Source organism: Acipenser ruthenus, chromosome 1, assembly GCF_902713425.1.
Source record: "Acipenser ruthenus chromosome 1, fAciRut3.2 maternal haplotype, whole genome shotgun sequence".
Taxonomy (NCBI): domain Eukaryota; kingdom Metazoa; phylum Chordata; class Actinopteri; order Acipenseriformes; family Acipenseridae; genus Acipenser; species Acipenser ruthenus.
The window spans coordinates 14,004,886-14,076,974 of NC_081189.1; the positions used below are offsets into that span (position 1 = coordinate 14,004,886).

General features: G+C 37.1%; 1 protein-coding gene across 4 annotated transcripts; it reads right to left on the bottom strand.

Annotated features, from left to right (window-relative positions):
- Positions 1 to 16,576: 16,576 nt before the first annotated feature.
- Positions 16,577 to 56,921, bottom strand: LOC117404142 (probable global transcription activator SNF2L2). 4 transcript variants are annotated; one of them, XM_059006272.1, is made up of 35 exons: positions 56,779 to 56,921; positions 54,696 to 54,950; positions 54,120 to 54,249; positions 53,604 to 53,936; positions 52,680 to 52,781; positions 52,058 to 52,304; positions 51,750 to 51,876; positions 51,184 to 51,357; positions 50,882 to 51,055; positions 50,002 to 50,169; positions 49,754 to 49,807; positions 48,897 to 49,027; positions 47,976 to 48,033; positions 47,492 to 47,592; positions 47,200 to 47,347; positions 46,835 to 46,998; positions 46,516 to 46,582; positions 45,629 to 45,739; positions 45,200 to 45,442; positions 44,149 to 44,262; positions 43,788 to 43,895; positions 43,594 to 43,680; positions 42,342 to 42,388; positions 41,801 to 41,967; positions 40,802 to 40,965; positions 40,136 to 40,363; positions 36,494 to 36,520; positions 32,835 to 32,912; positions 31,722 to 31,940; positions 22,992 to 23,209; positions 21,364 to 21,469; positions 20,655 to 20,756; positions 19,811 to 19,940; positions 18,650 to 18,786; positions 16,577 to 18,029 (listed from the first exon to the last, which is right to left on the bottom strand). In XM_059006272.1, the coding sequence occupies exons 2-35, from the start codon at positions 54,921 to 54,923 to the stop codon at positions 17,994 to 17,996; spliced, it is 4,728 nt and encodes a 1,575-aa protein (XP_058862255.1). In that variant the 5' UTR covers positions 54,924 to 54,950; positions 56,779 to 56,921; the 3' UTR covers positions 16,577 to 17,993. The 4 variants fall into 4 exon arrangements, with proteins under 4 accessions (XP_058862255.1, XP_058862194.1, XP_058862322.1 ...); XM_059006211.1 differs by having other exon boundaries at positions 36,494 to 36,526; XM_059006339.1 differs by lacking the exon at positions 36,494 to 36,520.
- Positions 56,922 to 72,089: the final 15,168 nt, after the last annotated feature.

A 72,089-nucleotide genomic window follows, 5' to 3' on the forward strand; every position in this document is an offset into this window, starting at 1 on the left:
GGCTCAGGGCACACAGGGAAAGAGGCACTAGAGTTCAGCCAATTACTGTTCATGGAAAACTGCTGTTAAACTAATCATATCAAATCAAATTAAAACTGAAAATGCTATTTACAACTGCAGGCATTAAAAAAAAAACAAGTAGCATGCGGAACTGTGTGAATATTGAATAACACATTGAATATGTATTTTTTATTTTCTTTTATTTAACTCGTATGTTATCGTTTAACACTGAGCGGCACATTTAAAATGCTGTGTGTGTCTTGTGCAATATCGAATCCAAACAGAATAAGCATATTGTTTTGAAGTGAACATTTCCAAAAACTAAATTTGATGAAAAGAGAAAGGTGACATTTATATCATGCAGTCAAAAATGACTTTTAGCAAAATTCTTACATGTTAGTGTTTAGTGCAGTCGTCTATTCATGTGAATCCGCTGCCAGACAGCTTGTTGATGGGCACTCGCTGTATGATATGAACACGCTCAATAGGTCTGGAGCAGGGAATCCAATTCCAGACACTTCCCAATCCCAAGAGTTAGGGATTGATTGATTGATTGATTGATTGATTTTACTCCTGCAATTCCATTTTTGTAATAATAATAATAATAATAATACCGTGCTTTTGCTTTTATTAGCCTAATAGTTAACGGCGTACACGCGTAGGCTAATGCAATCACTCGACAAAGGAGTTCTTCAACAAATTAGCCACAGTGAAAAAACACACAAAGCATTGCAAGTAAAGATAACACAGTCGTGTCGCTCCAGCGCAGTGATTTCACTGCAAGTAGAGCGGCACAGCTGCCTGCTCAACTCAATAATACTGTTATTTAAAAACATAAACTTACATAAAACACACTGAACTGATTAAACTACACACATTTAAACTCCACAAAGTAAGCGTAACTAGTAAATACTACACGTTTTTAAAAGAAGCAACATCATACAATTATTTTGTTTGTTTTTTTCTTTTAAGCCTACAAACTGCAGAACCCCCGCCCCGCTGTTTAAATATCTAATTTAGACATGTGCTGTCAATGCTCGCTCACTGTCAGCAGCCGGTTGGGTGTTTATAGTTAACCTCGCCCAACACAAAGGAAACGTACACCAGCACGGCTGTGCTTTTATTTGAAAGGAGATTCAACATTGTTAATTCGATTGCTAAGTCGCAAAGTTCTACAGTGTGGTAAAAAAGCAAAAACAAACAAACAAACACACAAACAAACAAACAAATAAATAAATAAATAAATAAATAAATAAATAAAGTTGTCCTCCATTACAGGATTTTTCTCACGTACCCCCTGAGGAGCGCTCGAGTACCCCCAGGGGTACGCGTACCCCAGTTTGAAAACTGCTGCCATATTTCATATATATACAGTTGTAGTCAAACGTTTACATACCCCAACAGAAATTTTATAATTTGTAGAAACAAAGAAGTTTAGGAAGACTCTTTTGCAGCTTTTGCTTTTGTGGATGAGGAAAAAGTTAAAAGAAATAAATGTCTACAATTCTTTATTTCAGCAATTTTTTTGCAAAACTCCAAAAATCCTGGAGTAGAAGAATTGTGAGGAAGGTTAATAACAATCCGACACTGACTGCCGAAGACATTCAAAGTGAATTGGCTGTAAGTGGGACTGGGGTTTCCATTTCAACCATAGGTCGAGTATTGCATGGTGAAGGTCGCAGGCCAAGGAAAAAGCTACTCTTAGGAAAACATCACAAGGACAATCGCTTAAAGTTTGCAAAACAGCATTTTAATGATGGATATGAGTTCTGGTCAAAGGTTTGGTGCAGTGATGAAACAAAAATTGAGCTATTTGGTCATGCTGATAGTCGTTACATTTGGAGAAAGTCTGGTGAGGTGTACAAAGAAAAGAAGACACTACCTACTGTCAAGCATGGAGGTGGTAATATCCTTCTATGGGGCTGTTTTTCCTATAATGGCACAGGAAATTTAGTAATAAAACTTGGTTTAAAGTGCAACTGGATGTTCCAACACAACAACGATCCAAAGCACACATTAAAATCTACTTCAGAATGGTTAAAGAGGAATAAAATCAAGGTTCTGGAACGGCCAAGTCAAAGTCCTGATCTAAATCCGATGAGAATCTTTGGTATGAGCTGAAGAAGGCTGTGCACAAGAGAAGTCCTCGGAATTTGAATGAACTGGAACAACATTGCGTTGAAGAACGGTCAATCACTAAAGAATCATGCGAAAAGCTCACTGACAAATATCCTAATTGTTTAAAAGAGGTTAGAATTGCTAAAGGTTCCTTAACTAGATATTAATTTAATTTTCAGGGTATGAATACTTTTGAATTAGCATTGCTGAAATAAATAATTGTAGACATCTGTTTCTTGTAACTTTTTTTCCCACATCCACAAAAGCAAAACTTTTGCTACAAAAGATTTTTCCTATAATTCTTTGTTTTCGAAAAATGTCTTGAAATTATAAATTTACTTTGGGGTATGTAAACTTTTGAATACAACTCGACAAAGGAGTCACTCGACAAAGGAGTTCTTCAACAAATTAGCCACAGTGAAAAAACACACAAAGCATTGCAAGTAAAGATAACACAGTCGTGTCGCTCCAGCGCAGTGATTTCACTGCAAGTAGAGCGGCACAGCTGCCTGCTCAACTCAATAATACTGTTATTTAAAAACATAAACTTACATAAAACACACTGAACTGATTAAACTACACACATTAAACTCCACAAAGTAAGCGTGGATATATATATATATATATATATATATATATATATATATATATATATATATACATATATATATATACTGTATATACACACACACACACACATTTTTTAATGTATTTATTTATTTATTTATTGTTATTATATATTATATTAACTATATGAATTGGTATAAATAGTTCAGCTGAAAGCTTTTGCAAAATAAATGCAAAAGAAACATCTCTTCTGATAAACAACATCTGCAAAAGGGTTACATATGCATTCATTTACAAAGTGGGAGACCCCTGATGGTCTGCTTGGATTGGGAGATTTGGCGCCATTGTTATCCCACTCAGACTGCTTGCTTGCTATACATGTTAGTCTAAGTATCTGCTGTCTAAATATATATGCTAATTATGTTAATAAGGAAGCCTTCAGACAAAAGCAGTGGGACCCCGTAGTTAAAGCAGCCTGAGCCAACGTCCTCTGTATTAACCACGGGATCATCCACAGTTTGCTTTCTATTTTACATTAAATCACAACACATATAGAAAAACACATACTATCATGCATGTTTGCAAAGCATGCCATTCCGAGTGAAATGTATTTTGGTTAAAAAAGAAAAGTTGACTTTCCATTTGAAAAGCCAACTGGTTTAATGTATATTTTCCTGGAACCATCTATTTGAATTATTATAATATTCTGATGAATGTAAAATGCATCCAAGAGTCATTTCTATTCAATAAAGTTTATCTCAATAAAAGTCATTTTAACATGACTGATGGCTGCAGTTAGTAATAAAGTAGATCCTACATTCGGTATTTGGTTTAAGATTTACTTAACCTCTAAAATGAAATTGGAGTGTATGGGCCAACGATGCAGTTGGGGCTGGTGGCCAAAAAAAATGGGGAAGCAGAAAAAAGGCAGAGGGTTTTGGAGTCCCCTTAAGCCCCCAGAAAAATTTGAATCTTATTATTGTATTCTGATGGACACTTTTCATATGTTCTTAACTTTTTACCCCAATTTGGCTATTAAACACATTTTCTGCACTAGTCAGCAGAGTTTATTCTAGTAAACATAACTATTACACACTGCCAGCGTATGTTTAAAAAATGCACTGTATACAACATTAGTATAGTATTTAGATTTCAAAACCACTGCACTTTAACATACTTTGTATAAAATATTTTCTCAACAACATTTTTAAGGCAGGAGAAAAGCAGACAAATATCAAGTACATCCTATCGACTTCATTTGCTAAATTTAAATAAATGAGCAACAAAATAATGATATACCATTTTATAGATATGAAACATATCTATTTAAGAAAAAAGGAAACAATTCAGCCAAACTTTAATTCCAGAGCAAGATACATTACAATTCAAAGAAACAAACAGGAACAATACTCTTAATTCTGTATTTAAATTTTAAATGTATTACAATTTAAATAAATCAATCTATAGGCATTTGTTATGTCCTTATTTACACTCTTGCTCAAAAATGTTTTGGGAGTTTTGTTCAGTTCACTTTTTATATGGTTTTGCTAATGACCTACATATTTGCTATATAAAAAAGAAACAAGGACCTGGGGTCATAAATGGAGATTAGATAAAGGTGCATTCAGAACAGAAAATAAGAGGACACTTTTTTACACAGAGAATTGTGAGGGTCTGGAACCAACTCCCCAGTAACGTTGTTGAAGCTGACACCCTGGGATCCTTCAAGAAGCTGCTTGATGAGATTCTGGGATCAATAAGCTACTGAAACCAAACGAGCAAGATGGGCCGAATAGCCTCCTCTCATTTGTAAACTTTCTTATGTTCTTATGTTCTTATAAATGATGCAGCAAATTATTCAAATCTATGTGAGCAAATAAGCAATAGCACTAGTGGTAACAATATTGTCACAATCTTAGCAATCGATAGTGCAGAAAACGTAAAGATCAGTTGATTATTTTCAAGAATACTTAGATATGTAGTAAGTAAGGGGTCTGAGTGGAGTAAAATGGGTACCATTTCCAGTTGTGCCTTTATTTATTTGTAGCAGTACTTATTGAAAGGTGAACTATATACACTATGTGAAGCACTCATGCCCCAAACAACAAAAACACCATCTCTGTATCTGTAAGGTCTTTTCAGTCTGCCTTCAGATTTGTTTTCAAAATGCTGAATTGGCAGCAGCCTGTCCCAGACAGCACAGAGCCCAGAGAAGAAGGACACAAATGCTGGCGTGTGTTTGTCATTTGTGGTTCGGGACTTTAAAAGCATAACTAAACATAACAATACTGGGCCTCCCCTGTGTCATTATGGTTTTGTGTGGCGACTATTCTTAACTCAGCACCTTTGCAATTAAGTTGCCATCTGTTGAATATAAAACAGGATGTAGACAATTTGACTGAACATAAACAAAAAAAGACTGAACTATTTATTTTGTGCCAGACTGTCACAAAAGAGAAAACACACATATGACAAAATGCCATCTTCTAGGGAACATGTTCCCACTTTGTTGTGTTATATAATTCCAAACAGCCACTGTGGCAATTAACTTGTCACAAGTTCCCTATTGCAGCCAGTAGGTAATGGCAATGGTCCAAGTACTGGGAAATAGTTTATGATAACATACAGTATAAAATGGAGGTCAGAGTCAATTAAAAATATATATATTAGAGTACCTGCTAGGTTTTTACAGATTTTTTTTTATCAGGATTTAAAGATTTATGATAACATACAGTATAAAATGGAGGTCAGAGTCAATTAAAAATATCTAGGCCTATCTGACCGTGATGAAGGAAAAGGAAAATTTCTTGTCAAAAAACTCCAATGGTGAGTCATGAAGTGCACAGAATTACAACTGTCTTGAATAGTTAAGAAAATACATTTAATTTAAAACGTTAATAATAAGCTTGTTATTTCAACTATATTGGATTTTGGATTTTGTCAAAATCAATTATAAATTGCATATATGGCATATATTTTCCTTCTTCCAGAAGCCAAGTGATTTGTAAGATTCAGCTGCAGTCAAAACAAAACTCAGCTAGCAGACACCTTCTGATATGTAATCCCTGTTGAATTCAAGCATGCAGCTGTAAAGTTGTAGATGACTATCCATTAGTCAAATATGAAGACAAAACTATATTTTAACCTTTAAAACCTTCAAAATACTTTAATGGACATTAACAGGCCTCAGAAACAAACCCATATACTTTTCACTTTATTTCACTAGGCTTTCAGCACAAGTCTGAAGGGTCTGTGTCAGGCTAGAACAAAAGCCAAAATATGTGGATGACTTGAATGAATGCGGACTGGTGTCTTGAGTTCAGAGGACATCTATACTAGATACTAATCACTAGGGTTGTGCAGAAGACCCATTAGTCATATTACTGGTACTTGTACTCATTCTGTAGACATCACACTCGTATGGGTCTTCAAATGTTGGCTGTGCTAAAATTACAAATGCCATGAAATGCATTTCCGGCACTGCTTTTTAATAAAATGTGACTAGGCTGTGATTTGATTGTGAAGCGTTTATGTGTATTTTGTTTTACTTATTTATTGTGCATCCTTCTTCTTCAATAGACTGGTTCTATCTCTAGATTTGGGGCTGCTTGCTGTCAGTTGCAATCCTGAGCTCATTTAATGCATTTTTTACATAGACAAATTTGATACTTAAAGAGTAAGTAGCGGGGTTCTGAAAAATACAGCGTTATAAGTCCCCGTGTGTTGCTACAACTGTTTAAATAATGCACCTGTAATTTCTATTTTCATTAACATCCTGAGAACCTTACACTTATCATTTTTGTTTGTTTCAAAGCTCTTTTCAAAATGGCTGCAACCTAGGACATGGAGGTTGGTAGTTGCCAGTGCCTCTGAACGTTCAGGAAGTTTCCAAGAACCTAGGGAAGCAGTTGTGATGACTCCTTGAACATCTATATTTATTTAAATTGATAACCAGGAATGACAACATGAATGAAACCACTTTTAAGAGCATCCAGGGATCTTCAGATGGTCTGGCATCCTTGTTGACAGCTGTAGCAGCAGGATTAAAGTCCAGGGCCATGATGCTCTTACCTTCCCCATACACGTACCTTTCTGCCCCCGCTTGAAATGCAAGAGCTGTTCCTCAAACCCACTCTTGTCTTCTTTCCATATATATGTGCAACTGCAGCTGCAAAAAAAGTCTGACTAAATACTGGGTGCTTGGAAAACAGATTCTGCACCAATGACAGTGAAGCAGAGAGGAAAGTTGGAAAAAAATATCTCAAATGTCCAGGTGCATTACTAAACAAGCAGCAGTATAAAAATACAGACCAGTATTTTTTGTCTTTAGTGTAATATATGTTGTGACAGCTGTGTACACAATGTATGATAAATAGTATAATGAAAAGAACCGCTTTTGATTTGTAAAGAATGCCTTTCAAAACTGTCACAAACCAATATCATCATAATCCTGATGAGGCCTAAGAAATTAGCGTGCCTTTTTACAATACGGCCACCTGTTTCGTGATGGTCATTAATCCAGTCTGTGTAGGCTGGATCTTCCACTCCAGTTCAGAGTTAACATTCCCCCAAAGCACATTGCATCTCAAAATAAATACCGTGCAACCTGCAGCAGTCCCCCGGTATTCCAGTGACTCATCAAACTTTCGATGACCCCTCTCACTCCACTGTCTGAGAGGCAACACAACAACAGTATATTTCCAGATTCTTGTTACACACCCGAGGGGCCGATTTTGACGAGCGTTTGTGTCCATGTTTGACCAGGATGCACAATGAATGCAAAATGATTTAAGTCTAAATGCAATTTTGAATATTGTTATCGCTGATACCAGAACAAGCAGCTTTATTTCACGTTTAACACTTGAACAAATACATCTCAAATACATTTTTGTAGAAAGAGAAGGTGTGAAAAAACAGTACAATAAGGAAAGACAGTACAATAAGGTAATATTCCATATTATGTTTTTTTTAAAATTTTAATAACAGATGCTGTTTAAAAATGTGTAACTCGTATGCTTGCTGTATTTTACATTGAATAAACAGCTGGTCACAAAAACAACAGGAAATTAAAAACAAAATCTTAATATTTCTCTGTCACAAAGACGGCCGGAGTGGGTGGCGTCAGACCAGCAGCAGGAAATAAACAGACAGAGAGTTGTGGTTTGATGGAGCTGAGCGAATGCTTTCGCTCAGCATTTAATAACAGAACAGAAAATAAAAGGTTTGAAACAAAACAGGACATGGCACTTTAAGCCAAAATAAATAGACAGACAAAACGAACTAACACTTAACAAACGGTGCACGGAGACAAACAAACACGGTGAGTACAAACACTTATATTTACGATCTTATTTTACTTTACGTTTCTCCTTCTCTCTCTCACCCGTTCTCCACTCTCGAACACCCAACCCCGACTGAATGAAAATGTGCATCTATATATACTGTTGTGCTGGGATTCAATTACTAATTAATTATTCACTTGAATCCCAGCACGTGAATTAATTCTGTGCAACCCCGTGCTCACATATTATATTTTAAATGCACGTGCGTGATGTGCAATCCTGTGCCTAAATACAAATATACAATTTAAACACACGTGAAACACAGACCCGTTTATATCCCGTGTACCAATCTATACACCAACATTAACATACGCACCATACATACAACACAGAACACACAAATGCACACAGGGGCGGGGCACTTTGCCACATATACCCCCCCTTGTGCGCAGCACACATGGCCTCAAAGGCCACCTCCCCCCTTAAATACCCAGCAGTCCAGGCCAAAGTCTCGGGCTGGGAAGGGAGGCTTCAGTGGGCCCATGGCTGGAAATGCTGTCAGTTCCCCTGCCGGTAGTGGCACGGCTGACAGCATGCTGGTCCCGTCCTGCAGCGAAAAAGCTGCGGGGGCAGGTGGTCCCCCGACCTCCCCCTTCTTCGTAGCCGGCAGCTCCCTCCTGTGGGGCTCCGGCCACAAGAACTCCTGCAGCGAAACTGCTGCTGGGGAAAGTGGTCTCCAGACCTCCTCCCCCTTCTTCGTGGCCGGCAGCTCCCCTTTCTGGGGCTCCGGCCACCGTACTCCCTGCGGAGGTACGGGCAGCAGAGGCAGCTCCTGCTCCTCTGCTCCGGGCGGTGGTGGAGATAGAGGCAGCTCCAGCTCCTCTGCTCCTGGCGGTGGTGGAGGCAGAGGCAGCTCCAGCTCCTCTGCTCCTGGCGGTGGTGGAGGCAGAGGCAGCTCCAGCTCCTCTGCTCCTGGTGGTGGTGGAACCAGCAGGTATTCACCCTCTGCTGGTGGAGGTGGGAGGGGCCAGCAGTCCTCCCACTGCGGTGGAGGTGGAACCAGCAGGCATTCACCCTCTGCTGGTGGAGGTGGGAGGGGCCAGCAGTCCTCCCACTGCGGTGGAGGTGGAACCAGCAGGTATTCACCCTCTGCTGGTGGAGGTGGCGGAGGTAGAGGCGATGGGTCTGATGCTGGCCACTCAGAGGGAGGCTGTGGCGGTGCTGGCTCCCTCTGCTGTGGCGGCTGGGCATGTGCGCGCCATGCTGCCTTCAGTAGCATAGCTAGAGGCTGCTGGGGGACACCAGCATCCTGCCCTTCTCCCCCCAAAAATTTTCAGGGGGTTGAGCCTGTAACTCCTCCCCTTCTGGCTCTTGGGACGGCACCAGCAGGTATTCACCCTCTGCTGGTGGAGGTGGGACCAGCAGGCATTCTCCCTCTGCTGGCAGCTTGGGTCCTACGGCTATGGAAGCCCCGACTTCCCTCTTTTTGGGCTGTGGACGCACCGACTCCTCCCTTTTGGGCTGTGGACGCACCGACTCCTCCCTTTTGGGCTGTGGACGCACCGACTCCTCCCTTTTGGGCTGTGGACGTTCGGGCTCCCCCCACTCAGGCTGTGGACGTTCGGGCTCCTCCCACTCAGGCTGTGGACGTTCGGGCTCCTCCCACTCAGGCGTAGGACATTCGGGCTCCTCCCACTCAGGCGTAGGACGTTCGGGCTCCTCCCACTCAGGCGTAGGACGTTCAGGCTCCTCCCGCTTGGGCTGTGGACGCTCAGGCTCCTCCCACTTGGGCGTAGGACACTCGGGCTCCTCCCGCTTGGGCTGTGGACGCTCAGGCTCCTCCCGTTTGGGCTGTGGACGCTCAGGCTCCTCCCGCTCGGGCTGTGGACGTTCAGGCTCCTCCCGCTTGGGCTGTGGAGGCAAAACCAGCAGGCATTCACCCTCTGCTGGTGGAGATGGGGACAGCAGGTACTCACCCTCTGCTGGTGGAGATGGGGACAGCAGGTACTCCTCTGCTGGTGGTCCTGCTACCTGGGCTGCGGTTCCGTTTATGGTTGCCTCCAGGTAGCTGAGGACAAACTCCACACCTTCCTCCAAGGTGTTTGGGGTGTGTTCCTGCTGATATGCCTCCCATCTCTCACTGTCCATCATCCACAGGGCCCGGACGACTATGGGCAAAGACTGGGCCTCCAGCCCAGCATTCTCCAGGAACCAGCCCCGCAGTTTGATGGCGTCTTCTGCCATTGGATTTTTTTTTTTTTTTTCCCCAAAACAATATTTGTAATCCTTTATTTATTTATTTATTTATTTTTGTTGTTTTTTTTGTTTTTTTTTAATTCAGACCCCTCCTGGTCTGACGCTTGGAGGCGCGGCTATCCCACGATGACACCACATGTCACAAAGACGGCCGGAGTGGGTGGCGTCAGACCAGCAGCAGGAAATAAACAGACAGAGAGTTGTGGTTTGATGGAGCTGAGCGAATGCTTTCGCTCAGCATTTAATAACAGAACAGAAAATAAAAGGTTTGAAACAAAACAGGACACGGCACTTTAAGCCAAAATAAATAGACAGACAAAACGAACTAACACTTAACAAACGGTGCACGGAGACAAACAAACACGGTGAGTACAAACACTTATATTTACGATCTTATTTTACTTTACGTTTCTCCTTCTCTCTCTCACCCGTTCTCCACTCACCGAACACCCAACCCCGACTGAATGAAAATGTGCATCTATATATAATTAATTACTAATTAATTATTCACTTGAATCCCAGCACGTGAATTAATTCTGTGCAACCCCGTGCTCACATATTATATTTTAAATGCACGTGCGTGATGTGCAATCCCGTGCCTAAATACAAATATACAATTTAAACACACGTGAAACACAGACCCGTTTATATCCCGTGTACCAATCTATACACCAACATTAACATACGCACCATACATACAACACAGAACACACAAATGCACACAGGGGCGGGGCACTTTGCCACATTCTCACATCACCACCCCATATTGCCATTGTAGGCCCCTTATCCGCAGATAACCCACGGCTGTCTGACCCCGTGGAGTCCCCGCTAAGGAAAGCAGGAGAGAGAGGGAGAAGATGAACAGCCAGAAGGAACAGATGGGGCGACGGGTTGTGAGAAGGGAGACGGCACTGGAGTCCGAGTACACGAGTTGAGAGGAACGGTTTCTGGAGTCCCCCCCCCCCCCCCCTTCTTACCCGTGCTTTCCCTGTATTTATTCTAAATAAATACAGGTTGTTACTCCCTTTTCCAAGTGATCAGGATCCCAACCCGAGAAAACGCTACAATATATATTGCATCGCATTTGTTTTATACTGACTAGTGATGAGCGATTAATCTAAAATAGTTATTTTCCAATTGCTGATATTGCTGATAAATCACAGATATTCAATATTCAAACTGAAAGATTACCAACATAAAAGTTAAGCCAGACAAAACTGGGGTTGGTACCCTCTTGGAAACACGTTTTAGAGGATATGCAGGCTTTATCCCAAACACTTTTCATATTACTTTTTTATGTGTCCCTTCAGAAATAACACATCTTTATTGTTTTAAGTCACAACATTTTCACAAGGTGATCATTTGTTTAGCTGCATCCAAATCCAGGGAGTCCCAAAGGATGTGCTCTGAAAATCTTTTATATGGTGTACAGTGTTTTACTTCTACTTTTCTTTAATTTTTACAAACTTTAGGTGATGCAAGATAATTAGTGTTCTGCGTTTCTGGTTTGTTCCGAATTATACAAAAGAAATTACAGGATTTTTTTTTTTTTTTTTACTGATTTATACCCGATTTTTGTCTATTATTCAATATTTTCCCTGTACTATTTTCTAGAAAATACACAATATTTTGATTAAAATGCTGTTTTATTTTGACTCTGACATTGAAATTAGCAGCCCTACACTGTATGCTAGGATACAGCAGATACGTTTAGATGTCAGGGGATCAAATTACGTTCAAAAATGGTTCTCTGTCACTTCACAAACACATTATCATCTGATTATGTTGGCCAATAAAAGTCTGATTATAGTGGCAATTGATGATGTAGTAACTAGCTTGATCAAAAACTAAATTGAAATTGAAATAGGTTTTAGTGGATGAGGAATGGGGAGAAAACGTAAATCAGGTTATGAATATCACTGTGTAACATTTTTTTTGGTTCCTGGGTAGTAAGTGTTATTTCCTAATTGCTTATGCCTCAAAAGTATAGAAAATGGCTATTATTCCCCACAAATTTTGCTTTTGTGACCAAGACAGTGATATTTTGAAATTTACCTATTTTCCAGAACATTCCAGATAGATTCAGTGCTGGGTGAAGTAAATGTATTTTTGTAGGATGGTACAGAGGGGAAAAGAGAGCCATGAAGTTCGCTATCCCAAGAATTTGGCGGGAACCCACTGACCACTCAAGCAACTGCTACTTCTGCATGGTGGACCCTTCCAAACGTCGGACTGGCAAGAATGCACCTGCTATCACTTATCCGGACCTTCCTTCATCCATCGCCTCGGTGCCACACTGCCATGAGCTCCCCGTACCCACTCCTCCGGAGAGAGAGCAGCCGTCTTTAGAAGAGAGCAGCAAGTCAGAGAGCGAGGAAGACGTTGTAGATCCAGATGACAATTTCAGAGGTGGAGCTGAGGAGAGAAACCCATACTACCCCAACCAAAAAGACCTCAACGACTTGATTAGAGATCTTGGTCTCACCAAGTCCAATGCCGAGCTTTTGACGTCTAGGCTCAAGCAGTGGAACTTGTTGGATGAAAGTGTGCAAGTCGCAGATCAGAGGAAGCGTCACCAACCTTTTTCCAGCTTCTTCACCTGTCAAGATGGGCTCTGCTTCTGCCACAATGTGACCAGTCTGTTCGAGGCAATCGGAATCGCCTGTAACCAGAATGAGTGGCGCCTCTTCATTGACAGCTCATCCAGGAGCCTCAAAGCTGTGCTGCTCCATAATCGTAACAAGTACCCGTCTCTTCCCCTGGCTCACTCGGTGCACCTCAAAGAGGATTACAACAGCATCAGGACCTTGCTGGAAGCCTTGAAGTATGATGAGTACGGCTGGGAGGTCATAGGAGACTTCAAAATGGTGGCATTCCTGATGGGTCTCCAAGGCGGTTTTACCAAGTTTCCCTGCTATCTTTGCCTTTGGGACAGCAGGGACACCAAGGCGCACTACCACAGGTGGGACTGGCAACAGCGGACCGAGTTCTCTGTGGGGAGGAACAACATCAAGAGGGAGCCACTGGTGGACCCCCGGAAGGTGCTGATGCCACCACTGCACATCAAATTGGGCCTTATGAAACAATTTGTCAGAGCTCTAGATAAGGAGTCGGCAGCCTTCAAGTACCTTCAAGACTTCTTCCCTAAGCTGTCTGAGGCAAAGGTCAAAGCCGGTGTCTTCGTCGGACCACAGATAAAGAAGATCCTGGAGTGCAATGAATTCCCCAAGAAGCTCACTAGTAAGGAGAAAGCTGCTTGGAACAGCTTTGTCGCAGTGGTTCGGGGCTTCCTGGGCAATCACAAGGCCGAAAACTATGTGGAGCTGGTTGAGACTCTGGTGAAGAACTACGGCACAATGGGCTGTAGGATGTCCCTCAAAGTCCATATCCTTGATGCTCATCTTGATAAATTCAAGAACATGGGAGCGTACTCGGAGGAGCAAGGCGAGTGCTTCCACCAGGATATACTAGACTTTGAACGTCGCTACCAAGGACAGTATAACGAGAACATGATAGGAGACTACATTTGGGGGCTGATTCGTGAAAGTGATTTACAGTATAATCGTAAATCTCGAAAAACTACTCACTTCTAAATCTTTTGTAGTCATTTTTGTATTAAGTATAAATACATGTTAATTTGGATTCATATGTTGTTTTTTTCTGACTTTATGTGAACAAAAAGACACAAATTCGATGTTTTCTCATTGGAAATAGGTAAATTTCAAAATATCACTGTCCTGGTCACAAAAGCAAAGTTTGTGGGGAATAATAGCCATTTTCTATACTTTTGAGGAATAAGCAATTAGGAAATAACACTTACTACCCAGGAACACAAATTGTGCTACATAGTGTATTCAAAACAAAAGGAATGCTTTAAAGTATACAAAGAGCAAACATAGCAGAAGTGGGTCGAGGCAGAGGATGCATAGCGTTGCAAATACTGCTGCATTGAGGTACATGTTTGCACTGACAATAAAAGAACATACTGAAAAATAAGCGACACTAAAGCAAGAAAGTGAACTGAGAGATAAGCAATCCATTTATGCAGCTTTTACACACGCTTTAATAAAGAGAGCACAGAATGACTGGGCTAATGAGTTTGTCAGAGCGCTGTGCTTTGCTGGACAGCCACTGTTTATTGCATTATGTATTGGTGACTTCGTGTGACAGTACTGTCTGTACATCAGCTAAAACACTGCCTAACGCCGACAATCGTAATTGTAAATATTTGACAGAAAATGGTGATGCTTTAGTTTGTAAACTTACGGAACGCATTGATGCAAACGCAGTGTGTTTTTTGATACATCTCCCCATGGCTCTCACTGCCCAGTTCTGTCAAATTTATTTTATTTTTATGATTTCAACGTGAATAAACCTGGTTTTGTTTTGTGCTGATGTCATGATCATATCTTCTGTAGATACTATTTCCGTCAGCACAGTGATTGCCCAAACGTTCACAAAGTACCAGCTAACTTGAGAAAAAGTGGCTTCGACAGATTCTGCTTCATCATACATGCCAGGGACATTAAACTTAATCAGAAACCAGAACTGCATCATATACACATGTAAAGTGTGTATACTGAGATCCCCCCCCCCCCCCCCCCCGATTTTTACCGATGTTTCAATTAAAAACCTTTTTTTGTTGATTTGTTACCGATTTTATCCCTATTTAAATATATGTAAAATAAACACATGAAAACACGGAAGACTAAAAATAATAAATCAAATATCTGATCATAATAAAGGCCAGCTGGTCCTTTTATAGATGCCTAATTTTGATGGATTCACAAAGACTTCTTTGAAATCCACTCATATAAAAGGTTCTCAATTAGTGTTAAAACTTGATGATGATCTCTGTTGCACACAAAGAGGCTGCAAAGGCAACAGAGGAATAGCAGAGATTACTATGACACCTGACAATTTCCAGCTGACATCTCTGGCTCTCAGAAGAGGATTAACTTCCAATTTATCCCTTTCTTTGGAGGTTTACTACTATCTAAACAGCTAGCAACTTCAAAGAATATGACCAACTAGGCAGAATATCTGTGTATTCTTCTACAGAAGCAGCTTGGTTTTGTTCTGTTAAAATGACTGGAATACAAAAAGAAAAGATGTTTTTGATCTCTGGGAAAATGACTGTGCTCCAACTCTTATGGACAGTGGTCTTATTTAGTAGCCCCTTGTGTTAATTTAATGCATAGCATCTACGTAATACAATCAAAGCATAGATTTTCTATAAATCGCAAATGGGGCTACATTTGAAATGAAGGTTAATGAATGGAAGATCTATCACAAACACATTTGAAATAATTGTAAAAAGTGTGATTACGTTGATAAGAGACATTTAAAGTTAATGAACCTAAAAAACCCTAGTAAGCAAGACCAGATTAGAAGTTTGCGTAGGGATAAAAAAGGAACCTTTACAATGATAAAAATGAGAATGAATTTCATAGTGCAAAGTTCCATTCGTGGTTTCTCTCTTACTACTGTATTCCTGTGCACCCAATCTGATTGGAATCAGCTCTTCAATGAATATCATCCCATTTGTATCGGCCAGAAGGGGCCTCCTGAAGAACCAACCAGCACGATCAATTGCAACGGTTCAATGGGCTGATTACAACTTTCTCAGCCCCGCCAGTTTAACAAAATGCACTTTAAACAATAAATGTTCCTGTTTATGAGAGATGCTGGCAGTGGACTGCACTTGTTTAGAGTTACTAAAAAGATTTCAATTGAGTTTAAAGATGGTATGTCACCAAAAATGAAATGTATACTATTGATCACCCATGCAAATCATTGATAACAACCTACTGATCACTGATATTCTTTATATTCAGATTCAGATTAGAATATAATCACTTCTATTCAAAACTTGCAGTTTAAATTCGGGCTGTCAAACTGATAGAATACCAGCAATAACGTTTGTTGTTTGATGATTTCCACTTTCATTTTTGGTGACATACCATCTTTAAACTTTACCAACAAGATGCATTTACTTCCACTAAACAGATCATTCTGCACTGCTATAGCACTGATTGTTGGATTTAGCTTGGTTTATGACCTTGCAGTGTATTTCAATTTCGAAAAGTGTACTTTAACATTTTTATTTGTATTGCTGCCTGTGGCTAGAAGGTTCATTTTGAGAAAAAAAGGCATGTTTAGCACAGAGGCGGTACTGCAGACTACAGATACCTCTGTGATACTGGAACTCAGTCTAACAGTAGATACAAGCAACCGTCTCCCGATCCACTGAATCGGACCAACATAGAAATGTACAAGCTGTCATGAACACATTGGTCCCATCATCAGGTAAAACTGTTTTTTTTCCTAGATATAAAACACAACAGTTCTCATCAAAATTATGGAGTTTTATTTGCCTTGGGCTATGAGTTACAACCAAAGACATTGTGCAAAGAAAGCAAAGAGTAAGTACACTTTAGGGTAGGGTGATAACCAACACTGATCACACAGGGGGGTCACCTTTAACAGTACATCAAACAAGATGCACCATTTTAGAGTAACATTTACACACGCACGCACGCGCACACACACATGCACGCACACACACGCACACGCAACCACACACACATGCACGCACACATGCACGCAACCACACACACACGCACACACACACAGAGGGAGAAAACAAAGAGATAGTTGTCATTAGCATTAAAAATCCAGAAACAAAAGCCATTTAAAGCATGTTACTCAGCTCAACAAGCACAAAGCAAATATATGATGAAGGCAAATATATTTTAATCCAAACATTTAACAAAGTCATATGTTTAACCAGAGTATAAAAATATCAATAGCTGTATGGCCAAACAAGAACATACAATCACTAGTGGCCACATTATACTGTTTATGCCTTACCCGGCAATGTAACTAGTCTTAATAGACACAGAACAGATTCATATGGTGCTTTTTCTGCACCGTACTCTCATTAAGATAATATTTTGCAGTAAAGTAAATAAAACTAAATTCCATCTGGGTATTTGGGGTTTTGGGTTTAAAGATGTAGAAGGATAAGAAACGACTGTTAGACGGGCTGGGTAGACTGTTTTCAAAATGCTGAAATGTTTGGGAAAAGCAGATGATAAGCTTAACTCAAAAATAAAAACAGGCTGCAGATAACAAAAGGGGTTTACAGAAACTGAAACTAGTTACAGTATAACTAAAAAATATGACCCATACAAATTTTTATTAACTTCATAAAGCCTGGGTAAAGCTGGATTTATATTTTATGTCAATGTATTCAGACCCACAGTGTAATCTCAGGATAAACTGAAAAGAAACTACTACTTGAATATACATGACAAACCGCTTTTTTCCATAACGACCACAATCCCACAAGGACACAGCTTTATTTTACCCGATTGGAGTCTCACTCTTGTCTTTGTACAGCTTTATAACATTCTTTTGTTGAACAAGCTTACATTTGGATTTGCTAATTTAAGCTTAATTTACCAATATTTTTTTTTCCTTGCATAAGTCAAGAGTATATACAAGCACAATGTAATATAGTTAGTCCCATGACTTATCATGGGTAACATGCACAAGGTGCACAATGAAACAGCTTGTCTTGGAGACCAAGTTGGTCTCTAACTAAAACACTGATTTCAACATTAAGATAACAATGGTTTGGATCAAGCCTATAACTACCTAAGATTAGAGACGGGGGCATGGGGGTCATACACATCTGTGTAACAAAAATGAACGAAATAAAGAATAAAGCACATCTGTTGAATCTCAGAACAGCTCTTCCTTTGATCACTCATCGTCACTCCCACTTCCTTCTGATTGGTCCTGGAAGCAGAAAAAAACACAAACACATTGAACTTGGTAAAGAAATAAAAAAACAGACCAACATTGTTTTACTGTTATTATTATACATTTGAGAATCAGTCTAGGTTTTTTGTGACATACTTCCAATTCCTATGTGACTATTAACACTATAAGCTGGTAGTGGATTTAAGAGTTTGAAATCATTCCGAGTGGTTCTGCGTTCCTTTGCTGCATAACGGAATAATTATAATTTATCTCTAAATGGCCTTTACCCTGTTCGTCTAGAAAATCCTAAATGCTGGGCACTGAACAGCCTTTCTCATTCCATTCAAACCATGTTACCTTTCAACTCTGCCAGTCCCACCTCTTCTACATTAAAACAGACAGAGAGTAAGGTGGGTGTGGCAGAGTTGAAAGGTCAGACTGAAGAAGGTTGTTCAGGTCATGGCTCTTAGGGTTTTCCAGACATGCTATGATACAGCAGATGCAGGTAGTTTTGGTTTTCATGAGAGATAGTTTTTTTTTTTTTGTTCTCATTTGTAGTATTAAAGATTCTTTCACCCATATACTGTATTTTGTAAAACAGAGTGAGTAAAATATGAGTGAGCAAAACCGAAGAGAACCCCCCTTCCCTGACGTACATTATCGTCTTGCTCTTCCTCGCTCTCATCGTCGCTCACAACTGGTTTTGCTTTTATTCTGCTTTGTCGCTTCTTGCCTTTGTCGTGCCTCTTCTCTTCTTTCTTACCAAGCTTGATTTTTACCTTAACTGCTTTGGCTGAAAATAATAATACAGAAAAAGTTCAGAACTAACTTTTATGTGATAAGCACACTGAATAAATATTATTTTATGTTAAGTTGCTGTATTTCACTGCCAAATAATGTGAGCAGCATCTGGAAAATACTTCAATAAAACTTATACCCTGCTACTTCATCTTTTCCTGTAAACTATACATTTATCATGATTTACCTTGGTTAACCATGGATTTGATAATGCTTTACCATACTCTGTGATTTACCAAAGCTTTTATTTATTTATTTATTTATTTATTTCTTAGCAGATGCCCTTATCCAGGGCGACTTACAATTGTTACAAGATATCACATTATACATTATTTCACATTATACAGATATCACATTATTTTTACATACAATTACCCATTTATACAGTTGGGTTTTTACTGGAGCAATCTAGGTAAAGTACCTTGCTCAAGGGTACAACAGCAGTGTCCCCCACTGGGGATTGAACCCATGACCCTCCGGTCAAGAGTCCAGAGCCCTAACCACTACTCCACACTGCTGCCCGCCCTATGGCTTATTACCCTTTGCTATGCTTTTATATCATGACATACTATGTAAACCTTTATCAGGCACTATTCTCACAAAAATGATATTGATTGAGGAACAAAAACAATGTCAGACGGGTATTTTATGAAAGAACTGCCAAAAACAAAATCAGTGCAATACATACTGGATAATTCCAACATGAAATCAGTGGCTTTATTAAATTGACGTAGAACGAAAAATAACAACATTGGAAGTTTTTAGACCATTCTTTTTTTTAGACCAATCAACTCCTAGATGTATCCCTAGATAACCTGACTTGACTGGTCCTTTGTCAGGCAAAACCGAGTATGCACGTGATAATAAATCACGTGGAGGCATGGGCCTGAAACTGCATCAGTGTAAACAGGAGCATGAAGTGTAATAGCACAGAATTGGGTTTAGAAAGGCCGCTGTGATTTTGAAAAGCAAACAGAATCCTGTTAGAGAAGCAATAGTAATGAAGCATCAGGACTTACACTCGGATTCAGATTCCTCATCTTCCTCATCCTCGTCGTCAACACTTTCTTCATCACTCTCATCTTCTTTAGCAATCTTCTGTCGGGCGCTCTTGAACACAGACTGAAGAACAATGGAATCCTCATATATCTGCAGACACAGAAGCAGAGAAGGCATGGAATTGTCAAATACGGGTAGCAGTGTATTTGTGTAATTTATCAAAATTTGATGTATATCCAGGAAATATTTTATATCCCACTATAAAAAACAAACCTCTTACATAAAAACATGTTGGCAGGTGGTGGTGGAAAAGCCTGATGACCTCCAAACATTTCAGTTTTCAGAAAATTGTATTTGATTGGCAATATGAAGCAAGGACCTCAACAAAATGAAATTGTGGATGATCACGCTTGTCCACGATACCCCCCCCCCCCCCCCTTTTTAACTCAGTTATGTGCTATACTTAAACTTGCATGATCTTTCTCTAAGTACATTTAGAATTGCGGACAAACTCTGTTAATAATACATTTTACTGTATAAATATGTAGGATGTAATGCAATCCCTCTGTCACCTCAAGACCAAAGGTTGTGTGGTTCACAGTCTTCTGAAACTCATACCTTTTTTAATTGTTCTCTTAAAAATGTATGTTTGCGAATTACTGTATGGTCCCAGTATGTATTTCTTACAATGTGACACCGGGTAAGATGTGACTATTGTATAACCCCTCGATGGGACAAACACCATTATCTTCTGGGTATCAAAAAAGGTAGCAAAATAAAAGAAATTGAGTCGTAATTGACTAATATTTAACCAAAATTCCCTAAGCACTGCAGTTACAGTATTTGCCACAAGAGGGCACAAACCTGTGATCCCTCCAAATTGAAAGTCTGAGCATTGTGACACAGAAGCATGATATCCTTCTCCAGATCCCCTACACTCCGGTATTTGTGGTTACGAACTCTTTCCTAAAAAGACCAAACATCATAAATGTATTATTTCAGACCCTATAGTAAATAATGTATAGTTCCAATATATCTTTTCACATATAAGCAGGCTAGTCAAAACAACAACAACAAAATATTTGTGTTCATATACAGATAATACACAGAAAAACAAATTCTGTAGCCGTTTTAGGTGAGAGGTTAAGTTCAATACCACTGACACATTTTCCCTGGTGTAACATTAGGTTATTATCATAACCCTGGTTCCCTGAAATAGAAATGTAACCATTACCTAATGGGTATTTATCCTAATAAATTAATTTAAACTACTATGAGATCTAAATTTCAAATGATTTCTGATACGACAGGGATTAATGAAGGCACTAGCCAAAATATTTGCCTACTTGACTTGTAGATTTTAACCTGATCTGGCGGAAGTATTCACATTATGGGCAAGCCCACAGGGTTGCATTTACATCAAAGTGAAGGGTATTGTTGCATTTTGCCTGAGGAGTTTTCATAATGCTGAATATATAAAGTCGGATTAGTTCTTTACAATAACAGAAATACAGAAGAAAGTATAACTAAAGTGTCATGTGCCACAGTATTTCAGTTATACCAGAGCTCTTACCTTTATCTTTTTGAAGTCTACAGGTTTTCTGATCAACTCGTAATATTCAGGGAGTTCTTTTCTAGATGGGAGCTGGTAAAAAACATCGCTTAGCTGGCGATTCGCTCTGAAAACACAATAAACATGTGTATTTGTAATTCATGGCTGTAATAAACACTGCATGTGTGTTACTGTTTGTTTTTTTTATTTTAATGGTTTACCATGCATGTCTGTATGTTACCTTGCTTACCTGTGCTTTACCACAATTTCATTGTGTTTTACTATGGTGGTAATACTGTAGTTTAGGAATCAGATGTAAGTTATCATGTGTGATTATGAATCATAATACATAGTCAAATTATAATAACAAGTTTAAGCAAATAGTGCAATACAGTGAGCAGTCACATATCCGACCATACCTGACTTCAGTGACGGTTAAACATGTGCGACGCTTATCTGATTATTTAATTTTGCCCCGTCCCAACCCTTGTATCTTTTTTGTGTTCCCTGCAAAACAGACATTATCAGAAATACTTATCTGAAGGGACTGTGTTTTAAAATAAGTAGGCTTCCATTTAGATGTACTGTATTGGTTTTGCTGGTACAGTACTATATTGAACAGAAGCAGTATTTTAATTCAGAATGATATGATTCTGAAAATATCACTTGCCAAAACTAAAAAGACGATACGTTAACTGTAATACAGTACATACTTTTAAATCCGGTACGTATCCGGTAAGAGTTTCTAGAATTAAAACAGTATCCAAAGTCAGTATTCAAAATTGCAGAATATAGTGCTCGAGTTCACTTGTAAATGAAAACACACAAAAGCAACTAAAATCATTAAGAACTATCTTCAGCGTAAAGAAGAACAAGGAGTCCTGGAAGTGATGGTATGGCCCCCACAGAGCCCTGATCTCAACATCATCGAGTCTGTCTGGGATTACATGAAGAGAGAGAAGCAACTGAGGCTGCCTAAATCCACAGAAGAACTGTGGTTAGTTCTCCAAGATTTTTGGGCCAACCTACCTGCCGAGTTCCTTCAAAAACTGTGTGCAAGTGTACCTAGAAGAATTGATGCTGTTTTAAAGGCAAAGGGTGGTCACACCAAATATTGATTTGATGTAGATTTTTCTTCTGTTCACTCACTTTGCATTTTGTTAATTGATAAATATAAACTATTAACATGTCTATTTTTGAAAGCATTCTTACTTTACAGCATTTTTTCACACCTGCCTAAAACTTTTGCACAGTACTGTATATAATGGGGATTGATTTTATTCTTAATGCAAGGGCAGTAAACTGTGACTGACGTGTATCTGGGAACGGAGTGCTGACTGTAAGTGTATTGTCATTCAGGGTCATTTTTCTAATCATGATCTACAGCTGTTATAGTTTTCTTAATTTGTTAATATTGTATATAACCACCTGTAGCAGATCCCCAAACTAAAGTATTACCACTACCAAAAAACAAACCACACTAAAAATTGTATGTGCTGGTTTTGAAAAAAAATTGGCATCTGTTGGTAAAGAACAATTTATGTTCATAATCATATTTATGTTCATAATCATATCCCCCTTTATTTTGTGTTAACTGCACTAAATACCAACACAATCTGAAATGTATGAAGTTTTTATTGTAAGCTTACCCATCCTTGTAATTTATTACAGTATCAACAATGGCATTCATCTGCTTCGTCAGTTTAGGTGGGTTTGGAGAGAGCTTTTCTGCTGGAGGTCTACCTCGCCTCTTCTTCAGTTTTTCGCCTTCCTCCTTTCCAGGATCTTTATCAACATGTCGTCTACGCTTGCGTTTCTTAAGCCGGATTTCCTCTTCCATTTCCTCCAAGTTCCCGTCCTCAACAGCCTATCAAAACACAGCGGAAGAACTTTTAGTCTTTTAGATTTACAGAATGTTTCTCTCTAAAATGACAACAACCAAAAAAGGTGGAAAAGAACCTGATATTTATAAAACATATCCTGGCACATTTTTTAATGGCAGTGACACTTCCTCCAACCTTTTATCATATTTGGTCTAATGTACAATTCTCTGGAGTGTGACACAGTAGGTGAAGTAACTTGTGCTTGTTGTTAGGCAGCCAATACAAGGCAACAGGGTGCTATGTCAATGTCTTGTACAGGTAACACTGTTTCCTCTCCTCACAGACCTGCATGATGTACAGTACAGTACAGTACAAACAAGTGTAATGAAGCTCTACATTTTCCAATAGCTGAGAAAAAAGATCACAAAAAACAACAGCACTGAACCAGCACATACTTACTGTGACTTATTACATTTAATATTTTTAATTAACAAAAAAAAAAAAAACACGAGAACAAGTTATATTAATTAATAGTACAGTACATTTGCTTTACGTTACTTACTTTTCTTGACCGCACTTCTCACGTATACATTTGATAATTACATTTTAAAGAACACAATGTTAGTGAATTTTACCACTGAACAGGCACTTTTGTTAGGTGAATACTTAAGGTAGCTAATTTTGTTAAAAACACTATTTAGCTAAGATAATTCTATTGGTTTATCTGCTAGTTAGCTCCTGATAGGAATGCCTTCCTCTGTGAAATGCAATGTTTGTGTACAGTAAGTTAGTGACAGTCAATTCTTTTAAATCATGTTCAGTAAACTACCAGCTGGTTTAAAAAGTCCCTGGTTGTAATGCAGCAGAACATCGTTGCTCTAATCTATAGATACAGAAGAACTTAAGGTTTTTGTTTGAATAGTTTTTAAATGTGCTGTAAACAAGCACATTAGTTCTAATGTTCAGAAACTAAGAAACATATCAGTACTTACAGTTACCGTTTTCTTAAAAAAAGAAGCCAGGAGATATCTATGATCCCAGCAACTCCAGTTTTCAGCTTACAAATCTAAATACTGTCACACAGTTCAATGTAGGCTGCATTTAAAAACCTGTGCTTCTCTGGTTACTTTTTGCAACAAAGGCCATGATGTCATACCTAGAACAGCACCAATAGGAAGGAATTGATGTTATTGGAAGCAGACATCCTTTCAATCACAATATTAAGCACAACTTTCAAATACTTTGATCAGAGAATTGCTGAAATGAAACTGGACCCTCCACATGCAATGCCCTTGGTTTCCGAGTGCAGTGCATAGCCTGGCGTCAGTTAAGGGTGAAATACATACAATATAGGGGCAGTGTTGCAGCAGAGTCAGGAAATGTGTGTGACAGGTTTCATCACTATTTTTAATGGGATAAGGCCAAGGGATTGTAACAGAATTGCAAATTACTTTCAGACTTTATTTGCTAGCTGTTCATGACATTTATAATGCTGCGCAGATTGAGATATACACAGTGCATATATTAGCATTGAATTCATTCAAACTGCTCCCAATTTACACCTTTCCCATCCCCAACCCCTCCCCATTCCTTATTGCACTTTCTGACAACATACGGTAATGCCCACAGTCTGTTTCTGAAAATGCCATCCGAAGATGCCAAGTCACAGAAGCATTTAAATATGCTGTACCAAAAAATGATGCATCCCTGACTTGTTTTATAAAAAAGTTGCATCAACCTGGTGCAAGTCAGTTTCAGCCAAAATGGGTAAGCAGGCACGACCAACTTCGGTACAGGGCAGATAGTAGGGGTGAGGTTGCCAGATTCTCCTGTGTCCACATGGAACGGTCTTAACTTCCTACCCAAGAAGAATCTCACAATGCAGATATGGGTCTTCACTTTCAATTTTTCATTGAAAATTAGCCCAATACCTGAAACAATTCAGTCCGACTTTAATTCTTGTTCACCTGTAAGGTTTTGTTTTACATGTCACAAATGAAATAGGTTTTATGTTCACATAATTTGCAAATTAATGTATTTTGGTGACACAATTTTTTTTAATTATGTTTCAATATTTTTGACATGCCTCCTGGCCAATCAGAGGGCTCGGTTTTCCCACGCAATGTTCTCCATGCAGATTGGAAAGAATCACATAAGCAGTGAGGCTGCTCTATAGTGTTCAAAGTTACCACAAGAAAAAAGAAAAAAAAAGTAGTGTGCTACTGTACATCTTTAAAACTGCAGGAAGCAAACTAGTGTCATTAACTTGTTTACATTTTTAACCATTCCAAGTATTTTTTTCCTCATTCTTGACTTACAGTAAGGTGAAGTTTTTCCATTCATATTAAAAGAATATTTATTTGTGCCTTTATATCTACAGTTTGTATCTTAGACCAAAACAGTGGTAGTGGATGTAGGGTTCAGCAAAACTACAATGACCATGTTTATGTGCAGGTTTAATTCCTTTTACATTGAGACAACAGAATATTTGGGTGGGGAAATCAAATACAAGTGTAAAACTTGCATCCAAGCTCAAGATCTGTTTACATCCATCCTATAACTATCTTTGATAACGTAACATCCCCTACTATTAAGCAAGCTTCGTCCTCTGGTCCTCAAACTAAAGCATATGATTTACAATATGTGTTTCGTTTTGTGGTCTTGTAACATTAGTTTAATCCTACTGTATGAAATAGATAAAATACCAGTTTTCAGAACATTTAAGCATCTGCAGAGAATAGCTATCTTGTTATAGACAGCTAACTAAATCAAAACAGCCCAACTATGTTCAGTAGTTGCCTTATATTTTTGATTATATTAAAAAAAAACCTTTACCTGTTCTGAACGTAATTACTTATGCATAATATTATTTTACATCATCAGATTATTTTATTAGGGAATAGTTATGTGCATTATTCTAAAACGTGGAGGTCAGCACATCACTACAGTGGAAGAAAAAGCATTTAATTATAAAAAAGGCAATTTAGGAAGAAAGAAAACATTTGACATTAAACTGTATTTTACTGTAAAGAGATGACTGGACATGGATTTGGTTAGCTTTAATTCAAATACTAAAAAGATTAAGAAACACACATGAAAAGAGTAAATAGGAATTACGTATGCCAACTGTTTATACCATTCTAAAATTCTAAAATTCCACGCAATTGAATACGAAACAAGAGACCAAATACTTGTTCCTTAACTTCAATTCCAAAGCAAAAAGTACCATCCGTTAGGTAAAAATCAGACTTGTTTAAACCTTCTATAAAAATGTAATTTTAATTAGCCCTTTGTGTAATCCTTTCCTCAGCGCTTTCCTCTTGCATCTCATTCCACTTTCACATGGAGGTATTCACATTGTTAACCTTTCCGTCTCCTGTCTGTAGACAAGATTAGCTTTTTCTTTTCAATTTTAGCGACAAATACTGCAAACCTTGATGATCACGTAAATAAAGACGATTACATCAAGGCCCGATTACACATGACGATTTGCAGGGAAAGCAGCATAAAGAAAATACATCAAGTACCGGCAAGCATCTCAGCTTCATTAAAAAAAAAAAAAAAAAAAATCACCAGTGAGGGTTTAGCTCCACAGTCTGTGCATTCTATTGATGTTAGAATCCGGTGTACAAACACAAATGCAGGTCCTCAGGGACTCTATGGAACAAGGCCTAATAATGAACAGCAAATCTCCATCACAATCCTTCAGTATGCAGATAACCATTTGTAAAAGAATACAAGATCAGTGAGTACAAGAAAAAAATAAGAAATCTTCTCTATTAATATTCATTCAACTGCAGTAGGCTTCCTGCTAAATGCTGCTATAAAAAGCCACACATCAGAGATGTGGATTTTTCTGCTTAAATCCAGAGGACAACAAACCCTGTAAAACAACAACTGCAGCATGCATACTGTCATGATTCATGATGAATACTGTTCACAAGCACGACGCTGCCTATGCTGTCTTTGATCTGTTGCACACCTACACATGCCAGTGATGTAGCCCTGCTGAATCTTCCAGATGACAATAAAGAAGGATATTTACCTTACTGCAATCAGCAGGCCGGCTATCAGAAATCACAGTTAGAGGGGATAAAATTAACAACCCGGCAAAGCAGCGTGCAGCTAGTCTCTTCATCAGCTGATCAGTAAAGAAAGAGAGCTGCGGGAATGCTGTTTTCATATACAAGTCATTTTATTTTTCTTTCTGAAAAGGTTATACTGAATGGATTGTGGTCTCCTGTTCTGCTGTTTCATTCTTCCCACTGCAAGGCCTGAAGCCTTCCTCCTTCTGCTTGTTTTAATATTGACTACTACTTATCGGGATTTTTTTTGTCCTGTTTCAGTTCCAGATTTTTTTTTTTTGCCTCATTTTGCATGTTGATTGCAGAATAAGAATGAACACTGAACATACATGTACTTAAAGTATGATGCCTGGACAGAGATTATCAGGATCAAATATTTGACTGTGAACCTGTCAATATTTAACTGTTGCAAGTTAAATATAGTTGCAAGTAGGTTTTATCTACAGTATTTGTTGTAACATTTTTTTTTTTTACTGTCTGCTGATATATTTTGTGAGCTAGGGACAAAAGAAACAAAATGACTGTAACTTGTTGGATCACAAAATGTCATGCCCTGTATTTTTTTTTTAAATGCATGGAAAAGCACAAGTTAACAATTTTTCTTTACCAAACTCTCTGGGCAGATTTAATTTGGGGCTTGATAGGAAATCTATGATAAAACAACATTTTCCAAAACATGTTATTAATAACTTATTTAGGATTTGTTTTTAAATAACTCAGTTTTGCTTTCAAGGCATATAGATCTACTAATAGCTAACGAAGCGTGGGTGGCAACAGAAGGTGCCTGTGTAGTAGTGTGTTTATGTTTTATTATAACAGACTGAAAGGCACACCGTTCCTTTATAACAAATGAAACAACGACTTATACTAATGCCATCATTTTCAGTGTAAAACTCTTTGTAATGTTAGTAATGAGTTTGTTCTATTATACGCTCCGATGGATAACGTGCACCATGAAGCCACCCCAGTATTGTTTTTTGTACACTAAATTCTATCGCATATTCACATAGCAACAAGATGTAATACAATAAGGTACACTAATTTACACTGGCACAAAAAAGCAGACGAGCCTACATCAGTTGCATATGAAATCAGAAGTTTTTCTACTGAAACAGCGAGTTCAAATACAATGCTGCAAGTCTCTTTCAAATGAACAGCAGTGATTTGATTTACATTACCCGTAATGGTGGCTCTACTACAATGCAGCAGACTTAAAAGCAATTCTAACAAACATGTCTAGTGTACGCTATTTAAAATCACACAAATAATGCTAACCCAAGTCTTACTCTCTATAACGGATGACAGCACTTCTACTGCAGTCTCACTGATTACATACTGTCTACCAAGGAAGTGTCAGCAGCTCTGCCACACTTTTAAAACAAGCCCTTTGTTTCCCTTTACTTTCAGTAGTGTGCCCCCTGCATGGGCTACACAGGCAGGAAAGTTTATTCCACAACCAGTGAATCATATGCAGGTATTTCAAATACAATGGTATTACGTGTACACCTTTGTTTTGCGTCAAAAGTGGTGCGGAGGGGAGTGGGCATGGGGTTGTGTTGGCAGGGTTAGAAACTAACGTTCACCCCGGGGGGAATTAAAAGTAACGAGGACTAGTTGATGTCTGTGTCTCTGTAGTCCTGTGGGCGAGTGCTTAAAAAAAGTGTACAGCTATACTCTCACGTTCACAGGCTTGCATTTGGAAAATGCAGGAAAAGTCACTTTTCTAACGGGGTGTAGCGGTGGTGAACAAACGTTCATAATGCTTACACTCACTCAGAACTGAAATCTCCCTTCACCTTCCCTTGTCATGATGAATTCTGCATTATTTAGAGATATGCGAATGCGTCAGCGTTTCGTTGAATTTTATCTGTGTGATTACTTATGCTATTCATTTATTCATCGCTGTGGTTTAACTGTGAACTTTCGGTATAAACAAAATGTACTTTTTAGACATCAAAACAGTATAAAAACTGTCATTTACAATTATGTATTTATTTTTTGAAACAGCCCAGTTACTTGAACACAACACACTTATTTGGTAAGTCGATCTTTAATCACTGTAAAATATTAAAGTATTTAAAACAATATAGATTTAAAGGATGATTGCTTAACATATGTCTTATTACTAACGTATTTGTATTACAAGATTTAGTGTAAAATATGCATATAACAATTTCATATGGTCTGTTTCAAAATAACAATGTAAGGAAATGGCTATTCACTTGAGCTATTTTGTGTTTTGATGTCTAGAAAGTAGATTTAGTTTATAATGCCGAAAGTTTAAATTTAAACCACGGCGACAGATAAATTAATAGCGTCATGCATCTTTGAAGTAAGTGTAAAGTAATTTTACAAAAATTTGGAGATTTATACCGGGATGCGACCCCCCCCCTACCTCAAAAGAAATAAAAACACTATGATTCGCAAACACAAGGAATATGACAGAGAAATGAGGCAGTGCACTTTTCAAGTAACCTGGCTTTCACAATTTGACTGGCTGCAGTAAGTCTACGCCTTCAGGAAATAAGATGGACTGGAAGGTTTGTGTCCAGTATGACAAAAGCCAGAGTGGCACATTTGTGACAGGGTCGTCTACCTTTAAGAGAGTTGATTTTAAAAGCACATGAAAAATCAAGTAATCATTATAACTGTGTGAAACCGATGAAGGCAAAGACTGCCCAACAAGGCACATCAAAAGGAAACAATTACTACACACCATAAACACCTCTGTGATTTTAAAGCTAAAAGTGCTTTTCAGAACAGCTCACGCCCTTGCAAAGCATACACGACCGTGTTCTGATTCTGAATGGAGGTGTGACCTGGACGAGGCTAAAGGATTAAATGTGGAAAACCTATAGAAATTCTAAACAGGCACGGGAGTGTATACATGCTACTGCTAGGACCCAGCGTCCAGCCCAGTTAACCAGAATGGCAAAGACTAAATATTTGTTGGTTATCTGGGACTAGATAGTTCCATTATTGAGGCAGTGATATACTACATGAAGTATGCTGTCAATGGTGTTGTCCACACAGACTTTATTGGGGTTCGGAATGTGGGGAAGGCAGATGCAGAAACCCAATCAATGTATCTGGGAATGAGCATTAATGTTTATTGTATCTGGGTTTTTTTTTTTTAATACAGTAAAAAAAATCTTAATTCATAAGTTCATTTTTTAGGAAAATAAAATTTAAGCCTAATATTTTAGAGACCCCAACAACTGTTGTTGATTCCATCTCCGGAACTTCACACAAGGACTAGCAAGTTTCAAAAGGTACTAGTCCTTTGGACTAGTACCACCATTTTGTTAGTTTCTAACCCTGTGTTGGTAACATATCCCCCAAGAATAAAAGGTGTTTATATAGGGCTACAATTTTAAGGTTGAGCCTTAAGGCTGATTCGTACTTCAGACTCCGACATAATATGTGGGAAACAGGTGGGAATTACGTCATCCACAGTCTTTTTTGGAAAGTACAGCCTTTTCGCACACTGATATGAAACAGCAGGGGTACTTCTCTCAGGAGAAGAGAATGAGCATGCACACTTTATAAGGTGAAGACACTGTGGTGTAATGATGATATCATCGAGCACCCTCATTTGAAAATACTCCCTTCTTCAGTGCTTGCGGTGGACACTGATGAAGAGGATTAGAAAAACCTTTGGGAAAGTAAGCAACACATATTTCATCTTATTTTATTTTACGATGTTCATGTATTGTATATTTCATCACTGTATTTAATGTTACGTCCGAGTTAATCACGGGAAGGCAGCAAGGCGATGACGCTGCTGGCTTGCTTGCAGTGTCTGCTGGGAATTTTCTGGAATCGTTCCAGAACATGTCCTCAGCGCAGTTACACTAGCTAATATTCGAACTGTGCTGGAATCGAACCCCAACTTTTCAGAGGATAAGGATGCGTTCCGGAATGCGATCGGTAGCGTTTACACTAGCAAAATCTTCCGGAATATGTCCTCTTGGCTGCTCGTGTAAACATACCTAATGAAAATGGGACCACTTATGAGGTTACCCAAAAAGCAGGAATATGGGTTTGACAGTATATATTCTATAAACACAACTACTGCACCGTTGTAGCTAGTCATCCATGGCACAGATGCAATTTTCTCCAAACACAGATTATTAAATGTTGTAAATTCTTTAACAGAAGATCCACTGAACCCAGGAAATGTGGCACAAGAGCAGAGCAATAGAATGAAAAAATACACAAAGGATAAAAGAAATTCCTCAGCAAACCAAAAGTCATCATATTGGTTACAATTCCAGAGATATTTTTAATCATGCATTCTGAAAAAATCATAAAAAAACTGCACAATTTGGCTTCTGTGGGAATTGAGTCTAAAGGGCATGTAGCAACCAAAGCAATAGTTCAACCATAATTATCAACTCATTACCACATTTATTCAAAAAACTCAGCTGAGTATACTTGCCATTACCAAAAAGAGATTTGTAACACATACCCTTAGCCACTGCTTCTCAGTGAGTGCATCACTGTAATCCACATCTCTGCGGCCACGAGAGCCCCTCCCAAATATCTTATCTGCTTCCTCTTCACATGTCAGTCTCTCCACCTCAGCATCATCCTTAATAATCCAAGATGGCAGCTCATCCTCCTCCATCAGGCGGGGCTTTCGCTTGTGACTGCGTGCCTCTTCACGACGACGATCCAGATCCATACGCTGAAAAACAAAAATTGACTAAATAAAAGAATGTGTGACATATGTACCTATGTAAAGATACATGACATACAGGCATCTCCTTATATTTCCTAATTCTTGTACTTCACTTGTACTAATCACTTGTGCTAAAGAATGGCCTCTCCAAATTCCATCACAACTGGATAGGCAGATCTCTAGATAGACTGTACGTATAACTCCAAAGTGTGACTTACCTACAGATGAAGCAGGTAAGTCAGACAGGATACACATCCCCAAGATGGATAACAGGTTAACTGCTCCTGCTAGTTTTATGATATTATTGCTGTTTTTACCCTTATAATACTGCAAACAGGTCTCATGCAAAAGCTCAATATTTTGGAACGTAATAAGTGCAGCCTCTCTCACCAGTTGGTTCTTGGTAAGTGTTATTTCACTTGAATAAAAACTCATCATGTGGTCACAAAAACAAGGTAATTTTACTTTTCATGTAACTTGATAAACAACAGTCTTTTCCTATCAGTCTTTTCCCTATAGATCTCTCAGTGAGTCCATTAATGCCAGGGCCCTCTCAAAAGTGTTTATTGATGAGTATTTGTTTAGCAGATGCCCTTATCCAAGGCAACTTACAGTGGCTACATGATGCCAGTCAGGTGCTTTGGGAGTGATTTCACATCTTCACAACCCACAGGACAATCACCAACCTTGACAGTAAGGGGAGTGGTGGCTCAGCCTGGCATTATTGTGGTCTGGGAATCTGCCAAGTCTGAGTAGCCTTTCAGATTTGAAATAAGTGTCTTGATGCAGTGTTAATAAAAAGCCCTCCCTATGCTTAAATGTTTCTGTTTGTGTTAAATAGACAAAATATCAGTAGCATAACAACTGTGTTAATCAGATGTAAAGTTATCAATTTCTTACCATGAAGAGGTCAAACTCTTCCTCATTTCGAGCAATCATCTGATTGAGGGTCTCCTCATCGGGAACCTCATCTTCTTCCTAACAGGTTACAACAGTAGAATCAAATGTCATGATCGGCATGAACCTAAAATACACAGCAGGCTACAATTAAGATTCACAAATCAAATCATTAACTTGAAGCGACTCCGACTAGTGTTGGGACGATTATCGAAAATTCGGTAACATCGCAAAAGAAATAGTGCTGGGACGAACACAGGATTTTCATCTAAACATTCGTTCGGATATTCATTTGTTTTTTAAAAAGTAATAAAAGCCGTTATATTGATCAGAATGCAGGCAGAGACAGCATAGCAGCAGTGGCCCTTGTGTGTGCCTTTATTTTACAGCAAGACGTTACACTATGTAACACTTTAAAGTAAAAAAAGATCCCAGGAGTAAAGAATTACTTTACCCCAGTGACTCCGCATTTGATTTATTTTTTTTACTTTTTTTCATTCTTTGCCATTGCCGTTTCTTCACAGTGGCCATAGACACGTTTTCATAAAGTAATAACATGAGGTTTACTTGTGTCTTTTTGTAGCTAAACAGGCAAACAAAAACTAAAATGTAACTTTAAACACTTCAAATAAAACAAACGTGGAAACAACGTTGTAAAATGAAGGGGGAAAAAAACTCACCATTTTGGATCTCATTTATTACATTCCACATAACAAAGTCGCAACAATAAAATATAATACAGACAATCTATATAAAATCACTACACAACATTTCTAGCAAGTTGGGTACTGTTTAAGCGAGGCATTTCAGACTGACATGTTTGCCTTTTTTTTGTCCCATGGGATATTGACTAAAACCACACAATTTTTAATCCAGCACTTTTTTGATCCAGATGGCTTTCCATATGGATCACTATGCGTGTGCGCGCGCATAATGTGGTTTGTTTACTTTTTGCTGTGTAACACTTTTAAATAGAGGATCCTGTTTTTTATATATATATATATATATATATATATATATTAAATCTCACATATAACACTGAGCTCTTTTTTTAACCTGTTGTGTACCTTCTGGTGAGGCGGTAAATAAGTGCAAGGTATTTTTGTCATTAATAGCGAATACAAACATCTGATTTTTGTATCTGAATACTTGTCAAAAAATATCTTCGAATATTTGTCCCAGCACTAAACAGAAATGTTCAACGATACAATGACACTTATTTTTTATAATACCGTATTTATCAGTTATCACGATTACTCACTTTTCTCTTAAAGCTGCAGTCACACGTGTCATTCTTTATTTATTTTTATCTCACAACTATTTGCATGGGCTTAAACAAAAAGTGTATATATATATATAAATTCAAAATGGGAGACACACATTTTCAGGATGGGTACAAACTAAAACTTGTTCTGAAAAAAAATACAAAATGGCAGTATTTTGGAATGAATGTGGAGTCTGAAACAGGCCACCTATTTGTTGTACTTGTTTCAAGGTGATACTGTGCAAAGCTAGAAATGCGTGCAAGTAGGATTTAACTTATTTTTTACGATGTAAGATGCTCTGAATTATCTGAAATGCAGCAAAAAAAAACAAAACTTCATATGAATTATTGTTGGAAATGTTTAACAGAAATTAAACAAGTATTATGAATGTAAAATCAATTACAATTTTGTTTTGTTTCAAAAGGAAAATAAACAACCCAGCCTATGAAATATGCACCTAACTTGTTTTACTAGTTTTGTAACGTTAATGTTGTTACATTTTAGAAAAGAGGCAAACATAGCTGGCCCATTTTAAATATATACTTATATCTATAAACAACAAAAATGTAAAAATAATATAATAATTATCCACAATTCTTATTTGTATAGAATGTGTTTACTCGTTGGGGTTCTACAACAGCAATGACAATTTCTTGAGAAGCAGGAAGCAGTGCTTGCAAAAGACCGCAAGCTTTGGTTTACTGACACCTTCAGTGTGGAACAGTATGTCACAGTGTCCTCCCTCCAAGCTGTGTAGTCATGTCTTGATGGGCCTGCTTACTTCGCAGGAGAATGATCGTCCCATGGTAAGAGCTTAAGTGGACAATCAAGTAGAGAGATGTGCCAGTTTCACTGTAATTCTCCACAGCATCACGTTACTTGATCCTCGCCTTCATGCACTTATGTTAAAGGATGAACACAAACATGCTACTATTGAGTGCATAAAGCTTTAAGTTAAATTCTTGTGAATGTAAAGGATTAGAGAAAATACTGAGCACAAGTGTAAGCTGAGCAATAAGAGTAACTAAAACTAAAAGGCTGATTTTTTAAAGCATTGCGGCTGGAATTTTAAACTTTCAAAAGACCAAAAATGAATTGGAGCGATAAAAGCAGTTATCGTGATAATTTTTCAGATGATAACCGTGATACAAAAATTCCATTATCGTCCCAACACTAACTCTGACCATTATTTTAACATAAAATACAAATCAAAACGACAAGTAGCCTTTTTGGCACCACAGCATTTCCCATTATGTTTCAAAATGAATTGTTCGTACACCAAATCACGTTTACTTGTCTAAATGTAAAATACTTGCCAGTTCCTCCTGAATGTATCTGTTCCTGGATATTAAAAGAACACTGTGTTTCACCCACACTGTCATAATATTTAAATGTCTTACCTATTTAATATTATTATTTAATATTACTATTAAATATTTGTATGTGTTATCTATCAACATATACAGTACTGTTGTTTCTGCTCAGGCTATTATTTACCATGCTTACTATATCTCCAAGCACAGTGTCATTTTTAACCATTTGGGTCTAAAGAATACATTTTTGATGTGAGAGGGTTTGAAAAATGAGCACTAGGGTGTGCAGCTGTAATTTCTGTACCCTTTGAAACGGTGGTTTACCATAGAGATTCTCCATTTACTAACTTGCAGTTGTCAATGATGCAGAGGGCGTATAAACCACAGCTGCGTACTCCTAGCGTTATGGGTAATCGATATATGCAAATATCAGCATTACATGAGCCAATCAAAGCGTGAAAGTCGCCAAAAGGCTTCTACATTCACAGCATTTTAAAAGTCAGAGTACAGCTACTGTACACGTTTTGCCTTGTTTGGAGCTCATCAGTGCAGTGTAACTGTACTCCGAGGAGTGAAAAGCTCAGTACTCCTAGTGTGAAATTCTTACAATCACTGGTACACCACATAAAAAAAAACAAATACATCTTAAATGCAACGCAAGCCATTTTATGATAGCAAAAACAGTCAGCATCAACTCTTCCAGCCGAAATACCCTTATCAGGTCAATCTTCAACTACTATATTTAATCCTGGTTATAAACTGGGAGCTGAGTTCAGCATTTCCCTTAAAGCTTCCCTACAATGATGGATTCCAGATTGCATTAATGTGACTGTAACATGAGAATTGGTTCAGCAGTGAGATACAGTATATCGCTCATGCAACAATCATGACAACCACTTTCCATTCATTAATAAAGGCACAATGATGCACAAATATTTTTTTCTTAAAGAAAAGCAGTAACATACATTCACTTGATTCAGCCATAAAATGTACTGCAAGGCATATTTAATGCAATTAGCAACTCATTTTAATTCTAGAAAACGTAGATGACAAAGATTATTGAGGTAAAATATTATTTATTTACCATTGCTGTCCGGACGCTGTCTTCGTCCTTCATCAACGTGAACAATAGAATGGGGAAAAAACAATACATATAAAGAAGAATTTATCCTGAGTAGCATCTTTTGACTGAAAAATGTTAATGGAACAGATAGCCAATAAGGTAGCAATCAATTCCCTGATAAATTCCATGTAAAATTTTACAATATTCATTTTCATAAAAAAGTGACAATTCATTGGTATAGATGTAAAATTAATATAATTTATTCTAGACATATGAATTGAATTTGCATCATGGCTTATCATTTGGTGATATTTAAATTACACCACTCCAGCAAACTGCAATGTTACTGTATATTGCATTATGAATGTATTACCATTTTTGACAAGAATTTTGTCAAAGGGGTGTCAATTCTCTCATCCTTTGTGTTTATGTTTTCAGTCATCTACGTTTTCCAAAATCAATTTGTGACTGTAAAGTCCGCAAATGTACTTCATTGTATAAGCAGTTTTAAAAATACATTCGGACACATTTTAACATGATTCCATTGTGTTGTCAACTACACCTTTCTAAATTATCCAACTACAGATACACCAAATTACATCAAATAGATCTTTCCCCAGCCCCTATTGGCTTTCATTGGAACCTATGGCTTTCACCAGGGCTTACAAAGATAAGCAGGAAGGGCCTTTCTTTACACCTCGTTTCTCTGGGAGGGTTAATGGAATTAAATGAGGAAAAATAGATCACATTATTACCATATGGACATGGTGTATTAAACCTGAGGTGTCAGATATGCAGTCAATCACTGAGTTGTCTGGACATACTGATAATAGTTCACTATCAGAAACAGATTCATAACTCTGGACAAAGAACCTTGATGTGTGTGTCTATGTGGCATGTTACTCAATTAAAACGGGTGAAATGAAATTAATGTGTATCAATTCGTACTGGAGTCACTGTATTTAAAACACGACAAAAAGAGTGAGGATATTTCACAATGGAGTTCTAAATTCTACCTTAAGTTAAAAAAATATACAACACAAACTTCTCTGCAAAAGGAAAGATGCAGAACCTGTAAAGTCTACCCTATTACACACATTTTTGTTTTCTCAAAGACTGATTTGATATTAAATTTCATATTCTGTGCAAAATCCATTTGCTTACATCTTATTTTCATATGGCACCATATTGGTTCATGAACAATCTAGATACATTATTGTTTTTTTTGTGGTTATTTTTGTGTGTTTTTTTGACACATATGTTAGTTACTGTAGTTTAAAAATGGCTACAAAAAAGGTCACAAACAATAGTTAATAGTGACCAAATTCTTCCTCTGTAGTTTTTTTTAGTCCAAGTCTGAAGCCTATTTGATTAAACACATGCTGAACCAGTGCCAGCGTGATGAAAACACCATTTTGACATGGATGCTGGAGCAGATGAAAGCCTTAGGCAAGATCTAGCTTTTTATTTAAAGTTATTTTCCAAAGAAAAGTAATTATAATTAATTAGTTTGAAAGATACATGTGAAAAAACTATGGGGTTAATTCAATTCATCTGCTGGATCTAAGTATTGTCATTGTTAAAATATTAAAATACGGCCCTCCCTGGTATTTGACATATATTTACAAACATATATATATATTATATATATACATTATATTATATATATATATATATATATATATATATATATATATATATATATATATATATATATATATATATATATTTTAGCTCAAAGAGCCAGCTGCCCAACGTTTCGATATGTTGTACATATCTTTCTCAATATATATACATATATACATATACACACACTAAAGTGAAGTAAATGCATTGTTAGATATTTTATTTTTTATTGAGATCCTCCACTATTTAGATCAATTGAGTAGATGGGAAGAACTCAAAGAAACAATCAATTAGACATACCAAACTATTATATTGTAATTATTAAACAGAACTAATAGAAACTAATGCACATAATCCCAGAATATATCTTCTCCAGTAACACTACAAGTAGCAAACAACATGCAATAATATCCACTCTACACACAACTGGCTCTATGTATCATTGATTTTTCTTTCGTATCTTGACTTTTTATAGGTTTTTGTGACTTTATAGACCTACCCGCGATGTATTTAAGTCATTTTGACTCCAGTAACTTAGTTTCATTTTGTCCTGATTTACGACTTTGGTTTGTGCTTCTTATTTTACGTGTGCCTCTCACTGGTGTAGATTCAACTAGCTGTTCGTATGTGAAACTTGTTTTGGTTTCTTTTATATGTTAAGGTGCTTTATTAATGAAGGGAAGCACGGAAACAAATCATTGCAGAGTTCTTTAATTAAACACAAACTGATTTTTTTTCTTATCAGTAATTAATTATGTAGTGCACAGACAAATGAAACACGCCAAAACGTATTTACTTGCATAGCCTAGTGTATGTACTGTACTTTTTTTCCTTTACACAAATAAAATATACATAGACTCAAACTAAAGAGTCTGCGATATTCTTAAATTAACATGCTTTGCGATATTAATTTATTAAGTGTGTTCATAGAATTATGTTTTCGCTTATGAGTTGTAACAAATGCATTTGTACACTCACCTCTTCAGGCTGCTGCCCCTGCTCTACTCCCTTTTATTTTCTCTCTCCTCAACACCTCCCTGCTCTCTGGCTGCTTTCCCTTTGCCTTCAAACAATCCCTCCCTGGATCCCTCATCCCTCCAGAACTACCGTCCCGTCTCCCTCCTCTTGCTCCTCTCTAAAACCTTCAAGCGGGTGGTACACCGCCAGCTCTCTGCTTTCCTGTCAACACATTCTCTTCTCTCCAATTGATGCCTATGATTAATAGGTTCTGTGACTAATTTGAAGATATTAATATGTTTCAATATTAACTAAATCGGGTTATTAATCAAATTGATTAATCTTGTTACATAATTGATTTATTAAAATGTTTGGATATACTGTTACTTGATTGAGTACTGTCTTGTTAGAATATGTTTTGTTGTTCAGATTTTGTTGGCGATGTATTTATTTTCCAAAGGTTTTCTTTAGGTTGTGCTGCAGCAGTGCTCCTTTTTTTCTTCTCTTTTTTTTTGAGGGGGGGGGGGGGGGGGGGGGGGGGGGGGGTGTTTACTTCACAGTAAATCCTAGCGCCGGCACTGGTCTCAGTGAATTAATTTTGTTAGTTATTTCTTTTCATGTTTCGTTTCTTAATGTTTTTTGGCCCTGTGAAGTGTTAAATAATAGTTCCTGTTCTAATAACTAACTAACTAACTAACTAACTAACAGGTAAATGTCATCTTTGTGGAAATCAGTTTTTCTTTTCTTTTTGGTCATGCCACAGTTACATCAAGGTCGGAGTCTGCAGAAGCCACAGCTCGATCCTATTACATTTGCCTACTACTTCTTCCTGTTCAGGACTCTAATAAAAATATTATTTCGGCCTTATTCAAATGTTTTTTGTGTTGTAAATAAAGGCATGTTTAAGACCACCATATTCAATTGATGTATTTACATGTAAATGATTAAAATCTCATTGTCATTGATTTTAAACCATGCAATAATTTTCTTAACTGTCTGCTGAAATGCTTGTGCACAGTACCATTTTAACATTCTGGAATCAAAAGTTACAACAATGTGAGCAGTGGCTTTACTATTTACCTCATTTTGTTCCTCGTGTTCCATAATAGCTTGCAGAAAGGCCCTTCGCTCGTGACTCGAAGATTTCTGGTCAAACATTCCTGCCTGAATAACCTTCTGATCGACATTGAGCTTATACTTGGCAGCAGCCAAGATCTTCTCCTCCACACTATTTACAGTACAGAGACGCAGAACCCGCACCTCGTTCTGCTGTCCAATGCGGTGAGCCCTGTCCTGGGCTTGCAAGTCCTGAATGGACAAAAAGCAAAGGAAAGCGTTGCAGAAAATGAACAACTTAAATGGTTCTTCTTGCACCAACATTTAGTTTACTAACTTACTTTCACTTTAAGGGGGTTACGCTTTTTTTTGGATAAGTAGCATGCAAGCCATTCTAGTGTTTAATTAGAAACACTAATAAAAATTTCCCCCAAAGTGGGAAGTGAAGGTTGAAATATTTTGAAAGTAATGATAATATAACGAAAGCTCTCTTTATATTCAAGAGCATGTCCTAGTTCCCTCTGTTGCATTCAGCTTTTCTATGTAATTAATCCTGGGCCTCTTTGGAACAGACTGCCAAATTTGCTAAATTATGTCATTAATTGTTTTACTTGATAGAACTATAATTTACTTGTTGATGTCTTTTGTTTGAGAATGTTATACCGTTAAGATGTTTGCTAAAATACAAACCTGATGTGGGTTCCAGTCGCTGTCAAAAATAACAACAGTGTCAGCAGCCTGAAGATTTAAACCAAGGCCACCAGCTCTTGTACTTAACAGGAAAATAAAGTATTGAGAGCCTGGACAATTGAACTTCTTCAGCAGAGCAGCACGATCCTCTGATTTTGTTGTACCTAGGGAATAGAGCAACAGCAAAGATTAAAAAATATTTCAACAGCAAAATGCACCTCCTAACCTGCTCTCATGCCCTCATCTACTGTTGTTCCGGCATCACCATTTGGCAACATCACATTAGCACTGTTATTTTGTGACCCTGGTAATATTTTAAAGGGATTTGATAGCGTCTTTGAATAAAGAGCCACAGAACAGTGTCATCTGATGGTCTGGAATTAAACACACATGTGTTCATTTAAACATAACATTTTTAATTTGCGTCTTGCAATCAAGCGTCTTAAACAGTTCAAAAACCTAGCTGACAAGATAAGTATATAGGTTTAAAGATTTATTAAAAAATAGAAGACAAATAGATACATTGAATGCCAATCTAGAGTAAATCAAATCAAATAGACAGATGAAAGCAGGGAAATGAAATCGCTGTATTAAGAAGCACACCAGACTACTGCAAAGAGAAAGTACAGGGAGTCAATACTGGTACACATTTAAGATCAATGTTCAATTTCAAGTGGGAAGTTGAACATATTAATAATATCAACTGCAATGTTATTCTTGCATTCAAAAATGACACCTGTTGGGGCCTTGGGGACTAAGCCTTGGCATTCCTGCAAATATGGAAATGTAACCCATTTTTATTTTGTACATATATTCATTACTGTCAGCTAAAGCAGTACAATTTCTTATGTCTAGTGTGCATTACTGGAATCCTATTTGGATCAAAGCAATGTCAATATTTCCTTCTAAATTTAACTTTCCTTGAACTGTTTCATTATTACTTGCCAAATATTGCACATTATAAGCTGGTTTAACAGAAATATTATTTTTGCAGCTTACCATCCAGGCGCAGGTAGAGAAAGTTGCGGTAAGCAAAATAGTCTTCCATAATGGTCATCAGGGTAGTCATTTGGCAGAAGAGAAGAACTCTGTGGTTTGTTACTCTCAGTTTTGGCAGAATGCGATCCAGTACCTCAAACTTGCCAGAGGCTCGAAACAGGTCAGGTCTGACAGGGGAAATATATTAAACTAAAGTTGAATTTGGACTGTTATTGCGTTAAAGAGTTAATGTTGAAACAACTTGGAAGTTTGAAACTACCTACTGGAATATTTGAAGTATCTTCCTACATTCAGTTTGTGGGAAATACGTTTTGTAACAAATAATCAAATGTCAGACAGTGATAAAAAAAGGTCAGCATACCACTGATCATACAGCCATCGTGGGGCAAGCAAAGGCAGAACTAAGGAGATGACCATGACCGACACCTAGTTTCAAAACCTTTTGTTTCTATATATGAATATAACAAGTTACAAAACTGGATGAGGGGTTCATATAAATGTAACAAAAACCTCTAAAATCTAAATGCCCAATTACACTCACCCACTGATGATACCATTCGGGTAGCCCAGGTGTTCTGCAAATGATTCCTGTGAAAATAAATGATGATTCTTATTATTATTATTATTTATTTCTTAGCAGACACCCTTGTCCAAGGTGACTTACAATTGTTACAAGATATCCCATTATTTTTACATACAATTCCATTATTTTTTACACATTATTTTTACATACAATTACCCATTTATACAGTTGGGTTTTTACTGGAGCAAAAGTAGCTTGCTCACGGGTATAGCAGCAGTTTCCCCCAGCTGGGATTGAACCCACAACCCTCCGGTCAAGAGTCCAGAGCCCTAACCACTACTCCACACTGCTGCCCTATTTGTTTGTAATAAGTCAGGCTTTCCGTGACATTGTTTCCTTGAAGAAGGGAAGACCCCACTCTTGTGACCAGTAGCTCGCCACATAAATGCTTTTGCAATGGATTGCAATGAAAGCTTGTAATTCCTCCAAAGACAGTTCCCAGGGGTTAACATTCAGTACCGCTGTGCCTCTGCCACAGTACAGTGCTGAATGTGAAGCAGCAGTTGCATAGAGATCAACAACTGAAATGCACTGAGTGTGGTATCTATGTTTTGTTTTGCGTGCAGCGTTGGGCCTGAAGCTTCAGACAAAACTTTTTCTGATGTGCGTTTTCTCAAAGCCTCATCACTGGGATTTATAATTTTCCAAACTGTCGTAACTGCTGGTTTCGACAGCCCAGGATGCGTTGCTGTCGTTATCACTCACCCCGCCATCAGAATCTCCTTCAGCAAAACCTTGTAACAGTTCAAACACTTCTTCTGTATTCCAGACTAAACTGTCGGCTATATTGTATTGATTTCAATATGCTGCATAAACTGCGGGTCTGGCGGTTGAAGAAGCAAGTGCTTATAACTTATTCATTTTTACGATTCTGCAGCTGAAACACCGTATGGGTATTGAATTCAAATATTTAGTAACACTTAAGAACAGACATGCACAAGATATTCACCTACGTGGAGATATTTAAATTTGAATTGCAAAAGCCGTTCAAAAAGCGACTATGGCGGTGTTAGTGTTAATTGAAAAAGTAAATTATTTCAATTGGCCTTATTTAAAGGGGCAAGAGGCAGTATATTACAAAGTTAATTACTCATTATTAAATATTTCCACTCTCTAGAAAGTTAGAACTAAATCTAAGAAATATTGTTGTATTCATTCTTCTTTGTTTGTGAGCATAATCTTCTGTATATAAATAGAACACAATACACACCTCAATATGCTGGAACATATAGGGGTGGTTACAAATCTTCTTCAGTTGCATGATGGTGTTCATAAGGGTCTTGGCTCCTCCTTTACCCTAAAAAATAAAGACATTTTATTGCCAAACTGGGGGATTTTTTTGGCCACCATATGTATTCTATATTGTGTTTCAGCTAAAGAATAAATGAACTGGAGCAACTATACCTTTTTGTCTTTCTCTGAGCCATCTGTGAGCAGGATGCCTTTGGCTTGCATATGCCGGTACAGAACCTTCTGTATAGCTGACATGTCACATTTGATCACATACTCCACCTAAAAATGAAATGGTCAAATAACAGGAGTAACAAATTATGAAACCTTTTCTGAAGCAAAGTACATTTCTCTTTTCTCCATCGTCATCTCTTTTAATTAGTACAGCAATAAGCACTTAATAATAGACAAAGGTATGTAGGATTCTGAGGATGTCATTTATATAATTGAGTTATTTGTTAGTGAACCAACGTATTACATGAAGACAAACATAAATGTTGTTGTTTTGTTTGTAAAAAAAAAAAATCCCTGACACCTTTTCAGGTAACTGCGATTCGACTTCCTTTTTCAGTCTCCTCAGAAGGAAGGGTCTCAGAACTTTGTGCAGACGTCGGATAATCAGAATAGTCTCCTCCTCATTCAAATCAACCTTTAGTTTTGATGAGACAGAATTTGAAAAAGTAATTATTATCTGTACATTTACATATTTATCTGAAAAACTTATCACCAGTGGTTTTACTTATAACATGCTGCTTATTGCAGCATCCAACACGAACATGGTTTGCATTCTATACAAAGGGGCTCTACTTTCAAGCATTCAGTATAAGGAACATCAATTCATGTTTCTGATTACTGTATTTCAACAATATTTGTTATCAGTTTTACTGTATTTCTATTAGTTGGTGGATGTGTGGTTTCTAGCATTCAACAAAGCTGCTTACCTGTAGACCCGGTATTACACCACGAGTGCTTCTTTCTATGCTGTATGTACATAAAGACAGCAACAAGCACCTCCGTGTAATCCCATATTCTAATACTCTCAATAACTTGAGATAAAGATTGTTCTAAGCAAGTTTCATCAGACTTGGATAAGCGGTTGTCTATACAAACTCTAAAATGTGACATACAGTGGATAATCAATTGTTTTTTACCACAGACAGTCTACCTTTCCTCTCAGCTGTCTGGATTTCTTATAAAATCAGTAAAACTGCATGACATGCTCAATGTCGTCATTACATGCTTCTTAGATTACTATAATTAAAATTGTCTTTCATAACCCGACAGTTAAAATGAAGTCTTCAGGGTAAGGTTTTGTTTAAATGTCATATTGCTTGGTATGTGTTTTTTTTATTTTTTTTAATCCAACATCCCACAAAAATAAAGCTAAAATAAAAATATTTTTTAGCCATAATATTACATTTTCTTGCACTTCCCTAATTTCCATAGCTAGTTACAATGACTGTGTAAACTTCCTTCCACAGAAATCAGATGTTTAAAACAAAACTCAAATATTATATAGATTTCATAGACAGAAAACAAAACTTGGAACTCGGAACTGCTATGAAACTGCTATTAAGGCAATTTACCCGTTCTCCAGTCATGGCGAAGGGGGCGTTGAACCACTGTTCGAAAGTGCTACAGCTCTTGAAGATGGTGGGCAACAGGAAGTTCAGCAGAGCCCAGAGTTCGGGGAGTTTATTCTGAAGTGGAGTTCCTGTCAGGAGGAGTCTTCTAGGGGCGACGTAATGGGTGTTGAGCACTTGAGTTAGCTTACAGTGGTGATTCTTCATGCGATGTCCCTCGTCTACAATCATGTACTTCCAGCGGATCTGAAAAAATCATCAATTGCTATCAATCACCAACAAGCGTAACATTCCTCCAAGTCAAATATAGATTGACTTCAGTTCAAATAGAAATACTAAAATGTCATTAACCATAACCTAGTACTGTAATACCATCTTACATCCCTTCTGAAAAGCTGTATGGTATTCAGTATGTGTGTAAAACAGTTTTACCTTAGCAAGAATCTGTTTATCCTTTATGACGTACTCGTATGTGGTCAGAAGAACATTGAACTTTCCACTTCGAAGCTGTCCAAGGAGCGAGCGGCGCATTGCTGGTGTACCCTTGAACAAAACATAAATATGAACAATATCACATCAGATATTAGGGTTAGGTTACTGGATTTATACTCGGTTATGTTTTGATGTGAAGTAGCTTTTGTCAGGCATTCAGAGTCACTATGTTGTGTGATGATGTCATTTCACTTGAGAGTTCACAAATCCTGTTAAACGTACCTTATCAGACAATACCTGGTTTGACAAAACTAAAGAAAAGTTGGCAGAAATATTGATAGATGTATAAAAAGTATTTTTTAAATCTGAAACCAGAGTCATATTCAACACTTTACAACCTAAGCATCCATGTGTTAGGAGCCAGGATGGTTTAAAAAATGGAATAAGAGTTGCCCAGCAGCTGAGAGGCTATAGTAAAAACCTATTACTAGGAACAAATGGCAGGTCATGATGTTGTATTGTTGTGTGCTTCTGGTTTCAAATTCTTAATTTTTTCACTTATATGTGCTAAAGCTGATTGGTCATTCAGCAGTTCAAGAATAACTGGATGGATGGACGAGGAAGTACTGACAGTCATATGAACTGCTACTGAAGTGTACCAACTTTAGATAACATTTAGCACAGACAGCACAGAGTAACTTTGTCATATACTTGTACTTGCTAGAACCGAAGTCATTGTATTTTATCTTGCTCTTAATTGTATTAATACTTGTACTGTGATTCTTGAAATGTATTTTGTTTACGACTGTAAGTCGCCCTGGATAAGGGCGTCTGCTAATAAATAAATAATAATAATAATAATAATAATAATAATAATAATAACTAACCTTATAAGAAATCTTCACCACAGAAGGTGACCATTTATCCAGTTCATACACCCAGTTGGACAAGGTTCTGAAAAGAAGTAGTAGAAGTTCAATATAATAAATCACTGAAAAAAACACTGTATCCTTTAACAGTGTCAGTACAGTGGAAAAGTAACTCAATGTGACCTACATTTGAAGTTGAGTAAATAAACACTATTGCAAGTTTCGTAAAGGGTGACGTGACAACGGAGGCTATTGCTACTCACGTCTAGTCTTGTGAACGGAACAAGTAAAGGATTGCATTGCTGGATACAGACCGAACAAAAAGACTGTTACTCACGAAAGCGGCACTATGATAAGGTAGGGCCCATTGAGTCTCTTGTGTTCCATCAGGTAAGTGATGAGAGCAATGGTCTGAATGGTCTTTCCAAGACCCATTTCATCAGCTAGGATTCCATTCAGATTGTTATTATATAAGGAAACCATCCACTCCAAACCCTGAACCTAAAAGAGGAAAACAAAAATCAACAGCAGTATGAAATGTATGACATACAATGTGACACAATACATGGAATAGATATAGAAATAAGCTCATTGGGTGTCATTCACAAGACCATGAAAATGTGAATGAATTGATGCAAAAGTTGCTGTTGTTTAATTTATTGTTGCAGCTGTCACATGCTGATGTTTCAATATTTAACTCACCTGATAGTGTTTCAAACTTCCATTAATCAGTAGAGAAGACTGTTTTTCCACCCTTTCTGTGACTGCATGGGCCACTCCATAGTATGACTGGATGCATATTTCTCCAGTCTGCATTCTATATTCGTCATCTACATCCTGCTTGGCAGACCTGATGAGAATACACATTATAAAAAAATACAATAAAGTTTACCAGTTTAAACTTTGTAGTTTTATAATACATTTTCTTTATGGAACCAATTTGTCGAGAATAATGACAAGAGTAGTATTTTTTGTGTGACTATTAAAAACATACTCAATGATATGGCTGGTAGCTCTTTCTGTAACCTCATCACTGTTTGGATCAAGGATCTTCCTTTCTTCTGATTCAGGTCTTGAAAGCTCTCCTTCATCATCCTATGCAGAGTTATTATTAAAATCAGATTGATCAAATGTATATTACAGTGGCACATCCTTGATAAAACGAACTTGACTACACACACCAATGCAAAATTCTGAAGAATTCTTTGTTCCCTCTGAATGTGCATACCATTTTTATGTTGTTGTTTTTTTTTTAATCCAATGATATGTGTTTCCCATGATAAGTATTCTTCCCCTCTGAAACAGTGAGTTTGTCAACGATTCTCCATAGCAAATCTTTAAAACTCATGTCTCAGAAAGTGGTATCAAATATAACTCTTCAATATGCTTGCTGTGTATAGATGTTCTGTATAAAGTTAAAAAACAAAGCAGAATTATCTAGCTGCTAAACAAACAACACTATTAAATAAAGTACATACCTCTTCCTCATATTCCGATTCACTTTCTTCACTGTCTGAACGAGGGGCAACTTCATAGCTAAAAGTGAATTAGAGAAATAATAATATAATTCAGTTCCTCTCAATATAACCTTGAATTTCTTACCCAGCCAAAAAATGGGTAAAGTACACGGATTGGACAAAGTTTGAGTGGGAAAAGATGTGTCTTGTCCATGACCTGTGATTCAGGCCACTGCAGTCCGTATTTTCCTTATCACAATACGTTTCACACTTCTGTTGGCTAGATCTGCCAAAACCTGCTTGTGACTGGAGCTCTTCTTTCTGGTAGTGTTTCTGAAAACGTAATCATTCCAGGAACACCAAGTAGACCTACTGAACATGCTGGTCAATGAAACCACTGCAATGAGGGATGAGCTGGCTGCATGGCCACCCACTACCATGTCTCTTGTGAAGTCACAGAGATCCTTCTACTCTTACACACTTTATAACTGGGGGGAGGCTGTGTGGTCCGGTGGTTAAAGAAACAGCCTTGTAACCAGGAGGTCCCCAGTTCAAATCCCAGCTCACTCACTAACTCACTGTGTGACCTTGAGCAAGTCACTTAACCTCCTTGTGCTCCGTCTTTCAGGTGAGATGTAATTGTAAGTGACTCTGTAGCTGATGCATTGTTCACACACCCTAGTCTCTGTAAGTTGCCTTGGATAATAATAATAATAATAATAATAATAATAATAATAATAATAATAATAATAATAATAATAATAAACTCTAGTGGATTACATCATCTCATGTCACGTGACCACATCAATTTACATAAAATTGCAGACCGGTGTATTTTCTAATTTTACTTACTTTCACTAATGTACAGTACATCAATATATGTATTTTTGGCTCTCTTTTACCCACGCAATTCCATGAGACACTTTGATTAAAAATACATACCCAGGATTCATTTCTAGCCAGGCTTCCAGTTGACTGGATTTTGGTGCATCTGTTCCTTGTAAGACTTTGCCAGTTTCCGTTTGAATAACTTTAACTGGAAGTTCACTCATCTGACTGCTTTCATCTATTGGCTGCAAACAGGAATAAGGCCTTTAAATAAATTTGATAGAACATTTGATACAAGAATTAATTAACCCTTTAAGGACTGGGATTGTGTTAACACGGTCATACTGAAGTGGGCTTCTAGGACCGCGATCATGTAAACACGATAAAAAATAAATTAGTTTTGATGACTTACAGGGCCACCATACTTTGCAGTACAGGCTTGAAACACATATCAATGGATAGGGGAGGGACTGACATTCACTTCCTGAATGTTTCATGTTTCATTAATATTTTTCAACAACACTTTCATGAAGTATTGTAAGGTACCTTGGGTCACAGAATAACACGTTTTTATACATGTATTTCAAAGTAGAATACATAATAATAATTACTTAAAAAAAAAAAAAAAAAAGTTTATATGGTTTCTGAAGAACATTATAATGTTCCTCAGAGTGTTCTGAAAAAAAGGACACCATTTACAAGATGCTACTGTAAAAAACAGATTTCTAATGAATTTATATAGGAAGAGAGTCAACTACAGCCAAAAAGCACCTGGTCCTGGGGAAGCATCCCACTGAAAAATGCTTGGTCCTGAAAGGGTTAAATAGCAGTTTGTTTGATTATCAAAACATCATAAATGCCAAGTTAAATGTCCCGGCCTCTCATAAGGGGAAAAAAACATTAACTTCTTTTAAAAAAACACAATATTGCTATTTTATACTGACATGCCTATTGCTGAAAGAGAAACGTACCTCTCCATCAGGGCCCAGGCTAGTATCCATTCCTTCTCCAATGTCCTCTACTTTCTGTCAATAAAAATGTATATAATGAGAAGAATGTTAATATTTGTATATAATTAAAAGAAAGTTAGTTTTGGAATTTTAGTCACACCAGTCTTACTATGAATACAACTAATAAGAATAGTGTAAATAATACTACTACCTATATAATATTTTAATAATAATAATAATACTTCCAAGAATTACTTGGTATTACAAACCTTCTTTTTTTTCTTCTTCTTCTTCTCTTTGGCAGCCTGGGCTGCCTTGTGCTCATAGACCAGGTCAGTCAGGTTAGCCACGTATTCATCAGTCTGTTGTAGCAGGTATGCAAGGCGCTTATCCTTCTTCTGGTCAATCAGTTTACGGTACCCTTCTTCATCTTCCGCCTAAAAGTTTGGAACCAAAAGTCTTTAATAACTATTGGCAAATGATAACAAGCTCACTTCCCTGACCATGATATAACAGTTTATATCTCATGGTGAGACTAACCTTTTTTTCTTTAATGTTTGAGAAGTCTAACAACCATCAAGTAAAATACTTTGAATAGAAAAATCTAAATTGAACTATACCTACGGTATGCACAATCTAATGTACTATCCTTGGCTCTTAAGAGCTGGCAACATAAAGCATCACAGCTCCCTCTAGCAGAGTTATCAAAAGGTACGTTTGCTAGGCAGTGTTCATTATTTTCTGTCAAAGCTAACTGGTGTTATTTCAACAATAAGTATGAACTGGAGAATGTAATAAAAAAAAAAACTCAATTTTGCAAACCAAATTAATAAAATGTAACAATTTTTTTTAAACATATTTATGCCTCCCAACTCCGCTGTTAGTAGGCCGAGAACAACAGACCATTTTTAAATGTTTACCACAGTAATTTTGCAGTTTCCCATGGTTATAGTATGCATTTACCATTAACTTTTTTTTTTTTTAATATGCTTTAAATGCCTAACTATGCATTACTACACTTTACTATGCTATTACTAAGTAAATTTTTATAAGGGAAAGGCTAATGCTTTTAAACTTTAAAATGTGTGGGAAAGTACAGTACCTAATTACAATGTTATTTTGACTCTTCAATATAATCCAGTTACATACCATCAGTCTCCTCATTCTTTCTTTCTCAATCCGCTCAGTTTCCTTCTTCTGTTCTCTCTCTGTGTTGGTATGCCAGGTAGCAATGGCTTTGGAAAGTTTCTGAATTTTGCCCGTAACAGAACGGTGATATTCTTTAAAATCTTTTGCATGCTGCAGTATGCTGTTTAGGTATTCCTAAAAATGTGTTAGAAAAATGAAAAGAAAACACATAATAGCTTCAGAAACAATACACGTAGGACTGGTGCAAGACATAACAAATGTTCTGCAACAAAATATCGTATTTTGTCCCATGATTTCTTTACCTGGTGCTTCTGTCTGCGTTTTCTCTCCTGTTCAATCTTCTGCTGTTTCTCCAGCTTTTCTGTCATACGGGCCTCTCTTAAAGTCTGGCGCTTACTCCGCTTGTATGCCTTTGAGTTCAGGGCTGTCTCCAAGGTAGTGTCCCGTCGCATGCATACTACCACCTCTTGCCGCAACTGTGAAAAGACAACACAAAGAGTGACGGGCAATTAGGGGAGATCTGCTACTACTAACGTAAGGTAACGTAAAGATGTTCCTTTTTTGGAAAGATTAAGCATAGTATTGTAAAATATCATGTATTGCAACCGAATGCGTCAGTACAGACAGTATGGTTTTAATGTGGGCCTTTTGACAAGATGTATCAGCTGCTTTACAGGTTAGTCAAGTACACAGCAGGGTTTGTTCCTTTTGTGGCACAAGCTAAAGTATAAGCACATATTAAGCTAAACTTCAAATCATAACTTAAAAAAGCACTTAATCATAGCATAGATTCCAGTGTATCTTGGGAGAAGCATCAGTCTACAATCAGTCACTGTTATTATAACTGTACTGACAAACAAAACAGTACCTGGCGCTGGAAATTCAAAAGTCTTAAGGCCTTCAATTCTACAGTAGCTTTTGTTCGCAAATCCGGTGGCAAGGAACCAGGTAAGTTCTCAAGCTCTTGAATTCTATGAGCAATCCGAGCTTGAAGCCTTGGGAGAAAAAATGAATTGAGTGATGTGCATGTTTGAACAGTAACAGCAATACAATGAAGGACACTGAGTGATCAAAGATATTACCACTTTAGAGACACAGGGGCCAAGTTTCTGGTTCCGCTCCAAATAACTTAGACAAACAAGTTTTTTTTTTTTTGTTTACTTTTGCATAGCGTACCTGTACTCCCGTTCTTGAAGTATCTCCACAGGGTCCAGCCCCTGTGGTTTCTGAATGGGTGTTATCCGGTTCTGTTTTTGCTGGAGTTGAATAGTGGAAGATGGCTGGCCAGGAGGCTGCTGGGGCAGTGAGGTTCCTGGCATAGCTGCAGCAGAGCTAGGAGCCTGCGGGGGTGCAGGAGAAGGCCTTCCACTTGTTGCCGGCACTGGAAGCTTCTGAGGAGTACTAGGGACATCGCCACTCTGGCCTAAGAAAGCAGATACATGTGTGAAGCAACATATTCAGTGTATAACTACAAATATCAACCCTTTCATTGTTTCTACTACATACTGATTATTTTCAAGTAACAATTAAAAAATAATAAAATTACCCATCTAAAAAATAAAAATAAAAATAAAAATAAAGTTTCCTATACTATACTGCAGAACACTACTATAGTACTTTTTGACAGGACTATAGTATTTTGCCCTAAAGCTTAAAGAAATTGAAATATTTTAAAAGTTATCATTTTGTAAAACAAAAAAAAAAAAAAAAAAAACTGTAACATTTTAGTGGTGGCCATGCAAAATATGAAGTGGAACACTGGGTATCCAGATAATATAGTAGTGCACAGACTCCATACCTTCTGGCCATGGCTTAGGACCCATATTAGGAACATGTCCTGGCATCCCTTGTGCTGAAGATGGTCCTGCTTGAGGCACACTCATAGGGTGCATACCCATACCTAAAATGTAGTTGTCACACCAGTCAGTAACATTCACGTAATCAACAGCATCTTCAGCAGTATCGCTAGACAAATTCCCACGGGCACTGCAGGTTCATCATATAATAAAGGGGACTCCTCTTATTTAAGCAGTGGAAGAATTCAATAGTCACACTTCATTTCTTTTTAAAAGTTGCTTGTGTTTTACAGTAACCCAGGGTTTAACTGACCCATTTATTAACAGTACAGCAAGTACATACATTACAAATCATTGAATTAAGGTCTATATAGATTTTATACTGGCAAAATAAAGACTTGCCACTGTTTAGTTCCTGAGTCCTTGTAAAATTTAAAATACCATTTATTTTATAAACCACTAAACCTGTAAACAAAAAAAGCTACCTTACTGTATGTCTACGGACACACTGAAAGAGCCTGTTTTTCATTTTACAGCATGTGTAAGCTACCTGAAGTGCCTGCTGTTTCTTTGCATGTTCACAGTCCTGTTTCCCAAACCCTACAGGAGTTGTATTATTATTATTATTTATTTCTTAGCAGACACCCTAATCCAGGGCAACTTACAGTCGTAAACAAAAATACATTTCAAGAATCACAGTACAAGTATAAAACATAAGAAACACTTGCAATATTGTACTGCAGAAGAGGGGCACAGAGTTTCAGAAAGTTATCTTGAGGGTGCTATACGTTTTTAGCTGGCAAAATAAATATTGCTTGCTGAATATTGACCTCTATGCATGCAAGGCCTTAAATCAGAATGCATTTAAATGACAACCATTTTTCAGAAAAGTACCTGGACATTACCTGAATTGTTTCAACACTTACCAGGTGGCCTATTATATGGAGAACTAACTTGTTGCGGTTGCATCACAGGCAGTGTTCTCTTTCCCTGTACTGCAAGCTGCAGGTTTTCTGGTAACGGCTGCCCCCTGCCAAGGATTTTATAAGCCAGGATCTGAGCCCGAAGCTGCTGCAGCTGAACCGAACTGAAAGGAGAAGCGCTGCGACTCTGCTGCTGAGCCATCACCTGGGGGTCCACAGGCATCATTGGGCCTGTTTGGGTGGGAGTCATCTGGGGGGGTGTGGGGCCACCTCCTGACATTGGACTGGGAGCATGTTCAGGAACACCCATGGGTGATGGGTGAGGGGACAAGTAACCTTCAAAGACAAGGAGGAAGTTTCATTAAAAAGGGTGAACCTTTTAGAAGTGTATTTTACCACTATCAGTAATGCAAAGCTCTGCTGCTTGTTAAAATATCTGTAACGTTAAAAGTGTGATTTTGGTAGATTCTAAACATTAGTGCAGAAGAGGTATTACTGCAATAGTAGTAAGGTGGATACCCTGGCTATGCTGATCCATAGGACTCTGTGGTGGGCCCATTCCAGCATGAAGGGATCTCATTCCCATTCCCTTCATCTGGCCAAAATGCATTTCTTCCCCCATTCCCTTGTCGTGCATACCTTCCATCAGCTAAAGTGGAAAAATGAAAACAGTTCAAGATGTTGAGAAATGTCTTTTTTTTTTCCATTGACTGAGACACAGACCTATATTCTCTGAAACACTCTGGCCTATTAGCTAGAAAATAAAGTGGCCTGATGTATATCAATCTATTTTTAAAAATCTAGTTATTTATCTGGTTATGTGATCAGTAACACATATTAATAACTAAGAATGGTATTAATATTATTGCAATAATGTTACTCAAATTAGAGTCATTTTTCAAGAAATGATTTAGCTGTTAACTAACAGTGCAGTAAGCCATTCAATTTCAACCATTGTCTGTCTGGAGCCTGATAAATAAATAAATAATTCTATAAGCATCCCAGTGGTATTTAGAGCTTATACTTAAAGGCACTTATTCTGCAGTCAGATGTTTTGGTACACTAGGGAAACACTGAAAACAATCAATACAGTACCTTGTGCATCTGGTGCATGCTATCTTGTGGATAATCTCCAGATCCTTGGTTTGGCATGTTGTGTGCAACACTGGGTGGCCCGGGACTTGGCCCCATCATGCTGTGGACTGACCCTGGAGAAGGACCCGGTCCAGGGCTGGGACCTAAAATAGGCCCAGGAGACAGACCTGGCCCTGGAGAAAGACCAGGGTGGGACATTCCACCAGACGGGTCTGTAGGTGTAGACATCTGGACCACTCAAACGTTTGAAGGAAACTATTGAAAAAATTAAAACAATATATACTAGTAAGAAAGGTGCATGTGCATTAAACATGTACAGTTATCTCCAGTTACCTTCTCCTGCAAGTAGGACATAATAGTAAACCTTGACAGTTGCATGGGTCAATGTGTACAACTTTCTGTGCTGTAGCCTATATATTATATCTAGTCAGGGTAAGAACTTGTTAATTCCTACTACAATTACAGCTTTTGAGATACTTTCTCTCAGAGCTGAGCTGGGACTTTCAAGTACAATCACTCAAATAAAAGGTTGGATACTCAAAGTCCCCATACTGTACAAGGATTACATTTCTTTTCACAAAATGTGTTCCAGTTTGTACATAATGTGTTCCAATTTATCAGCAATGTTTTCAGATAAAACACTGGATTTTCATGATATTGATATTCATTAAATAATTGATTGTTGCATTTGTTTAAAAAAAAAAAAAAAAAAAAAAACCTTTTGGTAAATCCCTCACAGTTATAAATAAACAGACTTTACATAACTTTTAAAAATAACTTTATTTGTAATGTATTTTACATTTGTGAATATTACGTCTAAATGGTTCTTCTCTATCCTTAATAAATGAATCTCTATCCTTAATTAATTTCTTAAATTGTTATATTTTAAATTCTGTTATATCTTAAAGATTGACTTACACCTGCAATTCCATTAACTTACACTTCTAGTCACACTCACTCTATGAAGACAGTTTGTTTAGAGCTCAATTCTTTACGTAGCCTAAATATGTATAAATCAAAAGCCTACAGGCACCATTTGAAAAGCTCATTATTTTGCATAATAGATCATATTTTTGAAATGTCACACCTTCTCAGCCTCTGTCATTTGACATCTGATGTATTGCACTTGGTGAATAAAAACCGTAATTCTATCTTTCCATCAGATAAGTGTTCATAAATGTCGAGTTTTTATCTTGTAGTCTCAAGCCGTTCACACGTGGTTGCAGCTGTATACCAGTATATAATGTAGTATATAATAATTTGAATAGGACATTTTGAACATGTATTACTTTGAATACAGATATAATAATTGCATTTTCCTCAAAGGGCCTGCTTTTATCATAGTCATTTCCACAAAAATCTTCAGTGGGCTAAAAGCACTATGAAGACATTTCTAAAAAAAAAACAAAAGTAACGTCTTCAACAATAATCTTTTTGAAAATAAAAAAGCTCCCTTGCTTTCGCAGTCGGTTAGTATACTCCCTCGCTCCGTTATGCCAGAATGATCAACAACATGTCTGTTCTCCGACTTCCTGATTTTTTTTTTTTTTTTTTGGTATAAAAAGCACACTCTGCAGGCCTCAACTTTCAAACCTCAAACTTCGCTTACACAAACTTTACCTCACACGCCCCTGGAATATTTAACACAGACAATTACGTGAACTATAAGATGATGTTTTTTTTAAAAAAAGCAACCTACTTGTGTCACATACATTGCGTTTTTGTAACTGCATTATATTTTGTAAATGCCGCTGATTGGATCATGGCTTCCCCTGACTACTGCGTAAATTACCCAGCCCTTACTCAAAATCTGAATTTAAAAAGTTCACACACAGAGAGATCGCAAGCAATTTAATAATACACATTATGGCTGGGTTTAAAACAACTATATTGGACCCCAGCACAACGGGTCGACATTACATTAGTAACTTCGTTAAAAAAATCGATAATAGTAAGTTCAAGAAGCTACTTCTACTGTAGCTCCATACTATAATAAATTATAAAGGTATGCAGAGACGCAACGCGCAGTAGAGGCGCACGCATTAACCAAATAATATGAAAGACGTATTTGAATGCCATTTACCTTGTTGAAGAATAAACAGAACTATGAATTCTAGGGGGAAAAAAACAATCGACCCATAGATATGATTACATTGACAGCCATCAGCAGCTCCCCTCCCCCTCTGTTTGCTGACATCCAGAGGTTGAGAATTAGCACCACGAATTTTGATTGGTTAGAACGGCAGGAAATGCAACCCATTTAGGAATCTGATTGGTGGATTCCACCATCTATCAAATTTACAGTACAGTAAACCCTGCAGTTTTTACACAGAGTTGCAATAGAAGGTACTGGAATGTAGATTTAGTGTACAAAAGTCGTTGGTTTTTTGGGGGTGCTGGATTGAAGGGTTTTCAAGGACTTGTGGGTGAAACAATACATGTTACCAAATGCCGTGTCTGGCAGCTAGACTTTAACCAAATAATACACAAGTCAACGAAAGAGCGCGTTTTAAATGTCAAATGTATCACACTTATTGGCAGATTAAAATTATTCGCATTTCTCCTGAACAGTTCGAGGGAGATTAATCGAGTGTGATTCCATAATCCTCAAACTATCTCATTTCCTGCATTTTTTTTTTTTTGGTCAACACCATCCCCCTTTGACTTCTCGCGTTGTGTGATATCCTGGCCCAGAATAGCAAACCTTTTCTGACGACGGGGAGGGTTGCTGTGGCGTGGTTTAAACGTTACGACTGTTTTTCATGTTCCGAGCAAAAATCAAAAATGGCCAGGACGGATCAAAACACCAATTCTGACAGTATGAGGAATGTTATCAAATTATGTTGGTACCTTGTTAACATACCTGCAAAAATCAAAAGGGTTGATGTGGTCGGATTGAGTATGTTCCGTCTAAAGTGGTTCCGCCTGTTTCAGAGACCAGTAGTAATGGAGATGTGAAGCTACTAAACAGACTCCGTATGGGTGCAGTGGAGCCCAATGATGTGCTGCTAAAGATTACTGCGGTTTTAGAGGATGAAAGGGTTAATGTAGCTGCTTTGCCAAAATAAATAAATATATAAATAAATAAATACATGTCAATATATGTATTTATTTCAACTATTTATGTATTTCTATATGTGTTCATTTATTTATATATGTATTTATTTTTCATTTTGGCATAAAATATAATTGTTTTTCTCTGTGTCCTGATGTGCTTGCTTATTATTATGTTTTATTAAGTCTTCTCTTGTTTCTCCTGAAACACACACATCTGTTTTCGCCACCTACCTTTCAATCCCACCTGTCCATTGATTGAAATCCTAAAATGACATCAAAACTGTAATTTGAGTCATTAACAAAAATGTTTAGTATTTAAATATTTATTCCGTCAACTTTATATAAGTTTCACCCATTCCACCTGTCAGAAAACAGCAGAAAAGCTTTTCATTTTATGATGGAAACAATGTTCGGGATAAGTCAGGTTAAAACAGACGGAGACAACAATGCTACTTGCAAAATTGTACAATTTGTAGGACAGAATATTAAATCAATACAGAATCAACTGCATATTTGGTACCAGGATGTGATTGATTTACCTTATAAATTCAAAAAGGTTTTAAAACTAACTTCCTGTTAATTGCAATTATTAAGGCATGTACCAAGTTAAATATAATAATAATAATAATAATAATAATAATAATAAGTTTACCGAATGAAAGCTTTTTAAATTTCTCTGAGGATAGACAATGCTTTGTTTATTGAACAGCATCAGCATACAGCTGTCTCAGGGTTCCCTGTATGCCATACACTGTTCACTGAACCTTTTCAGTGGAAATAGGATTGCTTCAAAGAGTCATTTATTTGCATATAAACAATGGAATTGAGCTCTGTGTACGAGATAACAATGTCAAAAGCCTGGATTAAATCAAAATTAAGGCGGTGCCATAAACTTTCATTGAATTCAAGCCAGAGTCTCCTCCAGGAGTGTTATTCTTAGGGTAGACACCGTTATATTGCAATCACATTTTTTTTCTTTTTTTTTAAATTTATTGTTATAACAAATATTAACAGGGTGTTTTTATGAAGAACAATGTTTCAAGGAAGCCATTTGCAGTACTATTTTTATTTTATTTTTTATGTGGATAACTTCCTATTTTTCTAACGCTGATAACATGCAGCTACTTTTAAAAGGCCTAAATAAAACAGAGCTGAAAATATCTTGTTCTATTGCAGCAATTACTAATTTCAGCCACAGGGGTGCGCTGGTTGCTAAATGTAAGCGGTACCTCGACTGAAATTCCACTGCCTTAATATAAAATATTGCCAGGCTGTTTTAGCCTAGAACTGCAGGTTTCTTGAATGACTGAAGTTAATCAACAAACTGAGTGTCAACTTAAAATGTCTAAGAACACAACAGAAACAATAAATCCAGCCCAGCAGTTTAGATTAAGCTTTTCTGTGTGATTGGGGCCCAGTTTACAGAGTGATCCTGTTTGGCTGATGTCTGTTTCAATGGAGTGATAACACAGGATAAGGAGTGGGTGGTGCTGCATAACACCATGCCTCAGGTAGACTGTTAGGCAAGAGAAAGCAGTGATTTAAAGTCCATGGTATACTCTTATTGTAAGTGCTAGTCTTAATTCACAAAGGTATTGTTTATATTAAATAGCTATTGCCTTCACATGTCGGTCTAAGGGGTTATCCTGAAAATCAGAGGTGTTCTTTCAACAAGATTATGCTTGTAAAACAATGTTAATTAATACATATTAAAGTACTTTAAATACACTTGTCACAGAAATAAAAGTGAGTGCAAAACACAACAGGAATACACAATCATGTAATTTCCAAAGCATAATCATTTTATTGATTTGAAATTTTTAAAAAAAGTGCAGGATGGTTACAGTTGGCTTAAACACCAAAAGATTCAATAACAACTTCTTATTAAATGTCATCATATTAGCACTAATTAAATATTTATCAGGGAGATCTCTGACGTGGTGGACCCACCTTGTTCAGTTTGCCTTATGTGTCATGTTAAGGATGGAAATAAGATAAATATTAACATAGTTCTTAATGCTAGTGTTACTGGTTTCTAATTGAAATGTCTAAATAAAAGATATTTTGTATATTGTAGCTGTTAAATAATTATCTTCTGGTTGCTCTGATAAAATCATTTTGTAGAGTAGCGACCAAGACGCAGATCCAATGAGGTGAGCAGAGGGCAGATAATAGTTTGTTAATTTTATGAAATTGCATGACTTGATACAACAATAAAAAAGATCTACAGCTATAAAATTATGATTTGTACAAGTACTTAATTTGATTTCAAACAGTGGAGCATTCGTACAACACTTAGTTGCTTCTTTGATACAATGAAGATACCTAACAATCGATACAGAGATACTGTAATGCAAACCATGCCATCTTCTGCGGAAGTTGCCATTTCCATAGTTACATCATTGATGAGTCACATGCTCAAAGAGTCTCTCCTGATTTACCATGTTTTCTTGTTTCTCGAACCCCAGAATCATCCAGCCTACACGAGGAAACATGTACATTCTTGACACACTGTGTTTTCAGCTCTTAAGCAGTTGCAGATTTCAAGTTAGCTATAACTTTTTATAAGTAACTTGAAATCTGCAACTTTTAGGAGCTGAGAACAATTTAAAAAGGTCTAATTAAGCACATTATTAGTTCAATTAAGGGTCTAGTTAAGTAATTGAGAGCTCAGTTGGAATGAAACCCAGAAGACACATGGGGTCCCCAGGACCAGGGTTGGGAACCATGCACTATGTACATCTGATAATCAGAAGACGCAAACCTGAAACCTGTTTTTACCAACCAAACCAGAACCCTTTGAAATACAGGCAATGAGTCAGTGAATGGAATTTGCCATAGCATTTCACGACTGCCTGATTAAAGAGCACTTTTTGGTATCATTTATTTATAGATTTGTTTTTAAAAACTGTTATGTCAACAAAGCTACACTGAGATGAGCAGGTGATGTAAAGGCCGTGCCTGTTAGATAAACATTCACCCCGACTTCATCTTGCATTTAAATTAATGATGGAACCATTATGCGGCATAGTGACAAAGGCAATGAAAATGTACCATCTGGACATGCAAATGGTCCACTTAGTCAATACAGAGCATCAAAACTGTACTCAAATGAGCATTTGCTCGGGTAAAATTAAGAACACAAAATGCTCAATGCTGATTTGCAGGCAAATCCAGGTTAGCATCTTGCTTTACTTGAGAGTTTGCATGAAAGACCTACACTGTGAAAGATAATGTCTACCTGACATAAAACCACACTATTCAAATCATAAGAATAAAATAGCTTAAAGAAAATGCTTTTATCAGTGTTGTTTTTAATTAAGAATCAAGGCCTAGAAAGTATTCTAATTCTAATGTTCAGGTAATACAAGTATGCTGATTCAATTGGGATATTAATAAACTATTTTAAACCATGAATTGTTTACATGCCTCTTTGAAATGAGTAAAAATGAATCTTATGTATGACTGACATTGTTTAACTTTGAAATGCTCTTTTGTGTTGTCTGTGCTGTGTATAGTTTGTTTGGGAGAAAAAGTTTTCTTCACTGCCCATTGACCTCTGCTCTGACTTGGACTTCGCTATGAAATACAGAAGTCAGCATCAGAGCAGGGAAGGTAGTATTTTGAAATAAGAGTATAACTTCAGGACTTTTTCAGAAACAGTCATGAAAAGATCAATGAATACCAAATCTTTTTTTTGTTTGTTTTTTTACATTCTAATTAATGAAAACAGACTTTAAAAATTAAAGTATGATTTAGATTTTTGTGATTTTTTTAAATATGCCACTGTCAAAAAGCTAAGAATGGCCAGTCTTGCTAGGCCCAGCCTACAATTTTCCTGTACTGACAGGATTCTGGGTTTAACTGAATAATGATAAGGTCATCTCTTGGGCAAACCCAGAATAAAGTGTGAAACTCATGTTTGGCTTCTAAACACAATAAGCCAGCCACTGGCTCAACACATGGTATTCTGGAGGCATTCCCTCATGGAAACAAAGAACCAAGCAAACAGAACCAGATACTAATGAACAACACTCCCTAGCCAATGGCCAACCTGCTGAAGCCCAAATATTACATAGCTTGACATTATTCTGTATATTTTTTTTAGTGTGAATCTGCATGCAGTTTTAAACTATTGAAACTAGGTGCGTATGAATTAGCTCTTATTAACAGATGAAGTGTGGTTTGTGCTCAGTGGGTGGCACTATAGATATTGTCAGATATTTTCAGAGTTTTATTTTACCATTGGTGGGGTTCAGTAGAGGAGGGTTCCCATCTTCTACATCAATGGGAGTCTCCACTAATACCCATTGGTTGTGTGTGCTGCTACCTCCATCCTTCCCTCCGCTACCTGTGCAACGGTGTCTCCCTCTGGGGGAGGGGGCCCGGGTGTACCAGCTTCACCTCCTTGAGGGTGCTTCCGTTGGGACAGACTGGGGCCCACGAACCAAACCCTACTACACTCCCGTCTCCACACTCCAGACCACTACACGCAACCTTCCCTCCACATTTGAAATAAGTAACAAACCTCACATGAATTCACAGACATTCCCTCTGTCCTTTTATTCTCAAAAAGGTCATACAGGCCTGGTTTTAAAATACTGCCCTGCACTAATAAGTAGAAAACAATATTTGAAACACTTTTTTACAAAAAAAATTAAATAAAATTCTATGCAATATTCTGTGTGTTTTATTTTTTTAATATACATATGCACTGAATCTGTCAATGCTGTCATATTCCTGTATTTATTAATGTTACAGCTTTATTTTTGGTAGCACAGGTGTAAATTGAACAATTTATATATACTACAGCCTCACATTGGGGTCTTTAGTCTTTATTTAGCCAAACTAACAGCTTCTACACTGTACAACAGTGTTATTCCTATCTTGGCTCACAATGGGGACAACTCTCGTTTACAGTAAAGTAAACACAAAAGCAACCTAATATGCATCAGTATAATTGCCAGATCTGTACCTGACCTTATTTGCAAAAAAAAATCAAATTTCCCCTATTTATAGTCTTTCACCCTGAACACATTTATTTAGCTTGACACATTACTGAAAACAAATAATTTACATTGTGTTATTGATAATACCAGAGTCCCTTATTATTTCAGGGCATATGTAAACTCGTTAGAGAACATTTGCATTCTCTAATGTCTGAACAGGAACATGTGCAGCCTGCACATGATGTTTTCCAATAAGAGTCAGGGAACTTGAACAATAAATAAATAAATATATGTGGTTTGGGTCTGTATTATTATTATTATTATTTACTTCTTAGCAGACGCCCTTATCCAGGGCGACTTACAATTGTTACAAGATATCACAGTATTTTTACATACAATTATCCACTTATACAGTTGGGTTTTTACTGGAGCAATCTAGGTAAAGTACCTTGCTCAAGGGTACAGCAGCAGTGTCCCCCCACCTGGGATTGAACCCACGACCCTCCGGTCAAGAGTCCAGAGCCCTAACCACTACTCCACACTGCTGCCCATAGTAGTCAACACTTTGAGATATATATGTTTGTTTGTTTGTTACTTTTTGAGCCTGAATTTCCCTGTAAGATTAACTTACTTTACCTTTCAGTTTTCACTTCTCATCTGATTTAAAGATATTATATTCAGCTGATCCTATTAAAAACATACTAATTCCCAACTTGTTTTCAAAGATTTTTCCACACTACCTAGTCCACGAAGGTCAAATAAACGAAATAATAATCTTTAATATTTTAATAAAAGAATGAGATGTTTGTACTGTCAACATGATTAAATCTCAGTATTGACATTTGAAGCTATCATATACTGTACATACAGTATATTCTCTACTCCTCACAAAATAGATCGTGAAATCACTGTCAAAAACATGTCACAGAGGTCACAGGACAGGCTGTTGACTGGGGGAACAATCGACGAGTATTTAACAGCGCACGGGTCCAGCACCTTGCATTGCTGATATAGAAGGGAAGGAGTGGCTGCATGTTGGTGAAATATACAAGGTAGTCGGAGCCTGGGATGGAGCCTGGTGGATCGCCAACAAGCTAGACAGACACAGCATTACATCCATAGGTCCACCAAGGCCATGTACCGGTCAGTTTAGATTCAATTAAACAAAACAAAACTCCAGTCGCTATTGTAAAGCATGGGTTTTAAATTGCTGATTCTCTTATACAGTATATAAAATATACAAATAAAGCAAAATAAATACAGTTCACCTATTGTTATAATCACACTGCTGCTATACATTGTTCATAATTACATTTCTGCTATTACACATAAGTAAAAAATAAAAATATTAAACGGCATGTGGACCTCTCCTTGATCTTGGTGAAAATCCCCTTTGTTAAAGTAGAATATCAATGTAGAATTAAATATTTTTAAAAAAATAATATTTCTTCCCATTCAAATCATCAAATATACTAAAATCTACCCGATATCAAGGATATAGAATCTCAATCACTGACTTTCCCAACCCCTTGACAGTCAAACCACGCCCCTGTCTTGTCTGTTCATGGATATTCATGAGGGCCGGCCATTTCCGACAGCACTTCAGCGATAAAAAACTTTTGTCAGGCCAAGTGAATACAGCGATCGTAGAAGTAATAACACGTATGTGTCTCTAAACAAATCCAAGTGAATCTTGATGAAAAAAATAGTTTTTAAAAGAGAAAGCTTTGAATAGGAAATGAAGCAGACTTTACATTATAGACATAGGCTAAAACTCGCCACCAAAACTCTTTGGATTCCCATGATGCACCGCGTCGGCGGGGACGGAAAAAAGGAGGAGTTGACTATCTTGTGTATATAAAAGATCTTTGCATCTTTTGTAAAGTGGGCCACATTCCCGCTTTGAAAATTCCACCTACAAATTTCACCAACATGCAGCCACTCCTTCCCTTCTATATCAGCAATGCAAGGTGCTGGACGCATGCGCTGTTAAATACTCGTCGATTGTTCCCCCAATCAACAGCCTGTCCTGTGACCTCTGTGACATGTTTTTGACAGTGATTTCACGCTCTATCCAACTCGTACCCGTAACTTTTTGAGTCGCAGTCGTAACTTTGTGATTTGTACCCGTTGCTTTTCTTGAGTCATACTCGTATTTTTTATTTGTACTCGTAATTTTCTGATTTGTACTCGTATTTTTTTATTTGTACTTGTATTTTTGATAAAAAATGAGCAGTATTATACTGTTCATTTTTATTTTGGGAAGTATGAGGGCCTATTTTAATTGAAAATGATGTCTTTGAAAAAGTGTATTTGATCTGAAACCACACACTGTATACTTTATCTATAGAGTTTGAATATGCATGTAAGGATTGTCATTGGATAGACATTGCAGCTCCTTAAATATTGTAAGTCAAAAATGAAACACATGATCTTCTTTTCTGCAAAATCACTCAAGGCATGCAGTACCCGACTAAAACCACTGTGATGAGTAAATGGAAAAGCGGTACATGCTTTTTTATTTAAATTTTTAAAGAAATCAATATTTTATGCTTAAATGTTGTGTACATTGATTGTTATGTCTGTAAAATAAAAAATGAAAAAAACATTTAAAGCTAAGTGCTTTGGTTCAAAACATGTAGCTGTGACTACATTCATTAATTCACCTGCATTTTAAAATCAGCATTTTACCTGCCAAACACTTTTGATGGCTCATTAACTGCCAGATATTAATGTGGACTTTATGTTTTGTTTACATTCATTTAACATCCTTTAACAAGCAGGCATTTCCCTTGATCTCTGTAAGGAGGAACATGTTAAACTGGGCTTTTGATTAAGTTGATTAAAGAGGCCGTGGGTACTAGGCAACCTGATTTTGACTTACACATTACTGCCTTGTGATTGTTTTGCTGTTTGACAAACACCAACCACACTTTGAAGGTGATTTGCATACCTGGCATCCTAATGCAGGTGCACACAATACTCAGGCAACACAGGAAAGGCTCTTAGTCAGAGAGACATGCTTAGTTCAGGAACTGTGCTAACCAGCAACAGAACCCACACTGTGGCTGGAGGGCATCTATTGTCTGTTTTCCTCACTCATTTGTTACCACCAACATTTTCTGACTCCATTCAAATATTCCTTTATTGTTCTAAGGGACTAGGTATCATTGCATTTCTTTATGTTTCAACAGTCAAAATCCTGTTTGTTTTTTTCTTATACTTAACGCAAACAAAACTGAAAGAAAGGGAAATTGTGGCTTTATCCATATCCTCTTGCAGCCCTAGCACTCGACATGTGCTTAAATCAAATGTTTAAAGCAATTTCTTCCCTGACTCTTTATATTTCTTTAGCTAGATGTCTCACTTACCTAAAAGAAGAGAGGCATTTCATCTTGCATGGATTCTCTCTGCATTGTTAAAATCAACTTTTCATAATATTAATCTCAAATGTATTTTATATAGTATAGTGCAGGGGTGGCTCTCCTAGTAAAAGCTGGGAGAGCCTGGAATGCAAAGTTAGTAAAGGGGTTTGAAGCCAGCCCAGTGGAATGCTGCAATGGCTATTGCACTCCTATGGGGTTAAGGAGGAAAATCGACTGTGTATAGTTCGCTTGATTGCAATTCAGAAATCACTGCTGTCAGGACCCCAATAAATCCTGGCGGAGATTTCTCAGGCTAAGCTTTGCCTCAAGGGTTCAGCAGCTTTTTAACATCGATTAGTCAGGTTTAGCGGGTGAAGAAAGACTGACAGATGGAACACAGCTTTCCCATTGGTCTTTAGTCGTCATTGTTGGGAAGGAGGTTTGAGCAGCGAGGCAGCATTTGATCTGAGACCATATAATGTATACCAAATATACATCCTTATTCGAAAATGCTTGCAAGCTGTTTTTTACTTTATTTATTTGTTGGTAGGAAATAATAATTGGTTTATTAAGTTCACTATAATGTTGGTTGATTGTAGATCACGCTCCAATCCAAAAATATGGATCACATTACTTGATGTACTGGCCACCACAGGGTTAGTATTTAGATACTTTAAATTGCTAACATTTGATGACTGTAAAGACATGTAGGTCCACGTAGGGATATATCTAATTTATATCATGCTACATGACTAGTTGAATCTATGATTGAGTGGCATATACAATAAAATCACAATACAATGCAATAGACTGATTAAAGCTACAAAGCGCATTCTTTGGCATTATATCGATTATATCTTGTGTGAGCTGTGTCTCGTGTATTTACGTTTGTCACGTCAGGTGTCAAATTATTCCTTGGAAGAGCAGCTGAGTATGAAAAGGAAGATTTGCCTGGTTCAGAGAAAGAAATCCCCGAGCTTGACATCTGCAATGCTTGGTATTCTGAGCAACTCATTTGTCAAACAGATATGGCTGTAAGAATGTTGAAACTTTTAAAAACAACATTTAGCTAGTTTGCATTATGGAGTTGCTTAATGATTATATGACCAGATATCCATTTCAGCTTGGGAAAATGATGTATTTAATTTTATTTTTGTATATATTTTTTTAACCATTATTTAACCAGGTGATTAATTTTAGATTGAAATCTATTTTTCAAGGGAGACTTGCCTTAGTTTGTTAAAATATGTGAAAAAGTTTCTAACTGTACGGCATGATGTTTTTTTTTTTTTAATGAAATTAATCAAATGTCATAAGTACTTTAAAGGATTTGTCTTAGTGAGAAGAGATCGAGCAATTACCCTTGACTGTCCTGTGTCCATTGCTTATATAAACACATGCACAGAGACACGGCTGGTTTTGAGAAATGAATGAACTATTCGTAGAGAAACTATTTGTAAAGTTGATTTATGTCAAGGCATGTCAAGGTGGTGATGCAAAGATACCTCTTAGGGAGCACAGCAGTGGTGTCCGCAAGAGCAGTAATTAGGAAAACCCTTATAAAATGGTACAATCTACCATTAATGTCTTTCATCTGTGAATCACAAAGACTGTTTTGATATGTAGAGAGATGAGTAATTAACCTTTTACAGACTGAACACGATTCAGCCCATGAAGCGTGGCCCTTCCAGATGTCCACCAGAATTTCCACCTGGCTGCCCTTAGCTTGGTAATACATTGCTGCTGATTTATTACAATAAATTGGACACACCACCAAACAAAATGAAGCACCCAAACTGCAATAACTCATGAACTAGTTGAAATGTATACGTTTCCTAAGGAGTTCATTCATTAACAACTTGGTTTTAAGATGATTATGACATTAAGGAATTACTGTATAATTGCTTTTATTATACCTGGGTGTACACTGTTTTCTGTTAAAACCCAAACCCAGTCCTACTACTACACTGTTTGTATAGAGAACAGAATTAATAAATTGAGGAATATGTATCAAATATTTCAGTAGCTACTAAGGCTATTTGTATAGTATGTTTGCTCTCGTATGGTACAGAGCTCTTATTCTTGTCATAGACCTCACATTTTAACTCCCTATTTTAGCCATATACAGTATGTCAATCTAAGCTTAAATTGTTATTAAAACTAATTCTTGCCGTCTCCAAATGTAATTGTGAATATTATTTTCCTTTGTGTTGCTGTAAATGTTGATTGATATTGCTACATTGAGAAAGAAAAGACATCTGACAGCAGCACCCCCATAGCATGTTCTCCAAGCCCCAGGTCTCTCACTGTAAAAAAGCAGTATGTGAAAAGCAAACATAAAATCCTTCACTGTTAGAAAAATAGTGCTTTGCTTTTAGCACTGAAGGTGTGTCAAAGCAAGGAGAAGAAATAAACCTTGAGCCTGTGTTTGCAGAGTAGCAGTGCAGACAGTAATCCTCAGTGTGTAGACAGAAATCTCATTAAAGAGATTCCAACTGGACCTGCTCTAAAAGTGTGAAGTCTAGAAAGACTCCTCTAAATCACTGCTGCGTTTGGTGCACAAGCTTTGGAAAAGTGAAACTGCAAAAATGAGTAAGAGGCTTTTTGATTTTGTACCTTATTAATTATTTGAATAGTAAGAATTTGTATCAAGTGCTTTTTAGAAACATTGTTTCTGCTTGCAATAAACACTATTGACTGTGGATGATAAATGTTGCCAAAATACTAAGAGGTTTTGTTTGTTGTGAGTGTAAAAATGCCTTTATGTACTGTACACTTTGAGTATGAGGTATAATTAGGAATGTGTCCGTTGGATGTACAATATAATTCCAATGGGGACAACAACAAAAATGGTGTGTTGTTATACATTGAAATGAATGCTAAAAAAAAAAGTAAAAAGGTAATATTTGAAATTCCAAAAACTTTTGTTTATATGCATCATACCAGGAAGTATATAAGTAGTTCTAAGGTACCGGTAAAAACCAACTATCATTTCTGTTTTTTGTTTTTTTGTTTTTTTTTTAAAGTAAAAAATGATGATAATGACCTTCCCACTATCAGGCTTTTATCAAAACTTCACGGCTGGGCTCTTATCCTCGTAATCTCTTGTTTTCTAAATCAGCATTAAATGGCAGTTGCCCTTTGTGTGCGCCTGTTCAAGCACTAATAAACATGTCCTTCATGTGTACTTTCTCAGATCAGATAACTAGTTCAGAAGTTCGGAAACAAAAGTGATTTTGTACAAGGCATTTTAATAAAAATAGGTGTTCAAATATACAAAATACATGTCCAGGCCCACATCACTACTTCCCAACCTCATTGACTGTTTCCTATCTTTTCTTTTTTGAAAGGATGTGTGCAAAATTCCTGCATGTAAACACATTCAAATAAAACATCTAAACCTAATTCAGAGGTTAAACACCTATTTGAACATCAAGTAACCAGGAAAGGCGTTGCTGCCACACATTTGGTAGTAAAACTACAAATGGTTGTGGTAACAATTCAATGTGAAACTAGCGCCTGAGTGATCCGTTTTATGCTAATAAGGTTCACCTGAAAATGGCACTTGAAGAAGCCTGATTTACTCAGATCGTCATGCAACATTATAGTTATTCAGCTCTTTGGAAAATATATTTGCATCAGTCCTTGCTGCCACGTTAAGAACCTACTAGTCAAAGTTGGTTTGCATTTATCATGTATTTGCATCATTCTGCTCAATGATTGCATTAACAAAAGTGCAACCAGTGCATGACTTGACACCACAATTGTCTGCTTCCTTTTCTCCGTTGCTTTATCTGTCAATTAAACTGTGTATTTTTAAATTACCTTAGATTACTAGAAAGCACAAAAATGCATTTCTGGTGCAGATTTTTATTTGGAAAGTGACCAGTGTTTTAATGTGTATTTATCAAGGATTTAGATAGTGAAGACCTAATGTTTATTCTTATTTCTGTATCTGTGAAGATGAAGCTCTCTTTCATAATATGCAAGTATACATGTACTGTACTTTTTACACATTGTATTGTTATTGTTCATTTTTTTATACAACCACGTTTAAATAAATATTATATATTTTTTAATGAAATATTACACAAATATGTGGCAATTCCATAAAACAATTCTAATAATTATTATTACTTCGTTGTATCCACAGCACAGAAGAGTTTCCATAAATAAGTTTCTTAATGTCAGTTCTCAGCATAACATCTATGTAACTTTCTGAGAGTTCCAGAACATTACAGCATGTGGTACACTTATAATGAATAGAATCTTTACAACCAATAGCAAAGTAGTATTCAGCAGTGCATTACACACGCCTTATAACAAAAAGGAATATACCCCTTAGCTTTGTTAACACTGGCAGCATTTACTAATATACCACAGTTAACACAAAGAGTAACCAGACCAGGAGTTTGGTTGTGATTTTATAATACTGATTTACTGATAAGTTGGTCATTAAGAACTGTGAGAAGGTGAAAGTGCTGATAAACTGAGAGTGTTAAGGGGAGAGCCATGAAGGTAATGCAGTATCAGCAGTTTCATCGTCTTTCTGAGGCCAGGATTTTGTTTGCTACAAATAATGTATTTCTTTAATCAGTCAAAATGATCTGTTATCTAGACTGCTACTAGATGCATTTAACCATATACACAAGATATGCACTACAGTACAGATAATGGAATCCTGTGTTTGTTTGTTTATTTATTTTACAAATCTGCACTTTTATGGTGTCTGAAATAAGTGGTTCTGTGTTATATTGCTCCACCTCCTCTATGACATACAATGAAAACTAGCAGAGTTGAAAGGTCATAATATTATTTTTTTTGTGCACAGAAACATTATCAAATTAAAAACAGTTCTCTAAGCAATAGGAAAGAGGCACAATGCCATGAAAAAAGAAGCAACTCCCACAACAGCTTAACTCCTACCGCTTTCCATGTGGAAATCGAAGGGTCTGCAATATGTGATTGAGCCAGCATGAAGAATTCTTTTTTTTACCAGTGAAGTTTAGCTAATCTAAATAAAGGCAGTCTTCATCTCTCCACTACAAGCTTAAAGCCCGTTTCATAGCGCTATAAAGAAATCTCACTAATGGAGAAAAAATCTCACTTTGTAATTGCTGTAACAATACTTAGCCAGTAACAAGATATTCATGTTTAATAATGATAATGAAAGCCCATTGCATTCACTAAGAATATCAGAGTTTCAAATCTCAGCCTGGGAGCACATGACACATTATACACTGTACTGCATTTACATGAGTAAAGGAAACACATATTTAGGCTCTAATTATGTCTAATTATTTTTGGTAGCAACTGCTGACGAATACGAGCTACATGAAACAGTGTTTATTGCATTTGAATGTAATGTAATTATCAGCCTGTCTCCTTTTCCCAGTGTGTTTACATTGTGATATTTATTTTTAGGCTTTGTTGAAACAAGGTTATTATTCATCTCAATATTTCATGCCTGTGTTTCTACCAGGTGCTGTCTAAAAAAATAAAGAGTGGCGGTATGTGCGTTTTATATTCAGACACAGTAAATGAGGTAAATGTACCTTTCACATCTGACTCTTTGTTGGGTGTCACTTAGCGACAGAATTATACCATCTATCATCAATGAAACATTGCAGGCAGAATGTATGTATGTGCTATGGTTTTCAAAAGGTGATTAAGATGCCTGTTGAAAAGCAAATACAAGTGAATAAAGACATTCTACACCAGTGCTGAAGAATAATATATGTACTGCAATACTGTTCATGTTAAAACAAATGAATTAGACAATATATACAATATGCAGAAAATAGAGGTCAGCAAAGCGCTTGTGTTCCGAAGCACAGACTTGTAGATCAACAGGCTGGGGGAACCCAATGCACAAGTGAACACTGGGCTGTGACCTCGGTAATTTGTGCCTGTCAGCCCTGCATCTTAATCAGAGCCAGGCTCATTTAAAGCATTTACAGAACTCAAGTATATAAAAGAAAACTGGTTCCGGCCAGGCCACTTTATGTGACGGTTACTTTATA

Coding starts and splice junctions, on each gene's coding strand:
- LOC117404142 (XM_059006211.1), bottom strand. CDS start 54,923: ATGTCTACACCTACAGACCCGTCTGGTGGAATGTCCCACCCTGGTCTT. Junction 45,740..46,515: donor TGGTGAAGATTTCTTATAAG/GTTAGTTATTAT, acceptor GTTTTGTTCAAG/GGTACACCAGCAATGCGCCG. Junction 40,966..41,800: donor TCTCTACCTGCGCCTGGATG/GTAAGCTGCAAA, acceptor TCTATTCCCTAG/GTACAACAAAATCAGAGGAT.